Below are 60,948 nucleotides of genomic sequence, written 5' to 3' on the forward strand. Positions count from 1 at the left end.
ACTCTCTACATGAGACAATGCTTGTCTCTGAGACACAAATGACGTAAAAAGGAATAAGAGACCCTGTGCATATTTGGCAAAGGTAAAACACCCAGCCGGGCCGGACAGCTACCTAGCCCTAGGATGCAACAAATGTGTAACCCAATACCCATAAGGGCAGGGGTATGAAGCCAAGCCGAGTAGGGTGTTCTCCCAAAACCAAACGGCACACAAAGAGGACTAACGAGAGAATGAGACCGGGCGGGTCTCCCAAACACACACAAAAATGGGCTCCAAGTAACCTTATCATTGCCCTTGCAAAGGGGGAAGCAAGGCTAAGACTCACCCTTATTTTAAATAAAATACCACTCTTCACTCAAATTTTTGAAAACCTTTGATCCAATGTCCGATCCGATCTAACAGTTATTTTACTCTATTCAAGTAGAACATCGTATTAAATTTTGGGACGAAACGGATTTGAAACACTCATGCAGATCATGATTTTAAGCATACACATTTAATAATGAATTAAAATCATTTAAATGCTTAAAAATCATGCAAAAATCTAAAAAATTACCAAATAATTTCCGAAAAATTCGAAAAACAGTATACTTACAGTGGTGGAATTTCTCACCGAATCCGAGAGCCGAAGGAATCCGAAAATCCGGCCGTTATTCGATCCGCGCAACTTTTATTCTTCTCTTTTGTTTTTTTCTTTTTTTTTCTTTTTTTATTTTTTTAAAAAAAACTACTGTGAGTGGGGTGGATGGGAAAAACAGTGGAGAGGGTAAGGGAATGAGAGAGAGATCGGAGGGAGACTCATCATGAGTCATCATGAGGGGGAGAGAAAACAAAAAAAAACATACTCATTATGCCCGTTTTAAAAATCAAAAGAAAATGATGATGTCCTTTTTATCTCTTTGAATACAAGCGGGCCCCACATTAGCGGGCCCCACACAAGCGGGTTCCACACACAGCGGACCCCACACAAATGGGTCCCACATCAGCGGGCCCCACGCAAGCGGGTCCCACACAAACGGGTCCCACATACAGCGGGTCCCACATACAGCGGGCCCCACACAAGCGGTTCCCACATAAACGGTTCCCACATAAGCGGGCCCCACACCAGCGGGCCCCACACAAGCGGGTCCCACATAAACGGGTCCCACATCAGCGGGCCCCACATCAGCGGGCCCCACACCAGCGGGCCCCACATCAGCGGGCCCCACACAAGCGGGCCCCACATAAACGGGTCCCACACACAGCGGGTCCCACATCAGCGGGCCCCACACAAGCGGGCCCCACACCAGCGGGCCCCACATAAACGGGCCCCCATAACTAGAAATATCAAAATCTCAGAAAATCCAGCGAAGACTTCCTTTCACAGTAGTTTTTTCTCTTATTATTATTATTATTTTTTTTTTTTATTTTAACCAAATTGTTAGGAACATCCATTAAAACAACGAAACCAGATTCCTAATCAAATCTACTCAAATACAATCAACTGAAACATAAACTTTGTATATATAAAAAAAATCACACAGGAAAAGCTAACATCCAGAGAAAACATGATTTAAATTTCCAGTTCTAAGCATAAGCATTGAAAGTATATAAAAAATAAAATGAGAAGAATTATGAAGGGAAATACCTTCTTTTAGTCAATTCTAGCTATGCTTTGGTCCAATCTACTCTGGTTCTTCCTCGATCAACAGTAAGAGAATAGGTTTGCAGTAAATTGAGGAGATCGCGACGGATTACAAAGATCGGAGAAGACGATCGGAGCTAAGGTTTGGATCGGAAATGAATCGGAGATGGATCGGAGAAGTATCAGAGAAGGATCTCAGATCGGAGCTTAGATCGGAAAAAATGAATCTCAGATTTGCAGAAAAGGCCGGAGGAAAATGGGGGAAGACGATCAGAACACGGCCGGAGAAAATGGAATTCGTAGGATTAGAGGTGTAGAGGTTGCCGGAGAAGGCGGTGGTGGCGGCCGGTGAGGGAAGAGGAGATGAAGGTTGGATCTCCGGCGGATTTGCCGGAGATGATGAGCTCTCTCCCTCTGCAATTCTCTCTTTCTCTCCCTCTTTCTTTTTTTCTTTTTTTCTTTTCCTTTTTTCCTTCGTCTTTTCTCTGGTTTTTTCCCACTGGTTTTTCTCTCTCCTTCTCCCTTCTTTTCTCCTCTGGTGTTTTTTTTTACTGCCAGAGAGACGAAGACTGGGGAGGTTCTCATGACTCATCATGAGAGAGCATGATGAGTTTTTTTTTTTTGTCCCCCTCTTGTCCCCCCCATTTCCCATTTTTTTTGCAAAATCATAAATAAAAAAATAAAAAATAATTTTCAAATGGCATCGGATGCCATACGAAAACCAAAATTACTCATTACGCCCATTTTTAAAACCAAGAAAATGATGACTGTCCTTATTCTCTCTTTGACCACATAAGCGGGTCCCAAAACAGCGGGCCCCACACAAGCGGGCCCCACGCAAGCGGGCCCCACACAAGCGGGTCCCACACGAGCGGGCCCCACACGAGCGGATCCCACATCAGCGGGCCCCACACAAGCGGGTTCCACACAAGCGGGCCCCACACAATCGGGTCCCATATCAGCGGGCCCCACATTCATTCATTTTCCGCCTGACCTCGGGATTTCATTCGAATACGCGGGTTTAGGGTCCTGTCAAAATGGGGTGTCTACACTTAGCTCGTTCGCTAGGCAAACGTGGTCGGATCTTGACGAAATTTCACAGGGACCTTGGTGGGACCCTAAGCTAGCTCAGGGTGCAATTTGGGACCCTAACGCACTGATTTGGGAAAGTTAAGCACAAAACATGGAGGTGCAGGGCACGGTCAAAATGGGGTGTCTACAGATGCCCCTCTTTGGCAGAGTGTGCTTGTCACACGATTGGCAAAGCTGACAAGACAACACATTTTGGCCGACCCGATTGTCAAAACAAAATAATTTTTTTGGGTTTTGATTCTAAAATGGTATTCACAAAGGTAAAATATCAAAGTAACACTATGAAACTCAAAGACTAAAAGCAAAGGGGAGATAACTTCTCACTGACTCTTAACTCGGTGCTTGCATTGAAGAATGAAGATTTTGATTGACAATTTAAACCAAGAATCACTTGGCTAATTATCGGGTGCTAAAACGGGTAAAAAATATTTGAGAAGACTCAAATTATCAATACCGGAATACAAGACGGGTAGAGAATGTTTGAGAAGACTCAAACTTTCAATACCGGATTACAAGACGGGTAGAGAATATTTGAGAAGACTCACATTTTCAATACCGGATACATCGAGTTTTTATCCTGGAATCGAGAGCCAGATCATTCAAAACGGGTAAAGAAATATTTGAGAAGATTCAAACTTTCGATACCGGAATACAAAACGGGTAGAGAACGTTTGAGAAGACTCAAACTTTCAATACCGGAATACAAGACGGGTAAAGAATATTTGAGAAGACTCAAATTTTCAATACCGGATTTCAAAACGGGTAAAAAATGTTTGAGAAGACTCAAACTTTCAATACCGGAATACAAGACGGGTAGAGAATATTTGAGAAGACCCAAATTTTCAATACCGGATTTCAAAACGGGTAAAGAATGTTTGAGAAGACTCAAACCTTCAATACCGAAATACAAGACGGGTAGAGAATATTTGAGAAGACTCAAATTTTCAATACCGGATTTCAAAACGGGTAAAGAATGTTTGAGAAGACTCAAACTTTCAATACCGGAATACAAGACGGGTAGAGAATATTTGAGAAGACCCAAATTTTCAATACCGGATTTCAAAACGGGTAACGAATGTTTGAGAAGACTCAAACTTTCAATACCGGAATACAAGACGGGTAGAGAATATTTGAGAAGACCCAAATTTTCAATACCGGATTTCAAAACGGGTAACGAATGTTTGAGAAGACTCAAACTTTCAATACCGGAATACAAGACGGGTAGAGAATATTTGAGAAGACCCAAATTTTCAATACCGGATTTCAAAACGGGTAAAGAATGTTTGAGAAGACTCAAACCTTCAATACCGAAATACAAGACGGGTAGAGAATATTTGAGAAGACTCAAATTTTCAATACCGGATTTCAAAACGGGTAAAGAATGTTTGAGAAGACTCAAACCTTCAATACCGAAATACAAGACGGGTAGAGAATATTTGAGAAGACTCAAATTTTCAATACCGGATTTCAAAACGGGTAAAGAATGTTTGAGAAGACTCAAACTTTCAATACCGGAATACAAGACGGGTAGAGAATATTTGAGAAGACCCAAATTTTCAATACCGGATTTCAAAATGGGTAAAGAATGTTTGAGAAGACTCAAACTTTCTTTACCGGATTACAAAACGGGTAAAGAATGTTTGAGGAGACTCAAACTTTCGATACCGGATGGGGTGATGATATCTCGAATTTTTTTATTCTGAAAATGACGGTCAGATCACTCCTAACATAACCTCCTAGAGGTCAGAGAGGATGAAAAATAGTTAAAACATAGCATAGCTAGAAGCGATTAGGAAAACATGACTTTTACCCAAAGTACAACTCAAAGAAATTTGATGAAATCTTGCGGGCACTGGCCCCTTTAAACAAGTAAACCAAAAACTCTGCCTATATTTTGAAAATTGCAAATCTGAATTCCAAATTCCAATGAGGATTTTATATTTTTTTTATTTTTTTATAATTGAAAAGAAACTGGAAATCGAGGGCCCAGAGTAATAACCATGAAAAGCCGCACAGGGAATATCAAAAGTCCGTGGCATTATGCCACGAAGAGCCAAGATGACAAAAATCGAGGGTCCACGGTAATAAACCATGAAGAGCCTAGCAATAAATCTGAGGTCCATGGTAATCAACCACAAAGAGCCCAGCTGGAAAGGAATCGGGGGTTCCCAACAATAAACCGTGGAGAGCCAAGCATTAAACCCGGGGTCCGCAGCGATGAGCGACAAAGAGCCCAATAGGAACAAAGATAAGCAATGGGAATGAATGGAATGATCATGGATAGTGGGTCCATGATATACCTTAAAGGATATATAACAAAGAGCCACTCATAGAGCAAGGGTCCATGGTGTACCTGACCGGTAGACCATGAAGAGCCAAGAATGAACAAGGATAATGACAAGCACTGGAGATGGATAGAATGAGTATGGATAGTGGGTCCATGATACAACTTGAAGGGCAGATCACGAAGAGCCACTCGGGAAGCAAGGGTCCATGGTATACTTGAATGGTAGACCACGAAGAGCCAAGAATGCATAAGACCTACACAGAAGACTTACTGATTGGAGAATTGATTTTTCTGGGATTAAACGTCTCTTGCTAAGAAAAATGGGAGTACGAGTTCCTTGCTGAGGATCGGACTTAAGTACTTGACGGGGCTTTCAGGTGTTTACCCTTCTTTAACAAGTGAAAAGCATTCTGTTAAGGTTTGACGATTGTGGGAGCAAATTCTAGATTCCGCTGGGGAAATTGATTTTCTTTAGAACTTGACTCTTTTAAGAAAGAGGGCTCATCTGAAGAGTTCAAAGATTTGGCTCAAGACGTGCTCGCATCTCTCTTACTTCAACTTGTTGTAAACACTGGCACTGATTGCCTTTGTATGCTTGATATCTTTTATGACGCAAGTCATAAAAGATGCCCCTAGTGTATTGTACTTCCATGACAAGAGTCTCAAGGAAAGTAGAACAAGGATAGATAAAGAAATTTTGGATTTGCATGGGTTCTTTCTTTGGAATAAAGATGGGATAATGGCTAAGCTCAAAGACTTCTCCTCTCATTGACCACTATGTGAGGTTCGCTCTTTCCCCTACCAACTGCATGAAACTTGACATATTCAGTCTGTCAGAGTAGGATACCTAAACCAGGATCTTTCATTTTGGAAGGTATACACCCCTTCCTTCCAGTGCCATACAACTTTTTAACCTTGAAAGAAAACAAATATGAATGAGGAATAGACTCCCAAGGACTCTATCAAAGAAGGTATAGATTATTCAAGGGACTCGACTACATTTTGATTCACTTTTAGATAAAATATGTTATTTTTTTATGGTAAGGCTAGCCACTCCTACAGTAATCTCGAAAACTATGTCAAGAGGCACTTCCTTCCGTCATCGGGATTTTCGTCATGGTTATTAACCCCTTCGGATTGCTCAGTCTTAATGCCCCTAGTTTAGAAAAGTATCAAAGCAAGTCTTGCCGACACTACTCGGATTCTGGGATCCTGCCTTGTTTGAGAATGCTTCTCCGTCTCCTTGATTTCTCTCTTCAAAAGAAGTCACTACCCAAACTTTGAAAATTCTGCACAACTGAAGAACTCCTTCGGTATCTCATCAATTTTCTCTTCATGGGAATTCTTCGCCTCTGACTAGATTGCCTCTTCAAAATTTCAATCCAGCAGACCGCTACCCTTACTTTGCATAAGCCAATCCCTTTGGTTAATGACTTAGCAAGCACATGATTTCATTTAGGCCGCCCTTTCGGGTTTTCAACCTAGTGGGTCTTCAGACTCTCGTTCTTTTTTCTGTTTTTGCTTTCATTTGCCTTGAACCTTTGCTTGTTTCACCAGAAGGACTTTCTAGGTGGGCTTGGGTTCAAAAGGGGTGGGATATTTAAAGTTCAAACGATTTGGACCGAATCTGGTCTTGCCAGACTACCTACGTACCCCAAAAATGGAGGATCAGATCCGCGTAGTTCGCTGTGGGATTTTTCAAAGAATGGTTTAGCATTTAGCTTCAAAATTTTGAAAGGGATTTTATCCCAAGGTTTGACCGAACCTGAATTAATCAAGTTGCCTACGTACCCCTGAAGAGATGGGGATCAGGTCCGACGTAGTTCGGGCGCATAAATGCCCCGGGTTTATAATGTGTTTGAAAAGAAGTATTGGCTTTAAATTGTTGGCCCAAAGGGTTCTCAAAAGGCTTTTAAAACGTTAGGATTTTGGCTATTAAGGCTCAAACGTCCAATGATGGCCTCCTGATATATTTGATGTACAAGCTCTTTTGCTTAAGGTTCAAAGACTTTGATTTTTTTTTTTTTTTTTTTATTTTTTTCGAGGAGTCTGGCAGTTTTCTGGCAAAACTTCAACCACTGTGCTCCACTCCCTCTGAAAATCTTCTCTCAATATTTCATCAGCTCCACAGGATGTCTGACGCTTCACTTTCTAAAATTTTCACTTTCAACTTGATGTCTAAAGATGGTGGAGCCCTGTCTTGGATCACACCAGAGCATTCACCTGGTTTATCCTTGTAGGATCAAACAAGACTTCCTTGAACCCCTCTAAATAGGTTTATCAATTCCTCACGCTCCTCGGGAGATAACGTTTTGCCAATCCATCTTTCCCGAGTTTCGGATTTCGATACCACTATCGATAACTTCGATTTCTTCTTCAAGTGGCTATGCTAGACGCTCTTCCTCTCGTTTGACCTTTTCAGATCTCGAGGGGAATTTCGTCTGCAATCTCATCCAAGAGGGCGTCTTTAGTTGTTTAAACATTAGATCTAAAGAGTGAATCACAGAACATCGAAGACTTGAAACCAAACCAAAAACTTTATTGAATCGAAGACTCTTAAGTACATCAGTAACTCTCCTTTTTTTTCGACGCGCCTCAATGGGCTCTACATTGAACTTGACAAAGGATGAAAACAACAGACTATGAATGAACACGACTGACAAACATGACACACTTTTTTTTTTTCTTTTGACATTAACATAGTAAGACTTACCAACTCTAAGAGAAGAAAGTTGGTACAAACTTAATGAAAGACAAACCTTAACAACACATGACATTTTTTTTTTCGATACAGATGAACTGGCACTGAAAATATGAGTAGTACACCTTCTTCCATGATGTCAATGACTTGGGGTTCAACCCAGATATATGTCCTGTTGACTTGATTAGGTGAAATGAAAGGAGACTGGTTCAACAAATGGGTGAGGTCAATTAGGTCAGACTCCTGTCATAGAATTGACAAAAACTGATTTTAGTATGAGGCAATCTCATGAAAATGATATACACAAGTTGAAACAAGAGATAATACAAACACATCTCTCCCTTGAATAAAACTAACAGCAGAACTGTAAGAAGGATCATGGTAGGGTAAGCACATGACTTATCAATAATCCTAAAGGATAGCGATCATACTGAAAATGAGTTGAGTAAAATCCGGCAGCATGACGGCCCTAAAAGGATCGTGGTAGAGTAAACTCACGGCTTATCGATAACTCTGAAAAGATAGCGATCACGCTCAAGGTGTTTATACAAAATTCGGCAGCATGACGGCTATATAGGGTGATCCCCACAACTCAACATAAGGGTAAATGAATAGAAACTCAGTAATGTAGGACTCTCAGCAAGGATACTTGCACTCAAATAATGATGACAAGATAAGCACACAATCAACAAGCAGAATATGGTCACCACGGAGATATAATCACATGAAGGATTGACAATGAATGACGACGCTTGGTCATGGGTTGGATTTGCGACCAAAGATATATCATGGCTATAGAGACATCGGACAAGCCATCGACCAGATCTAAGACACAACAAAGAATGGATATACAATCAAAATGGCAGCAAGTAGACTGTGGCCATGATAGTGACAAGTACGGGCCACCCGTCAGGTGAATCCGAAAGAATGCACATATAATTGATTAAACCAGGAATCCCCACTAGAAATGGGTCCTAATCTAATCAACCGACATAATCATATACACACAAGAGATATGTACAATCTGAGGACGAAATGACAGATTATGGTTTCAACAATGGCAAGGGAAATGATACCAACCAAATCAAGAGAATATAGATATGATGAATTAGACCAGGAATACCCACCGAAAATGGGTCCTAATCTAGACAATCAACTCAACAAATGGTGTAGGTACAAGAAGGTAACTAGAAATCGACTCAGCAAATAAGTTATGTACAAAGGAACGACACAACTAAACACTTGAGAGACAAAAGGCAGACCATAGTCAGAATAATGATAGAGGAAAATTACTGACCAGGTCCGAAGGCTGGGGAATGAAACAATGTGGCTAATGGATAAACCAGAAAACTTCATTAATAGACAGGCCCTGGTCTAACAGCTAGCAAGAAGAATGGATAACAAAGAATCAAGAAATGAACACAGGCTATAAAAGGTGGTGAACAAGAATCATCAGCCTGATCCAAGAAAGAAATAGTGAACAAACTCTAATCGGGGATAATAGACCAGAAAACCTCAGTGGAAAGTAGGCCCTGATCAGACAGCTGACAAAACAGATATAAATCCAAGATACAGGAATAATCATATGATAAAGATGACAGGGTAGACCGCGATCTGGATGATGACCAAGCAAGAGCAAGAATCATCGACCGAGTCTGAAAGGATGGTATGACTGAAATAGATAAGGAAACCTTATTCGAAAGGATAAGCCATAATCTAAGAATAATACACTATACACACATATATGTACACACATATATATATATATACACACCCTAACCAGGGGCACCAGCCCTAATCTAATCTAACGGAGTCGAGAAAATCTCGACTTGCGACAGACTAGTGAGTGTACCAGGACCGCGCTGTAGCCATGTAAAATGAGCTACCCTAGTCTACAAATGGGACAAGGCTCCTAACTCTAAGCTTCACATGTGTGAGCAACACATGTTCAACCCCATATGAATGCAATATACTTATATAAACACGGGTACCTCCTAGTTGGGTTTCACTAAGTCAGTACGTATATACATAATATATAAAACAAAATAGGGCTCCGGACTCAATCTAATAGGTACTATGCGTATGAAACATACTTAATATGTATAACAAAAGTACGCCCAATGTTATACATAGTATGCTTCATTGCTCATCGGCTGCTGTAAACACAAGTACGCCCAGTGTTTACGGCTGCAGCACCGGCGCATAGCTTGGAAATAGATTCAACAGTACCATCAGGGTGTAATAACATCCCAGTCGGGCACGCATTAAATCTATCCCGTGGAGCCAATAATGAAAAACAATAAAAAACAATGAAAGAAATAAAAAATATGATAATGCATGATGTGTAGTGTGTGAATCCCTTGTTTTAATTACGCACCTGTCTGGTGCCCCTGAATTCTAAGCGATAGAGTTCCCATTTAAAATAATTTTAGCTCAAATTTCTCCAAAGTTAGTAAAAATGGCATTTTATAGAGTTAGGCAATGTTCCAAGAAGTCCCCAGCAGAGTCGCCAGCCTGTGGACCCCGATCCGAGGACGGTGCCGAGGGACGCGAGATCCCCACAGCAATCCTCTAAGATCTCCACAACGTGAATGAGAGCTCTACCAGGGAACTCTCGGAACGGATGCCACCCTCACAGCATAGCTCGAGTGGCGATATAAAAAAGAAAGAGATATGTCTCGATCCGGAACCGAGGCTCGAAACCGAGACATACCTGAAATAAACTCAGAGTCGCCATCCATGGACAAGCCATGGAACCAAAACAAATGCTCTGTTTGCAATGGATAACCAGAGATACAAAAGGTCCGTGCCTGATGACGAATGGGGAAGGGGTTAGGCGCCCCCAATTCGCCCAAGTGCAAGCACCTGGTCTCTTATGCCATTTATTATTAACTCCAAAGAAGTTTGGGTAAAAATCATGTGAAATGGGAACAATCCTCAGGATTCGTCTACCTAAGCATGCATTTCCTGAGGATAAAATAATAAGCACACATAAAATAAAATGAAAGATGTGGCACCTAAGCATAGCTAGGTTATGAGTGACATGCCTAATGGGTGTCTAAGTTCTGATGTGCAAACACATGCAAGCTATAGCTAAAAGGTATAGGATCAGTACTAGAAAATAAGAAAAACACATCAAAACACACAATAACAATACAACAAATCCTAAGACTCTAAATTATTAGCCCGAGTCCTCGGATGGTCTGGTATTCATCCAAAGAAGCCTACGTATCCCCGCCTCCACGAGAATCAAGGCAACGTAGTTCTTCGTACCTATTCTAAGCTAGGATGCCTAAGACACCTAGACCTCTATCCTAGACTCGATCTAAAAGACCGGACTAATTATTAAAGCTTCTTGAACGATTATTTAAATTCCAGTGAATTGTAGATTTTAGGACACCCTATATGTCCTAGCTAAATGCAGGTTAGCCCTAAGCTAATGCAGGTGGTTCCTACAACCTATGTGTAACTAGGCTGTGTGTCCTAAGGAAAACCAAGGGATCGCTAACGTATCCAAGACCTAGTCATCAGTCGGCGATGTGAATCGCCAACTGACCGGACGGAGGCGTTCCTATAACTCTAGGACAGACCCCTAACTCTAAAACAAGCACACAGCAAACAAACAATCAAACAACCTATCAAAATAAAAACCCTAACTCTAAAACTCTCTATCTAGGAGAAAATCCTAACTCTAGAGGAAGATCTTTTGAAAACAAGATTTTAAAGGTTTTTGAAGAAGGTTGAAAATATTTATTTACAAAAAAGTTTGGCTGGACTTGGGATGTAAATCCCAAGCTGCACTACGTACCTCGTGAGAGAGGATCAAGCCAACGTAGTTCGAAAATCGAACTCTCAAACTACGCTTCTAAAAGAAACACTCAACACTTTATATTTTTTTTTGCGGTTTTTCAAATGTTTTTGATGTTTTTTTTAAATTTCTAATATTTTTGAGTTTTCAAATTTCTAATGTTTTTGAATTTTAAAGTTTTTCCAATGCTTAGGACCTTTAAATGTTTTCAATCTTAAAGGGAACACGCAAGAACAACCATAAACTAGGGCAAAGCCCTAAATCCAAAAGGGGAAACCCCGAATAAGCAACTAACGCCTCAAAGAGACGAACCACAACAAGAAAGATAGCGTCCCAAGAAGAGAGAAAACGATCCAAGATCCCAAGCAAGCAAAGCTCTAATAAGACTGAGTTAGTCTCTAATAAGAGCGAAGTAATCAACAACTCTAAAGGAGAAACTCCGAACTAACAACACTAAAGGAGGGGAACAAATGAGTCAGAGACTCTCTAATAACACTACCGAGTTAAAGACTCAACTCTAAAAGGGGAGGCCACTCTAACATGAGGCTAGGTAAGCCTCCTAAAGGGGAAACTCTCTACATGAGACAATGCTTGTCTCTGAGACACAAATGACGTAAAAAGGAATAAGAGACCCTGTGCATATTTGGCAAAGGTAAAACACCCAGCCGGGCCGGACAGCTACCTAGCCCTAGGATGCAACAAATGTGTAACCCAATACCCATAAGGGCAGGGGTATGAAGCCAAGCCGAGTAGGGTGTTCTCCCAAAACCAAACGGCACACAAAGAGGACTAACGAGAGAATGAGACCGGGCGGGTCTCCCAAACACACACAAAAATGGGCTCCAAGTAACCTTATCATTGCCCTTGCAAAGGGGGAAGCAAGGCTAAGACTCACCCTTATTTTAAATAAAATACCACTCTTCACTCAAATTTTTGAAAACCTTTGATCCAATGTCCGATCCGATCTAACAGTTATTTTACTCTATTCAAGTAGAACATCGTATTAAATTTTGGGACGAAACGGATTTGAAACACTCATGCAGATCATGATTTTAAGCATACACATTTAATAATGAATTAAAATCATTTAAATGCTTAAAAATCATGCAAAAATCTAAAAAATTACCAAATAATTTCCGAAAAATTCGAAAAACAGTATACTTACAGTGGTGGAATTTCTCACCGAATCCGAGAGCCGAAGGAATCCGAAAATCCGGCCGTTATTCGATCCGCGCAACTTTTATTCTTCTCTTTTGTTTTTTTCTTTTTTTTTCTTTTTTTATTTTTTTAAAAAAAACTACTGTGAGTGGGGTGGATGGGAAAAACAGTGGAGAGGGTAAGGGAATGAGAGAGAGATCGGAGGGAGACTCATCATGAGTCATCATGAGGGGGAGAGAAAACAAAAAAAAACATACTCATTATGCCCGTTTTAAAAATCAAAAGAAAATGATGATGTCCTTTTTATCTCTTTGAATACAAGCGGGCCCCACATTAGCGGGCCCCACACAAGCGGGTTCCACACACAGCGGACCCCACACAAATGGGTCCCACATCAGCGGGCCCCACGCAAGCGGGTCCCACACAAACGGGTCCCACATACAGCGGGTCCCACATACAGCGGGCCCCACACAAGCGGTTCCCACATAAACGGTTCCCACATAAGCGGGCCCCACACCAGCGGGCCCCACACAAGCGGGTCCCACATAAACGGGTCCCACATCAGCGGGCCCCACATCAGCGGGCCCCACACCAGCGGGCCCCACATAAGCGGGCCCCACATCAGCGGGCCCCACACAAGCGGGCCCCACATAAACGGGTCCCACACACAGCGGGTCCCACATCAGCGGGCCCCACACAAGCGGGCCCCACACCAGCGGGCCCCACATAAACGGGCCCCCATAACTAGAAATATCAAAATCTCAGAAAATCCAGCGAAGACTTCCTTTCACAGTAGTTTTTTCTCTTATTATTATTATTATTTTTTTTTTTTATTTTAACCAAATTGTTAGGAACATCCATTAAAACAACGAAACCAGATTCCTAATCAAATCTACTCAAATACAATCAACTGAAACATAAACTTTGTATATATAAAAAAAATCACACAGGAAAAGCTAACATCCAGAGAAAACATGATTTAAATTTCCAGTTCTAAGCATAAGCATTGAAAGTATATAAAAAATAAAATGAGAAGAATTATGAAGGGAAATACCTTCTTTTAGTCAATTCTAGCTATGCTTTGGTCCAATCTACTCTGGTTCTTCCTCGATCAACAGTAAGAGAATAGGTTTGCAGTAAATTGAGGAGATCGCGACGGATTACAAAGATCGGAGAAGACGATCGGAGCTAAGGTTTGGATCGGAAATGAATCGGAGATGGATCGGAGAAGTATCAGAGAAGGATCTCAGATCGGAGCTTAGATCGGAAAAAATGAATCTCAGATTTGCAGAAAAGGCCGGAGGAAAATGGGGGAAGACGATCAGAACACGGCCGGAGAAAATGGAATTCGTAGGATTAGAGGTGTAGAGGTTGCCGGAGAAGGCGGTGGTGGCGGCCGGTGAGGGAAGAGGAGATGAAGGTTGGATCTCCGGCGGATTTGCCGGAGATGATGAGCTCTCTCCCTCTGCAATTCTCTCTTTCTCTCCCTCTTTCTTTTTTTCTTTTTTTCTTTTCCTTTTTTCCTTCGTCTTTTCTCTGGTTTTTTCCCACTGGTTTTTCTCTCTCCTTCTCCCTTCTTTTCTCCTCTGGTGTTTTTTTTTACTGCCAGAGAGACGAAGACTGGGGAGGTTCTCATGACTCATCATGAGAGAGCATGATGAGTTTTTTTTTTTTGTCCCCCTCTTGTCCCCCCCATTTCCCATTTTTTTTGCAAAATCATAAATAAAAAAATAAAAAATAATTTTCAAATGGCATCGGATGCCATACGAAAACCAAAATTACTCATTACGCCCATTTTTAAAACCAAGAAAATGATGACTGTCCTTATTCTCTCTTTGACCACATAAGCGGGTCCCAAAACAGCGGGCCCCACACAAGCGGGCCCCACGCAAGCGGGCCCCACACAAGCGGGTCCCACACGAGCGGGCCCCACACGAGCGGATCCCACATCAGCGGGCCCCACACAAGCGGGTTCCACACAAGCGGGCCCCACACAATCGGGTCCCATATCAGCGGGCCCCACATTCATTCATTTTCCGCCTGACCTCGGGATTTCATTCGAATACGCGGGTTTAGGGTCCTGTCAAAATGGGGTGTCTACACTTAGCTCGTTCGCTAGGCAAACGTGGTCGGATCTTGACGAAATTTCACAGGGACCTTGGTGGGACCCTAAGCTAGCTCAGGGTGCAATTTGGGACCCTAACGCACTGATTTGGGAAAGTTAAGCACAAAACATGGAGGTGCAGGGCACGGTCAAAATGGGGTGTCTACACGTCCAAACTCCGATTTGCACGAGGTCAGGTCTATTGGAATCATGTCGACAAGAAGAATCCAATAGTTCGGTTTTGCACTCCAAGTCACAACGATTAATTATTAAGAGATGAATCTAATTCTAAGTCAAATCCTCCAATATTGGGATTTCTATAGACAAAATTAATTGATCTTGAGTTCTTTGGGGATTCCACACGAAAGAATCCCAAGTAATCCAAGATCTATCATGGAGTTCATCAGAGGTTGAAATCAAAGCTCTAATCACCTCTCTTTTCACACCAAATCCTTGGTTTAAGTTTTTTTTTTATTCGTTTAACCAATAAAGATCAAAAGTCTTACCTCGATTCGCGTTCTCTCTTTCCAAATTACGTTCGTCCTCTCTTTCTCCACGTAGATCTTCTCTTAGGACTACAAAAATGGTTTAGGGTTTCTTAATCTCTCTTAAAAATGTATTTATAGACTTTTCTAAAGAAACCCTAATTATAATCTAATTCTTGTTGACCAAAATACCCTCGGTATACAAGGAGGCAAATTTAAAAGGGAGGGCAAATTTCGGGTATTTACAATTAGGATTGATCAGACGATTCTTGGAGATCCAAGGGGAGAGCCAGCAGGTGGACATTTTACATCGATTAGACCTGAGCCGGCCTAAAAATAAAATATTAGCAGATAGTCACCATGATATTATTGATATGAAGAGAGACCATTGAATTAAAATTTAAAGAGTGATGCTAGCTAGGGAGACCGAATGCCTAACTGAGAGTGGAACCGAACAAGTCTCTACATGCCACATCACAGAAGGGTAGTTTTTCCATTTTTAGAAAAAAATGAAGGGGCCATTTGGATACGCGGATTTTAGATTCTTGGATTTCTTCAAAATCGTAGTTGGGAGACAAGAGAGGAAGGAGATCAACCGTTTCGCTTCTCTTTAGAATCTTGGATTTTAAAGTTTCTCGCCCTTCTTTCCGTCAGCAAGAGAGTAGGAGATCATCCCATGTTTCCAGGTTTTAGAAATCTCAAGATCGGGGAGAGATTTCTAAAACCTGGATTTCTTACTTCAAATCCAAGATTCTAAAGAGAAGCGAATCAGTCGATCTCCTTCTCCTCTCGTCTCCCAACTACAATTTTGAGGAAATCCAAGATTCTAAAATCCGTGTCTCCAAACGGCCCCGAAGAGTGTATTTGTTATATTCCACTCTCGGTTACCATATCATTATTCAACTTTAAAAGGTGTAAAATTGTTCATGTTTTAGGTTCTAATTTCCAAACTTCTTTCTTAAAAGAAGAAAGTATTAAGGGCATAACAAATTTAACAAGCCCGCTCACGATGCATACTAGAGGGAGCCATACTCAATGGCATGCTTCATTCCTGTAATGCAATACATGACAAAACCAAAGAGTCGAACTTCTTCTATATAAACTAGACATGAAAAGATAAATGCAACTCTAAAAGGGAAAAAACAATATGTTCTACTTTTCTTTGAACTATCAGGGATTTGAACAAAATCAAGCTTTCTCTCTCTCCAGCCATCCAAATATACCTGATGATAGCCAAAACCAAATAAAATGAATTAAAATATCCATATTTTAAGCATAAAAGCCATATACGTACGTCTAAATAAAATGAAAATGATCAGAATTGCCGTTGAAATTTTCATCTTGCACCATCTCACTATACCGGAATTTAGGGTTTAATTCTTCATGTTTTTGTACAAAAATGTTTTAAAGGAGCAGAATAGTAAGCATTATATTTTTGTTTATTTTACTCATTTGGCAAAAGTTAATTTACATATTAGTTCAATGTAATTAACTAATATGACTACAGCAAAAGTCATATCCTTGTAGAATACAATGAGCAATTTAGAATGACTACAGCAAAAGTCATGAAGAAATAGTGAAGAGGAGAGACAACTGTATGAGAAATATATTGGAGATTTCCAACTAGAGGGAATTTTTTGTGAGATCTCAACAGGAAAAAATATTCACTATAGGGATTTTTGAAATTATGAAAAGGCATATGTTTGGGCCAAAATAAAGTACGCTATTTTGGTTATATTTTTGAAATTTTCTTCCTACACCTTCTTATTATAACGCATTTAGGGTCTAGTTCTTCATATATTTTTTTATTTGAACTGGTGAGATTTTATTACTGAGAAACAGACCATGACCAAGGCAGCCATAGTGCCAAGGAAACAAACAACACAAACAGAAAACAAATAGCAGATACACATACAAGATCACATAAGCAAGATGATCCTCACGGGGAAAGGTAATCAAAAATTTCTAACTCGACTCTTGCCACTCCTGCTCGAGCAAGATGATCAGCCGCTACATTCGCCGACCTTCTAACATGATGATAGGCGATCCTATGACCTATGCCCGCCCTTTTGGATAGTTGGTCTGTTGCCCCATTGGCCAAAAAAGGGTAGGATATATGGAACCCGGTCTGGATCATTTGAGAAAAGAGAAATGCTCACAATTTCAAGAATGTGGTCAAAGTGCTTACTCTTCCTTCTACAGGATCATATCCTTAGTGGTTTCATGGGCAAAAATCCTCCCTGATTTCTCTTGCTACTCATGATCGGATATAAGTTGGAAAGAGATTTGCAATAGTAAGGAGAGTGAAGTGGTTATTGTCCCTAGGTGGAACCCCCTGATCCTTGATGGCTGAAGCTTATGGGATCTAGTTTAGGAAATCTAGGGCCATCTGGTATAGAGAGTCTTCTTAGATGCGAGAATAGGATAACTAAATGGGCATTTTCAGGTTCGATTGGTATTAAAGACTCCAATGGATTGGAAGTGAGGGCAATCCTTCAAGGCCTTAGACGGGTGGTGGATAGAGACTCTCAGTGTACCATCGGAGAGACTTTAGCCACATCTTAACCCATGCCATGGTTGAAGAATGAGGCGATCAAGAAAGTCCTCCCCCCTGAACAGGAAAAAATGTCCTAAGACCCTATATTTACTAATCATTTAAGTCTCCGGGTTTCACCCTATAAAGAATGAAGGTCCGTGCAGAGGAGCTTAAGTCACCCTTATGGAGTCAAGTTCCGAAGGCTCTGAAGGAGTAGCGGACGAGTGATGAAAGAGAAAGAGAGGTTACATGCGAATAAAGCAGCGTCATTGTTGAATAGTTTATAGCCAGAGGATCATCATAGCTAAGAGAATAGGCCATAGACAAGAAGGAGGACCATTGCTTAGTTGAGTGTCTTTTGGGAAGGTTATCAACTTTCAGGGACAATCTTATTATAGAAGGGGACTCCTTGAACGTCATCAGATAGTTGAAAGGCCAATTTCCTTATCTTTGGAGCTTTGCAGAGCTTTTTTATGGGATTTTGGTCTAGTTCATATTATTGTACATAAATAATGTATAAGTGAAGAATAGTAAGCATCATATTGGAGTTTATTTTACTATTTGTGATAAAGTTTCCTCTTAGTTCAACATTTTTTTTTGAATGACTGTAGATTATATTGGAAGAACGGACCCAGATGGTCAAATATGGAGATAGAAAAAATAAAATACAAGGTACGAAAAACAAAAAAAAACAAAGGAGAGAGCATTGAGGAGGCAAAAAATCAAAGAGCTCCAAAGCTTCCTTTCTCAAACTTTCTCTTGGTTAGCCTGTCAGCCACTTCAATATTAGACCAACGCACATGCCGAAAAATAAGAGACGAAGATCCCACCCGGTCTTAAATCTCGTCAAAGAAACTACCAAATCTCCAAGGATGAGGGTGGAGGTCCTTTAGCCAACAATTCACATTTAGGGAATCCCCTTCTACTATCACTTTATCAGGGATATATTTATCTAGCAACTTGATTCCTTGATGGACCGCTCTAACCTCCGCTTCATTCGAATCGGCCACACCAATGGGACCCGCAAAGGCCCAAATCACTTCCCCCAAATAATTTCTTAAAATCCTGCCACTCTCGCAGGACCGGATTGCCCAAGCTAGATCCGTCAAAATTGAAGTTTTAATATTCCTTGGCTGGCGGTTCTCACACCTGCACCACCTTCGGCCAAAATTCCATGCTATGACACACTTCCCTCCACCCATTCCAAAGGTCATAAGCAGACATGAATCTGAAGCTAGGAAGAGATTTTACCTCTAAGATAACCACAACTACCACTTTCTAATAAAGGAAAAGAGGTCCCTTGGATAAACCTTTAGATACTGTTGCATTACTTTCTTTCCATAAAAACCCATATAGTTGCTAAGAAAGATACATTCCACTATATCTTTCCATTTTTCTTCCAAGGGACAAAGGGCCAACTGTGAAAGAGATCATCTAGGTAGGGTGAAACCCAGGCAATGCCGAATCTGGATAGGATTTTGCTCCACACCTCCCTTGCAACTTTACAATGAATGAATATTGATCGACTGATTCTCTAGCCTCAATGCATAAAGAACAACGATCGATGATCAAAGTCCTCGCTTCCTCAGGAAGTCTACCGTTTGAATTCTATCCAAAAAGGCTGCCCACCCAAAGGTACAAACTCTAGACAGGGCCTGGATTGTCCAAACTCTAGCTACATTGGAGGAAATAGGACTAGATACTAGGCGATGATAATATGATTTTACCGAGAAATCCCCAGACGAGTTCCATATTGAAATCCTTTTGTCCTCCCAAACTTTTAATTTAGCCCTTATTAAGTAGCTCTAAGAGTCTCACAATGGAAAGCATCTTTCTTTCGAATAAGTTTCTTATGAATCTTGGCCGCCATTCCAAACTATTACCATTCCTCTTAGTTCAACATAATTGGCCATCAAATCTAAAAGAGATATCCTATCATAAAAGAATCAATAATGGTGCATGAAGAATGATTATAGCAAAAGTCATAAAGAAATCATGAAGACGAGAAACAAATGCATGAGAAATATATATTGGAGACTTCCAATTAGAGGATTCTCTTGTGAAATATCAACAGTAAAAAACATTCACTATATAGGATTATTATATTTTGAGCTAAACAAAATATTCTAGTTCATTTTGTTTATTCTGAAAATATTTCGTGCATCATCTTATTATATGACATTGTTAGAATTTGTGGGATCCAACGGTTAGATTGGGTTAGGATCTCACCGTTAGATCATCTTGGAGGTGGATTGGGTAAGTTGGCTAAATGAAGCAACTAAATAAATTAGGCAAGTAAATTAGAAGGGGAAAGCAAGAGAGATTAGAAAGTAGATTTGATTAGGATTATTTCCTTCCACAATTATCTTGATTTACTTTCTATGTTCATCATGTAAGTGCTCTATATAAGCACCATTTATTCTCTTTTTAAAGCATCCAAGAATTAGTGAAAATCTCCTAAACTTTTCAGACATTCTAGTTCTTCACATTTTCATTTCAAAATGCTTTAAAAGAGCAGAATAGTAACAATCATACTTTAGTTTATTTATATTTATTTGGCATAAGTTTTCCTATTTTATTTCAGTATAATTTTATGACAACTACTATGAACTTTTCCAATTAGAAAGTAGTTTTTCACTTTACAACCTTCTTTTTTATTTTCAGTCTCTTATATATTTGAGTAGTTTATTTTTGCTTGATTTGTGACATTGGGTTGTATTACTACAAAAGTTTGAAATGAAACCTAAAGGACTTATATTTTGAAAGTCTAACAGGACCCATGTGACATGTGTTGTTATCTAATATTTCATGTTTATCAGTCTCTATATCAGGACATTTCATACTAGCTACCTGGATCTAATTTTCCAGAAGAGAAAAGTGTTCCTGCGCACGTGCGCAGGGAGCTCTTGCGCATAAGTGGCTTAAAAAGCCACCGATTGGTTGCTTTTTGTGGACCCCGCACCGGTGGAGTCGCCATACGAACCAATCGGTGGCTTTTTAAGCCACTTGTGCACAGTGAGCTCCCTGCGCACGTGCGCAGAAACACTTCTCTCTTTCCAGAATTATCTAAGATATATAAATTTCCTTAAGCACAAGAAAGAAGAGCTGAACTAAATACACATGTGATGAAGCTAAACTTAGCATACCATATATTTGTGGATAGTCTTAAGAGGGCCCAATGCCCCGATGGCTGTCACCCTCATGTTCTAGGAACTGACCCATTAACCCAATGTTTGTTGAGGTGTTCATCGCCATCATTCCTTCATCATTGGTGTTATCCCACCCAAGTTTGGCGCCCATTGGAGTGATGTTGGTGTTTTGGTATTTAGAGAGTTGAAATTTCATGCTGTTGAGCTTCATCTGGAGCTGGCTCAATTGGTACTGCAAATGTGATATTACACCAACACTACCAAAGACAGGGTCCCGAAGGCGTATTTCAGCCTCGTAAACTAAGGAATTCACTGCGTCTTCGCGCTGGTGGGGGAGGAGCTTGCTGATGAGCTTGGCAACATTATTCACTCCATAGACCTGGTGGATCTTGGCGAATTTCTGTGGCTGGTCGGATGGGAAATAGGGTGCGAAAATGCAATCCTGCAAGCATTTGCGTCGGAGGAACTTGCATGCAGCACAAGGGGTGTAGGAAAATGCCATCTGAGGCGAGTCAGACATAATTCTTTCAAATAGATGGGGGTTTATGTGGGGTTTTTCCAGATCAAATAGCTTGAAAGAGAGAAGTATAATGTAATTGAAGCTGTAACAAGGAAGATAAAAGAAAAAAGAAAACATGTTACAGTAGAATAGTAAATTTTGGCAAAAGTTGGCAGTTTGTATTATTTTTATCTAGATTGATTCTAGCAAGTGAGATATGTCGTGCAATTAATTACATATGGGATGGGGTGTTAAAGTATAAATGAACAAATAACATGTCTCTAACAGCTTAGCTTTTGGAGTAATTGGTTGTTTCATGAGACAGTAAAAATCCACGTGCACGGCGAACCCAAAAGAAGAGGGGAGACACATGAGGGGGAGTGTTAAAATATTAAAGATTGGGATTTGCTAGTGTCCATCGCAAAAGGCATTTCGCAGATGGCCTGCTGCATCTGACAGCAGCCACATCATAAATGAAGACAAAACTTGCTGAAAAGTGACCTGTTGCGGCTGCTGTCGGATGCAACAGGCCACTGCAAAATGCCTTCTGCGTGGATGCTGGCAAATCCCTAAAAGATTAAATAACACCTGTCAAACAACTGTTACTCCGACAGTTTAAGCTGCGAGATGGCGTTGTTTAATACTTTAACACTCCCCCTCACGTGTGGCCCCTCTTTTAGGTTGGCCCACATTGGCACATGTGTCCAGTCTTTTGGGTTGGCCATTAAATATGGAATTTTAATATCAAGGACTTTTGAACCCTCTGATACCATGTCATACAACCAATTACTCCAAAAGCTTGAGCTGTTGGGGAAGGCGTTATTTAATATTTTATACTTAACAATACCTTCAACCGATTAAGCTTTTGGAGTAATTGGTTGTTTCACATGGGGAATATTTGAAATTAAGGATTTTTTCTTTTCCCATTCTCCTATAAAAAATAAAGAAAAGAAAATGCTAAAATACAAGGTCCAGAGTGAAGTGTTTTTGGTTTTGTATGAACTAATTTTGTCAAAATATCAGCAAATGGGATGCAATTGCAGGCAAGGAGAGGAATGTGATAAATTCCAGAAGTATTTCACTTGACGTACCTGAAAAAACTTCAAATTAGTGCTACAAGAATAACTTAAAAAAGGAAGTGGCAAAAGAGTAATATTCAATGTTGTGCAATTGCAGCTCTAATGAGGAAGCCACAAAACAAATAGAAGAAACCCTATTGTGCTAGAATTGCAAATTTTGACTAAATTAGGTTGCAGTGATATTATGAGAAATGCCTGGAAAATATCATATTCGTAAAGTAGAAATATAGATGCACTCCTATGAATGTGGAATATACCGAATTAGTCGATTCAAATTGGAATTGTCAATTCATCCATAACTGCTTAGTTGAAACAACAACCACTTTTCTAATGAACCAGAGCCAATCCAAATTGATCCTGTATTTCCTCTCCTCCATATTTCGGGTTAAGAAGATGTGAAAGCACGTTCCTCTCCATAAGAACGATGTGTTCCGAGGTGTGAAGTGGGAGAGAATGGGTGTCATAATTGGGGTTCATAGGATTTTGTGTAGATTGATTAACTAGCAAGAGATATTCGTGATGAAATTATAACTGGGGTGGGGGACATTTGAGATTCAGATTTTGTTTTACTTTTTTCCCCTTTGTCTGTACATAAAAAAGAAAGAAAAAATGCAAAAATATGGGGCTAGCATTAATACAGATTCTACAAAAGTGTTTTTAAATACTTAGATTTGAAAAACCTTTAAATAAATAAAAACCTTTAAATAACTAAGTTTTTCTAAAAAAAGGCCTCCTTCCTAAAATGCCACTCTTAGATCCCTTCTTTCCACCCCATATAACTACAAATTTTCTAAATATTTTATATTCAAAACTTATTTTAGCTAGACACACAAGACTTATTACAAGATACTTCTTATATTGGCTCACTCAATTTCTTTCCCCCAAAAAATTCCCAAAAAATCAAAGAAAGAATACCTTTTTCCTTGTAATATAATCAATTAATTAATCAAATCAACTTTTATAATTGTGTTAAATAATATTTTGATTAAATATTTATACTTTCATAGATATTCAATTTGATTCAATTGCAATCATCGGAAACAAAATATCATAATATTGTAGCATTTTCTTGGATTAAATAATTTTGTTAGAAAAAAAGCAAAATGGCATGCAATTGAAGCTGAGGAGAATATTGGGATAAAATCCAAAACTATTTATCTTATGATTTCTGGCAAAAGCGTAACGTTATAAAAAGTTGATATATTAATTATTTCCCTTTAATTGTTTATAAACATCTATGCTAAATAACTAACTAACATGGACAAATGAGTAACAATTCACAATTGCAATTAAACATGCACTTTACCCATCAGCTAACAACAAATTGAATTAAAAATTGTATTTTTCATTGTCAAGTGAAAAAAGAAAAGAAATTTCAGTTAGTGATTTATTGACATCAAATAAATTGAATTAAAAATTCTCACCTCTAATGGCACCGGCGTTGAAATATTGCTAGGGAGACAATGTCGAAGAATATTATTGAATGAAAAAAAAAATTCATCAAACAAACATTAAAAAATATATAGCAGGTTTCAAAAGATCCGACGGAATTTGATTTGATTGCTAACCCTTTTCCTTTTTCGTATTTTATTTTGTCACTAGAGTTTGAGGTCGCGTGATATTTGCATTGATTCGACCAATCTTTTGTTCTTTTCCTCTTTTTTTCTTCTGCTTCTTGTTTGTAATTTTTGAGTAAATTTAAGAGGCAAGAGACAAACCCGTAAATAGGCAAAAATCAGGATCTGAATAGATTTATCAAAGAATTAATAGGATTCAAATCCATTGGACATACTGAGAAAATTTCGGCTGGTGGAAATAAGAAAGAAATGTCATGCAGTGTCCGACCATTCGACCACTAGGTCTATTAAAAAGCATTTGATAGCGCGAAATATATAGAAGAGTTTGGATGATTTTACCGCTGGTTTGGATGATCTAAATGAAATGTTCTTTTCTCACCTTTAGTTACTTCTTTACGCAAATTTCTCCTCTTCTCACCTTCTTTTTGCTTCAGTAGAGACGGAGTATGCTCCTATTGGAAGGAAAACACAAAGGAGAAAGAGTATAGAAAGAGCATTTATAGTAAGCTTACAGTAACGGACCAGTTTGCCTCATGGCCACATGAGCATGTCGTGACATGACCTCTTCTTAGATTTTGTGAGATATTTAGGGCTGTCCTTTTCCAAAAATAGAACTAATGAAATCTATACAATGACAGCCCTCGTAATACATTTAAGGAAGAATTGTCAACTGGTGACACAAAAATAACAAAATAGTGAATGGGTGACACCCTTTTGAAAACTTGTGAACGGAGGTCGAAACACCTTTTTCTGACATGGCCTTTTACCCAAATACCCCTCATGGCAAAAAGAACACGTTATAGTAGATTTTTCTCTCTCTTACTTTTCACCTACCAAAATTTACCGCCAACCTCTTGCAAATTTCTCCATTAACGCCTGAAACCCAAGAAGTGTAAGTGAAGGTTAGTAGCTTATCTACTCTCTTAGGATTAGTGCTTCCATTAATGCGTTTGAACCCTGTCTTTAGTGTGTGATAATAACCCTGTCTGTATTGTGTGTGATAACCCTATCTTTATTGTGATTGATAACCCTATCTTATAACCCTTTTAAAATGGTGACATAGGGCTTGTGCTTCTATTATCTCTGAAATCGTTCTTATAGAGTTGGTACCCTACTAATAAAGTTGGTATTAGTGTTTGATGACCCGAATATAGATGGTTTATGTAAACCCTTTTGTACATGAATCATAATTTTTTGCACTTGATAATCCCTTATTTGCTGTTGGTAAGTCCCATATATTTACCTAATAAACTTATTTTGACACTTGATACACCTCGGAGAGGCTTGGTAACCCCATTGGAGGGGGTTGAAAAGCCCTTGTACATTCTTGGTAATTCCCCTTTTACTCAAAAAAAACAACTTATAGTAGAAATTTCTCTCTCTTACTTTTCACCTACCAAAAATGACCGCCAACCTCTTCCAGATTTCTCCATTAACGCCTGAAACTGACGAAGTGTGATTAAAGGTGAGTAGCTTATCTACTCTCTTAGGATTTGTGGTTGTATTAATGTGTTTGAACCATGTCATTATTGTGGGTAATAACCCTGTATTTATTTTGCTTGATAACCCTGTCTTATAACCCTTTCAAAATGGTTAGTTAGGGCTTCTGCTTCAAGTATCTCTGTAACCCTGCTTTATAACCCATTTATTTACCAGATAAACACTTAGTACACCCCCGGAGAGGCTTGGTAACCCCCTTGGAGAGTGTTGAAAAGCCCTTATACATTGTTGGTAACTCCCCTTCTATGTACGTGGTAATCCCTTTAGAAACTTGAAAACCCCCTTGTGTAGAGAGTTGAAAACCCCTAATTTGCAACTTGATTACCCTTTACAAAAGCCTCCGTACGGACTTGAATCCCCCATTAGGTAGCTGATAATCTCTTAGAACACCTTGTGGACTGACTTTCAAACCCCCATTGAGGTAGTAAAACCCCCTTTAGAGTCCATAACCCCACTTATGAACTTGGTAACCCATTGTGTACACTTGAATACCCCTCAAGAAGATATGAAGATCCCCTTTTAGCAACAACTCTGTTTAGAACCCCTATTTAGAATTTTATAAAAATGTCCGAAACAATGGTTTCTCTTCTTTTACACTATGATGGAGATTTGAAGGATGATGTTTCTTGGGAATACGTCGGAGGGAAGAAGACATTGTTATCTGTCAGCCGCGGAATCAATTTCGACGAATTTGAAGCTGCAATCCGAAGAAGGATTGGTGTTTTAGAAAGGCAGGTTTTACTATCGATAAAATGTCGATATGTTGTGGATCCATATATAGTCACTTTAATCGACGTCGATGATGATGATGTCCTCCAAAAAATATTAAGGATGTTTGACAGATACATGTTCAATTATGTGATGATATACATAACTAAGAGCATAAATGACAAATGTATTAATTCCTTGAATTCGTCAATGCTTCCCCCAAACAAACTCTGCACTAGAAAACCCTCTCTTAATCGTAGCATTCCTTCTACTTCGATTCCGTCCCAAAAACGTCTTCGTTTTGAAGTGGACTTGCAAAAGACTACGAAAGTGAATTTGATGAGAGATATGCAAGTGAAGAGATCAGAGGTGCTCCAGCAAAACCTGTCATAAGGTATTGTAGTTCTTTGGCAATGTTTGAATACTTCCATATTTCAATTTATAATTCATATGGATCCAACTTGATTATATATTGCCGAACTATACAGGTTTGAAATTGACTTAAATGAAACATTGGCAGGTGATTTGTATGGCAACCATGTTAGTGGAGGTATCGATGACTTCCAAAATGTGGGAAATCTTGAAGTGGACTTCAGTAATGTTTTTGAAGACGGTTTATGTGTGAGGGGTTTAGATTTAGAAGAAGAAATAAATGATGATGATAGTGACGATGGTAGTGGTGATGATGATGAGGAGGAGGAGGATGATGATGACGATTATGGAAATATCGGTGTTAGTCCATGCGCTCAGCCTTTCAGTGCGGATTCTCCTATCAGAAGGGGTTCTCCTATCAGAGAGGGATCTCAACCGGTTCCGACTGACAGTAGTCGGCCAATGAAAGCAGATGGGATATTTGTTGGGGCCCATGATGTAGATACTAATAATCTTCAGTTTGAGCAGTTAACGGTTGGGGCAATATTTTCTAATATGCAACACTTCAAAAAGGTTGTCAAAGAGTACGCTATTCAGCAGAGGTTTATGTTCGTGAGGTCAAAGTCAACACCGAAGAAGGATGCCGTTCGATGCAAGGTAGAGGGTTGCAAATGGCGTATAACAAGTACTAATCATATAACCTGTGTGTTAGTGAAGTCGTTTGTCCCCGACCATATATGTAGAACTAAATTAAGGGGCAATGATCACCCTCTTGTCACAGCAGCTTGGGTTGCTCAGACATGTTTACGCTTATTTGCTTGCCCTAATGATGTGAGGACGAGGATCATACGAGAATATATCAAGATGCATTGGGGTATAATTATAAGCTATTGGAAAGCGTACAACGCGATGAACATCATACTTGATATTAAGTGTGGGAATGTGGAGGACTCTTATCGAATATTGCCTGCACTTACAGTTCAGATGATGAGAAGAAATCCTGGCAGCTATATGTGTGTTTTCAGAGCCAGAGATTTACGACCTAGGGGAGATGATAGATTTGTTGGCTTATTTTGGACATTTGGTCCCAGCATACGGTCTTTTCATCGAACACTCAGGCCTATAATTTTGGTTGATGGGACACATCTGCGAGGAAAGTATCTAGGAATCTTATTGATTGCAATCGGGGTCGATGGTAACAACGGTTTATATCCATTAGCATTTGGGGTTGTTGAGACGGAGAACGAAGATAGTTGGAGGTGGTTTTTTATGTTGCTGAGGCAGTACGTATTGGCAGCGGAGATGAACATATTCACCATATGCTCCGATCGACAGAAGGGGTTGTTGCAGGCAGTGCCTAATATATTTCCCAATTCTCATCATAGTTATTCCATGCGTCACCTCGCCGCCAATTTGCGATCCGAGTTCAACGATGTTCTACTTGAGAGATTGTTTTGAAAAGCCGCACGGATTTTGAGAGAGAGAGTGTTCAGAGAAACAATTGACAAGATTAAGGTGAGGAATGAACGTGCACACAAGTGGATAAGTGACATTGCGAACGAACACTGGGCTAGTTTTTATTTTAAGGGAGATAGGTATGATGTATTGACTACAAATAGATCGGAGTGTTTCAAAGCTGTTCTGAAGGATGCGAGAAGATTGCCGATTGCATCATTGGTAGAGCACACTAGACATCAGACTACAGACTTCATTCAAAAGCGTTAGAAATTGGGTCATAGTTGGCAAACAAAGTTAACTCATTACGCAGAAGAACGTATAATATTAGCGAGGGAAGAGAGCCGCCAGTATACAGCTTATCAAGTTGGGGTTCATGAATATGAAGTACGGTCGCTTGAACATACAGATTGCGTAAACTTGGAACTTCGCACGTGCAGTTGTCGTGCATTTCAAACATTTGGACTCCCGTGTGGACATGCCATGGCAGCCATTGGTATCACAGATTTTGATGCATACGATTACTGCGAGAAATGGTTTCATGTAGAGAGATATCGGGATACGTACGCTGAAGTTTTGCACCCGACACTAGACAGGACCCAATGGGAATTAAATCCCGAATCCTTGATGACAATATTACCGCCGATTGCAAAGCGACCACCGGGAAGGCCGCGTACGAGAAGAACTGATCGCGAATTGAAAGGTGGATTACATTACAAATGCACCCGATGTCGACAACTTGGCCACAATAGAAGAAGTTGCAAAGAACCACCCGTGGTAAGACAACAAGTTGACCAAACTGCTATTGAACCTTCTACACCTATACTCAATAGGTCGGGCGTACCTTGCCAAGCTCCCTTCTTTGTGTAAGGGTGTAATTGAATTTTTTGAATGTTCTCAGATATTGTGATGACTTCTTTTTTGTTATTTTGTAAAGAATGGTTGTAATTGGAACATCAATACATAAATAATTTTTTTGGATATAGATATGCTATTTGTTCTCTATTTAGTTGTCGCTCTCCTACATCTAGACCATGAAAAGGGACTTATCAACAGTCAGAATTGGATTACTAGCACAAACAATAGGATTATCAACCAATTCCCTAGGTTGATAAAGCTACTTGATGTTGGAATTCAGGTTATCAACTCCCTCCAAATAAGTCATCAACCAATCGGAAGTGAGGTTATCAACACACAAAATGGGATCATCGACACATTCCCTTGGTTGATAAAGCCACTGGAATTCAAAATCCAGGTTATCGACTCCCCCAAAATAGGTCATCAACCAATCGGAAGTGAGGTTATCAACACACAAAATTGGATCATCAACCCATTCCCTTGGTTGATAAAGCTACTGGAATTCAAAATCCAGGTTATCGACTCCCCCAAAATAGGTCATCAACCAATCGGAAGTGAGGTTATCAACACACAAAATTGGATCATCAACCCATTCCCTTGGTTGATAAAGCTACTGGAATTCAAAATCCAGGTTATCGACTCCTCCAAAATAGGTCATCAACCAATCGGAAGTGAGGTTATCAACACACAAAATTGGATCATCAACCCATTCCCTTGGTTGATAAAGCCACTGGAATTCAAAATCCAGGTTATCGACTCCCCCAAAATAGGTCATCAACCAATCGGAAGTGAGGTTATCACCACACAAAATTGGATCATCAACCCATTCCCTTAGTTGATAAAGCTACTGGAATTCAAAATCCAAGTTATCGACTCCCTCAAAACGAGGTTACCAACATTCGAAAGTGGGTGATCGACCGAAAAAAAGGTTACCAACCATTTTTCAGGGGAGTAAAGCTGTTGGAATTGAAATTTAGGCTTACTAACCTCCCATTGTTTTGGGTGATTGACCTTGGAAAGTGGGTTACCAACCCAAAAAGGGTCACCAACCATTTTCCAGGGGAGATAAAGGTTCTGGAATCAAAATTTAGGCTTACCAACGTTCCATTTTTTTGGGTTATTGACCTTGGAAAGTGGGTTATCAATCTAAAAATGGGTCACCAACAATTTTCCAGGCTAGATAAAGCTTCTGGAATTGAAATTTCGAGTTAGAACCTCCCATTTTTTGGGTGATTGACCTTGGAAGTTGGGTTACCAACCAAAAAAAGGGTCACCAACCATTTTCCATGGGAGATAAAGATTCTGGAATCAAAATTTAGGCTTACCAACTTCCCTTTTTTTGGGTGATTGACCTTCGAATGTGGGTTACCAACCCAAAAAAGGGTCACCAACCATTTTCCAGGAGAGATAAAGGTTCTGCTCTCAGAAACACAACATAGGACCATAGAAAGCTGTGTACTTAACCTGTAAAAATACACATTTCAACTTCAAACAAACATCATATTCTGTTCACAAACACAAACACACATCATATTCTGTTTTAATTTACAACTTCCCTACTCATTCAGAAACACAAACACACATGTCTAAAACCTGTTTAAATTTACAAGTTCCAATATTCAAATTGAAACATAAACACAAACACACTTCCATAAAACCTACTTACATTTACAACTTCTCCACATTCATAAACAAGTTCACACTTCCATAAAACCTGTTTCACCAACCAAGTTCTCCACCCATTCACAAACACAAACACACTTCCATAAAAGCTATTTCAATTTACAAGTTCTCCACCCATTCACAAGCAATTTCACTTGTTCACAAACAAAAACACAGACTATAACAACTTCCCTTGCCATTTAACAGTTCCCCTGCCATACTTTCCACCAATCTCCATTCAAAAATAAAGTTTTTACCATGATCATCAGAAAAAATAAACATCCATGAACATTAGAAGGTGTTCCTATATAAGTGTGCAGTCCCCAAACTCTCCTCGTAAAAATCTCTCACAGAGTTGTAGCCGAAATTGAGGAATGTCTGTCGGCCCAAAGTTCAGTGGTTGACCATGGTAGAGATGCTCAATCGCTTTTAGGACAAAAGCGCCACAATCAACCCTGTATAAAAGCATGCATTGAATGGAGTTACTTTTAAGGTAACTACGAATGAGATAGAAATACTAACAAAAATTCAAAAGTTTTAAGTTTGAACCCACCCATTGTTCTGCTTTCGGAAGCCATCCATCTGTGAATATGGAAAGTCATCGATGTTGCAACCCCGGCCATTCAAATATTCCTTCATTAATGCTACCTGAATTTAAGACAACGAAGGAATATTGAGTGTTATACATATGGAAGTAACTTTAAATGTTACAGAAGATGTTAATTTACCTGAAATGAGTCCCCTTCCATTGAGTTGAACTCGACCATCTTTTTATTCACCATATCAACAACCACAAGAGCAATGAAAGTCTTGACAGCATGGGACTAAAAGCATCCCAATATCTTCTAACGGGAGATGGTCAAGTGTACGATGCAATAGCTCATTCGCCAACCGATCGAAGTCCAACTTATTTTTGCCATCCATTGAATCACGCCCTGAAGTCTTATATCCCTATACAATGAAATGAATTTTGTGGGAACACTAAATGATGGATAAGTTGTAAAGTAACATGTATAGCTACAAAAAACCCTCTTACATGTACTGACGAAGGAATATATACAATCCGTCCAGTCAAGGCATTGCTGGAGGCGCACAAATACTTCCCATATACATCCAACACCTACAACTCAAAAAAAAATCTTAATTACCTCAACCATGGGTACTGAAGACAACACTTAATTTAAAAAATGACACTTACTTGGCCACTGAGGACTCCTTTCAGGTTCCACAACGTTTCGAGATCCTCGGCCAAGACTTTTACCCCCTCAACGGTCATGGGAATACGACTGCAAAAATATACAAAGGTTAGAGGAAGCAAGTATCTAACTTTGAATAATGGTTAATTGAAAACAAGTGTACTTGCCTTTGGTTTTGTTTTTTCAACTTCTGAATGAGATCAGTTCGCCTCCGTGTTACTTTCTTCATTGCCCTCTCACTTTTTTTCTTTGTCACTGGGGGTACTGTATAGGGGCTATTCTTGGCGTAGCTTGGTTTCCTATCCCTTGTCTGATTTTTCACTCTCCTCTCAATGCTCCCTAATTTTTCCGTCCTCTTTGTTTTACCCTCAGGGCTATCGAGAATGGTAACAATATCTGACGCTCCTGTTACAACTGCTTCATTTACGAAGCCAACATCTTCACCCTGACTCATCACATTTATGACCTCCATTGCCAATCCACCACTGACAATGTTTGATGTCTCCATAGTCAGTCCACCACTGACGATGTCTGTTGTCTCCATATCTTCCTCCTCTCTTCTTTTTTCCCCATCTTTTCTCAATTCTTCCTTCTCCATTTCAGCTTGGTCTCCCTCCTGTCTTCTCATCGCTTCTCGCTTCTTCTGTATAATTTTCCTCTCAGCTGCAATCTGTATTCGTAAATTCTCCTTCTCCGCCTCCATCTCCACCCTGACTCTTCTTAACCTCTCCTTCTCCTCTTCATTATGTACCCTCTCTTTTTTTATATTCTCCCATGCCTCTCCTATCTTCTCCCACTCTCTTTTTATCCTCCTATCCTCACTGGCCTCCTCACCACCCTCCTGACCACCCTCCTCAACTACAGTATCCCTTCCTTCAAACGCATGTGTGCCGGTCAATGCTGGGACAGTAGGTGACTGCCATAATGGTTCTCCCTGCCCAATGATTCCTTCTTCCTCGGGTTCCTAATATACAAATAAGTGATACAACACACAAAATTTGTAAACATTACCAAGTTAAATAAAATATAATATAAAAAGAGCTCCATTGCGATACCTGCTCGGGAATGTACCGCAGTTCGTCCTCTCGTGGCGTCAATGTCACCACTACCTAACGATTCGAGAAAGTTGTTAGATCAGAAAATATTAGAGACTATCTAAAATGGTATCTAGTAGATACGGTCTCACCTCAGATTTGTCTATCTTCCCATGCTCAATCATAGAGTACTTCTTCGATTCATTTCCTTTCGAGTTCCACTTCAGAAGACGGGGACAGGCATCTGGATTTGTTGGTATCCACAACTTCGTGTGCTCGAAAAGCCACACCTGCACATACAAGACAGACTTTGTTAATATTTTATTAATAGGAATATAAATAAAAAAGGAAAACTATTGCAGAGGCCATGATACCTGCAATGTGAGGGAGCAACCTCCAAGATATTTTCCGCCTACAACGGATACGTTTAAATACTCGAGTAACCAATTGTATACTGCTTCCCCCTGTAGACACCCCATTTTTCCCCGCTTTAATCAACAAAGAAGTTAGTGTGTCGTTGTCGGGTTCTAGTGTTTTTCATTCCCGTGTCCGTCCCTTGTGCTTTCTCGATCTTTTCAATCATTTCCGCCATGTTTCGCATTTTTCCGCCAAGTGTTGAGGAGGGTTATTTACAAAAACCTAAACAAGAGAGAGGTTGGACCCGTTTGGTAGGCCCGCATTGAACATTTGGTTAGACTTAGGTCAAACAATGAAACCATACATTTTTCCATGGAAAATGCATTTCGGCTTTGTTTGGAATTAACATTGAAACATTAATTTCTATGAGAAGGTGCCCATGTGTTTTAAGCCATGAGATGGGGCTCACCATGTGCTCAACATGGTGTGGGCCCATCACCATGTTTATAAAGCATTTAGACAAATTGGAATGGGGCCATCATGATAAAAAGTTTAAAGGTAGGGCCATTATCGTTTGTAGGGTCATTATCATTATTTTTATGGATGGTGCCATTATCATTTTGAGCTTCATAATCCGATACGTGGGACCTACAATTACGTATCGAGCTATGGTTGGGTGGGACCTTATTTCTAAGAACAAGGTTCGAATATTCTTTTTGTGGAGAAATGGTTTTTAGTAGGACACTAAATGTAAAAAAAAAAAACAGAGATTTTTTGAGGAGGAAACTTTCAAAAAATAGGAAGAGAGGATCGGTTTTAATTCAAGAAGAGAATAGTCCATAAAAGAAATAAAAAAACAAACTCTCGGCAACTTTCCCAGAACGGATGGGTTATAAAAAAAAAAGAAGGAGAACACAGCAAAGGGGCTAGATTGTTTTCTTCTTTCTCTCCCTCGGTTCTCTCTCTGGGATCTGACCACCCTCTACTTTCTCTCTCATATCTCCCTCTGTTTTCACACTCTCTCTCTCTATCCCTCCATTTTCCATCTCCCTCACACGTTTTCCCTCATCTCCCATCCCCTCAACAACAGCTTTGGCGAGGTGCGAAAAAAAAAAACGATAACAGCAGCTCTCCCATTGCTCAAAAAAACAGAGGATCGTAGTTTTTTTTGTTTTTTTTCTTCACTTTGTTTCCATTTTCATCTCTCGATCTCTCTGTTACTCTTTGTCTCTCCCTTCATCTCGCTCCTTCTATATCTGTTCCTCCCATACTCTCACCACCCTCTGTTCATTCCTCACTCTCACCATCACTCTATCTGTATATCTCTCTCTCTGTCTGTATCTCTCTCTCTCTATCTATTTCTCTCTATCTGTATCTCTCTCTCACTATATCTCTCTCTCACTATATCTCTATATGTATCTCTCTCTCTCTCTCTCTCTCCACAGTGAGAAAAACAAGAAAAAAAGAAAGAGAGAAAGCGGACATCGGATCGAGCGTCGGCGAGATTTTTTGGATTTTTAGGCTCTCGGATTCGGCGAGGATCTCCATCACAGGTAGGTGCACTATTCTCATATTTTTCCAGGATTATTTGGTATTTTTTTAAATTTTTGCATGATTTTTAAGCATTTAAATGATTTTAATTCAATATTAAATGTGTGTGCTTAAAATCATGATCTGCATGAGTGTTTCAATTCCGTTTCGTCTCGAAATTTAATACAATGTTCTACTTAAATGGAGTAAAATAACTATCGGATCGGATCGGACATTGGATCAACGGTTTTTTAGAATTTGAGTGAAGAGTGGTATTTTATTTAAAATATTGGCTCAGTAATTACGAAATTCGAAAAAATAACCATCTCAGGATGACCTATTTTTTGGAATTTTAAATTTTTCTTGTGTTCATCATATCATAACAAGATTAAAGGATATTTTCCGGAGTCGTAATTTTCTCGAAAATCGTGTTTTAAAAATAGAAAACTCTTCAAAAATATCTTTTCGATGAAGAAAAATAAAATATATACTAAATGAATTCCAAAATTAATGAAATTTCGTGGCCAAATAATATGATACTGATACATTCTACCATGAATTTTTGAGAATTTATTGAATCTGTTTGGTGTATTATTTTATGCTTTCTTTGAAAATTATCAGATTTTGGGAGAATTTTTACTAATATCAGATCACAGATAAAATTCACAAAAGTTTTACAGTAGTCTTATATTCTATATTTCTTGTTTTTGTAAAATTTTCAAGTGATTTGGATCTTGTTTCATATGGGATGTAGTGTTAATTTATAATCTAGTCTGAAAATTGAAAAATCTGAAATTGATAATAAATAGTTTCTAAAATTCATGAAAATCTCAAAGCATGCTATTTTTACTTATATCTTGTTACTGTAGAAATTTCAATGAATTTAGATTTCTATTTATAGTAGTTTCTTTGTTATTTTTGCAATCTGGTCCTATTATTGTTAATTCAAAATTAAATATGAGCTTAATGTGAAAATCTGCAAAACTCATCCAGTAAGCTACATACATTCCTATCTTGCTGCTGTAGAAATTTCAACTCATTTCGAATTCGTTTACACCAATTTCACTTGTAAAATCAGTCATATGTTTAAAATTGATAAAATTCATTGAAAATCCGAAATTAATTGAAAATCATCTGAAAGTCTCTAAAGAACCTTAAATCTCTGTCACACATTAACCCCTTAACCATTAAAACAGAAATTTTAGGATCTTTAGATTTTCCTGGAAAAATGGTCAGTGCATCCATAATCGTATCCCAATTGCACTCGATCTTTGACAATTTGAATATTTAAGCTATAGCGTGTTGTTGGCTCCGAGGTTCACTGTCCACGGAAATCCTGAGATATGCCAGGCAATAAGATGCTATAACCTAAGTATTAAATTGCGCAAGGAAAGAGCGCACGATTCCCTTCCTTGGATGCTATTCTGGGCCGAAATTGGTGAACCTTAGAACCATTGGTAATCCTTGAATGTCCAGAAACTGAAAATCCTTGAAATCCGAAATTAATTAACTTCAAGAACTGAAATCGATTCATCTCGTGTCTTTCGGAACCGTTGGATTACGGTTTCTATCATAAGAACCCTTAGAGCCCAATTTAGGAATACTGGTGTCGTGTCTTGTCCTAAGTTTTATGGAGTCTTAGGTTTTAGGGAGTCCTAGAGTTAGGAGTCTAGCCTCATCACGGACGCTTGCTATGAATAGCAACCGTGCCATAGGTCTAGTTACACTAGTCACCCAATCTTCCTTTAGGACAAGCCTAGTAAACTAGGATGTAGGCTAACCTGCATTAGTCTAAGGAACAACTTGCATTTAGATAAGAATCATATAGCATCTTAGATGAAATCCTAAGATAATAAAATCCTCAACTTGAATTAAATAACTTCTCCTAAAACTGTTGAAACAGTCAATCCCGTCTAGGTCGGTGTCTTAGTTGAGTTAGGCATAAGTAGCTTAGCTTAGGTGCACCGAACTACGTCGACTCTGATCCCAGTGAGGCTTGGGTACGTAGGCAGCTTGGATGTCTGATGGCATACCAACCGCGAGTCGGGACCACAACAAATTATGGTGTTTTGTATATTAATTTTCTTGTAAATGCTTAATCAAATCACTTAGGATTTTCCATGAAATTAGAATTTTAGGAGAACTTTCACTTAGATTGAATCCAGACAAATTAATAAATCAAGATACACATTTAGGATTCACATTGAAATTAGATCATAGGATGCATGTCCCGTAGTTAGCACATTAACAGAGAGTTGAATGAGCCATTTAAAATAAATTTAAAAGAGTTAGCTTCTGGAATCGAAGACCGATTATCGGACAGGAATGGTGCATGTGGTGGATAAATCCCCATACCTTCCATTCTCGTAACCAGGTAGTGAGTCTAGATTTCTGGTTAATTACAAGTCCTAGATCTCACATCTAGGTGGCGACTCTGTCAGTCTCTTTTGTGTGGAATTCGATTGCCTTAGTGATCCCAAGTTCACATAAAAGATGAACTAAAGTCAATATTAAAAATGCACACGCCATTCGTGTGGGTACGAGAGACCAAGAGAGAGTGTGGCGGCTCGCGCCCCACCCCTCTCGCGGGATCGGGTCCCACACCCCCCAGTTATAGTGGCACATCTTCTCTAAATCATCGATATAGGGCCAAAATAGCTGGTCGGCCCGATGTGCAGCCTGAGTGAATAACACAGTAGGGAATAGGTGTAGCACGACATATTTCACACAAGTCTCTATGAAGGGTTAGTCCTCTAGACCAACTAAGGCCTTGATTTGCACAAAAAGGTCAGATGCCAGAACAGATCCTCTACGAAATGGCCGCCCAGGCAGTAAAGGAGTGGGTTTACTCTTGTCCGTCCACGGAACCCTCGCCAAATTAATTTTTTCCCCTCTAAGTGGAAGGCCTAAAGCCAATGCAACATCGCTAGCCCTAAATGGAACTGCGATACCCCCTAGCGTGAATGTCTTCGTCGCCAGAACCCACTTACTGTGTAGTGCTCTAATTAGAGGCTTATGCATGACAGCCTCTTCTAGTGGATTCTGTTTTAGGTGGATGAAGTCCTTGAAAGGGGTCTTGCCTATAGCATCATAGTGGGACTACCGGAACTGTGTACTCCGCATCTCCTTAATAAAGAACGATGGAGAACATCGTGCAGGAACATATGGATCCTGTAAAACAACATACATAATCAGAGCTTGAACTTTTATCAAGTAACTTAGATTAAAACTGTAAAGATCAAATACACTTACATGTATCTTCTTCACTTCACTCTTCTCACCTTTCAGGTTGCTTTTCATCTTCTCACTTTTCACATCGGTTTTCATCTTCTGACCTTTCACTTTGGTTTTCATCTTCTCACCTTTCACTTCAACTATCTTCTTCTCACCTCTATTTTTCATTTTTGCCTTCTCACCTTTCAATTTCAATTCTCCCCTTTCACCTCTCAATTTCATTTTCCCTTACCACCTTTGATTTTCATTTCCTCATTCTTTACATCCATTGCGGGCTTCCTATTAGACTTTCGACTCCGGCTCTCATTTGCCTATTAACACAATTAGAGAATAAAAGAGCATTCTATTGACTAACAATCTAAAACGAGAACAAAAAAGACTACACTTACACGCGTCTTCATTGTAGACTTTGCCTTCTCCCAATCCAACTATATATATTATCATTGTCACAAAGAAGAACATAATTAATTGTAATGTAAGTTCATGTTTCTTAAAATGGGGTTCGCAACTCAAATATGTGATTCTCAAGTGTAGAAACCATACCAAAAATTACTATATGAACAATGATCCAAAAGAGGATTGGCAACAATCTGAAAATGGGGATTATCAACCTCCCTTGAGGGGGTTTTCAACACTGGAGAAGGGGGATTATCAACCTCAACAGGGGGTTCTCAACACTACAAATATGAATTATCAACCTCAACCGGGATTCACAACACTGGAAATGGGTATTATAAACTCCCTGAGGGGGTTTTCAACACTGGAGAAGGGGGATTATCAACCTCAATATGGAGTTTTAACACTGGAGTAGGGGATTATCAACCTCAACAGGGGGTTCTCAACACAGGAAATGGGGATTATCAACCTCCCTTGAGGGGGTTTTCAACACTGGAGAAGGGGGATTATCAACCTCAACAGGGGGTTCTCAACACTGGACAATGGGGATTATCAACCTCAACAGGGGGTTCTCAACACAAGAGAAGGGGGATTATCAACCTCAACAGGGGGTTCTCAACAGAAGAGAAGGGGGATTATCAACCACAGGGGGTTCTCAACACACGAGAATGGGGATTATCAACCTCAACAGACGGTTCCCAACACTGGAAATAGGGATTATCAACCCCCCTTCAGGGGGTTTTCAACACTGGAGAAGGGGATTATCAACCTCAATAGGGGGTTTTTAACAGTGGAGAAGGGGGATTATCAATGTACCTAGAAAGGATTCTCAACACTGAAAGTGGGGGATTATCAGCCTCAAAAGGGGTTCCCAACAGGGGTTCCCAACACTGCAAATGGGAGATTATGAACTACCTAGAGGGGGTTCTCAACACTGACAATGGAGGATTATCAACATCCTAGAGAGGGTTACTAACACTGGAAATGAGGGGATTCTCAACACTGGCAATGAGGGATTATCAATCTACCTGGAGGGGGTCCTCAACACTTAAATTGAGGGATTATGAACCTCAAAAGGGGGTCCCAACACTGGATATAAAGCATCCCAACACTGGAAACGGGGGGTCCCAACACTGGAAATGGGTTCTCAACACTGAAAAAGGGATATTATCAATCTCAAAAGGGGATTCTCAACACTGAGAATGAGAGATTATCAAAAGGGGGTTCTCCACAGTCAAAATGAAACAAAATAGGGAAAAAAATTAAACCCTAGATTGTATAGACTTCCAAATAGTGACAATGAAACAATATACCACAAAGGTAACTTAATAGAACGAAAATAAAAAGTAAAAAAATATGAAACACGACACCCTAGCATACCTGCACGATGGGGATGGGGGGAAAATGAAGCCCACGCCGGAAAAAATGAATCCCTCGCCGGAAAAATGAAGCCATCGCCAGAAAAAAAAAATGAAGCCCTCGCCGGAATACAGTTGATAACGGAGGAGAGAAGTTCGGAATAGTGCAAGAAACCGCCCCACTCCAGAGAAAAATGAGAGATCTTCACGCCAGTCACACCTCACCACGCCAGAGAAGATGGGTTTCAAGTGGTTAAAATGAAAATGGAGAGTAAAAGTTTTTAAAAAAAAAGCCTCTGTACAGTTAAAAACAAAGAGAAGTAAAAACAATGGGTTTTTCTTCCTGAAGGGTATTTATGTAAAAGGCCATGTCAGAAAAGGTAAAATGACCTCCGTTCACAAACTTTCAAAAGGGTGTCACCCATTCACTATTTTGGCATTCTTGTGTCACTAGTTGACAATTTTTTCTACATTTAATGCAAAGCACAATGTTCATGTTTGAATGTGATTCCTTCCAGTAAAGAAAAATGGTGTATGCTTATGCTTATACATTGAAGGTAGACCTGGCAAAAGCGACCCGTGCCCGCGGGTCGACCCGACCCACCTGCAAATTTGCGGGCACGGGTCTGAGTTTTAGTGACCCGTCAAAATTAACCCGCGGGTGACCCAACCCGCAAAAACATGGGTCGGGTCGGGTCAACCCATGGGCACCCGCAAGTCACTTGGCTTTTTTAAGGGTGGTGATTTTGTTATGCTAATCTAGTTAGATGGCTTTTTTTTTTAATGCAAAGGATGGTGATTTTGTCATGCTAATCTATTTTTTAAGGGTTTGATGCCTGAATAGGTTATGGCTAGCACCATAGGTTGATCCCAACCCTCCGATTTGAATGTTAGAGGGTTGATCACTTGATCCTAACCCTCTATAGATCGGAGGGTTGGGATCAACCTATTGAAATGATTTTTGGGGCACAACCTATTTAGGCTGTGGGCCATCTAATGGACGGTTTGGATCATCCCATGGTGACGGCCATACCCTACTTTTAAGTTTTAACATTTTCCTAAATTAAAAAAATCGTTTGAATTTAACCACTGTTTGAATTTGCGGGTGACCCGCGGTTTGACCCGGCCCACCCGCGGGCCGCTCGGGTCACGTAAATTCTGACCCGCAAAAATGCGGGTCATTTCTTGACCCGACCCGTGTGACCCGCACCCGCATCACCCGCGGGTTGACCCGGCCCGGCCCACCCGTTTGCCAGGTCTAATTGAAGGTATCCAAAAAAACTTAAATCTTAGGATACTCCTAAGCATCCAACATCATCCCACATACTATTTGAGTCATTCAATCAATGACATTTAATTCATGGTTAAGAAAAGTTAATTAGGAAATGGAAATTCACGTCCATCGATCATTTCGATCTGTCAATCAGAAATTAATGTACATATGCCGTGTGTTCGATGCGAGTGAAATAAAACCTTGTGCCACAAATGCCGAGTGGGTCTCCAGACGAATTCTCACAACAATTGATTTTCGAGGCAGTTGTATGATCGGGAATCCGATACTCTTCTTTACTAGCCAGTTCGAGCATTCTCTTTGACATGACTACATTGAATCTCCTTTCCTGCCCAATCCTAAATGCATTGAATCTAGTGGTGCAAGTTCGGCCCTGTGAGCCCGGACCCGCCCTGGGCCTGACCAGGGTCTGGGCTAGATTTTCAAACCCTGAGGGCGGGCTTGGGTTCACTTTTGCAAGCCCAAGCCAGGGTCGGCCGGGCTCAGGGTTGATACCTCGGGCCAACCCGACCTTGTTTACACTATATGCTATATTTTGATATTTACACGAACCCATCTTGTCTTTTAGTACTTGAAAAACTTATTAGATTTTCCAAAATGCTCTTACAAACCAATTAAAGAAAAAAAGATAGCTTGGTTTGTGCCGTTATAAAAACGTGCCTGCGTTGATAACATTTCCTTTGCGTGAATAGATGTATATTCACTAGGGTCAATCAGGCTAGCTCGGCCTGACCCAACCCAATCAGGGCTTGAAAAGCTCGGCCCAATCCAACCTTGTTGCAGTCCTAATTGAATATAATCGAACGAGCAGTAGAGGTAGAGTTGAGCTACAAATTCTCACAATAATTGATTTTTGAGGCAGTTGGATGAACGGTTATCCTAGTATCCCTTTTTACAAATTAAAAACTGTTAGAAAAATAAGAAAAATAATTCATAAATTGAAAGTCTTGTGATTGGGTTGGAGTTTTCATGGGGTTTCAGCGCTTAGAACATGAGCTCAATTAATTTTTAGCAGTGTTAGGTTTTGATTTCAATTTAGATGGATTCTTGTGGTTATTCGCTTCAATTGAAGCTGCTTGCAAATTTAAGCACAAAATTCCGGTATTTTAGTCTTTTATCAATTATTTTAAAAAATTAAAATAAATACCTTGACACCTTTAACTTTGAGTAAGTCCAATAATCTGTTTAGAACGTACTCACAATCACTTCTCAAAATTCAAAACAAATGAGGCCTAAATCTTTTAGGGAAATGATCCTTTTCTTCCTCGGTACACCCTCTTGTAGTTAGGGGTGCAACTTGGGTCGGGTTCAACCCAATTTTGGTTCGGGTTGGGTTGGCCCTTGGAAAGTTTCGGTCAGGTTAGGGTTAGAAAAAAGGCAACCCCGGAAAATTTCGGTTTGGTTTAGGGTTGAGGCGTAGGCAACAAGGCGTAGGCAACCCAACCTTTTGTTTTAAATTTTCTTTTGCCGTGTTATCTGGTATTAGGGGCAAAAAGTTCCTATAGCATCCTCCTCTCCCCTTTTACAAGAATCCCTATCGGATCTTGTGGCTGCTGAGATCCGACCTAGTGCTCAAATGGGTCCCTCTTAGTCTAGCTGATGCGAAGAAGCGGTTGACCAGGTGGACTGCAACCAAAGAAGTCAGTTAGGAATGCTTGGAGTCGGAACTTTGAGGAAACCCTTCGACTCTCAAGTAGACGAGGAAACAGATGAAACTAAACAGATGAAACTAAGCGCAAGGAAAGATTGCTAGGGAGTCTGAGATTAGGGGTCAGCTTGCGTACCTCTCGGAGTAGGGATTGGGCTGCTACCTACAGGTGGAAACCCAGAGACTTGTGGCTGGCTGTGTTGGGCAATTTACTACAGTTGTAGGGAAAGCTTGACTGAGAACAAAGAGTTCTTGAAGTAGGAAGTAGTGCTTTCCCTCTGCCGAAACTTGTACACACGGATATTAGTATATTACAGTGAAGCAAGGAGAGGATGCTTATACGGGGATAACCAAAATCTTGTAAATCAGTCTTGCACTTGCACTTGCACGAAACAAGGAGATAAAACTGAAGATAGATCTATAGTTTTTATTAAGAAACTCGTAAAACCTTCTTCAAAACAAAAGACAAAACATAGATGGATAACATGAGTTTTTATACGGTGTAAGCCCTTGTAGTCCCGTATTTTTTCTAAAAGTATTGTACGGACTACAAGCCACTGTATAGGATGATCCAAACCGTCCATGTAATGGGCCACAATGTAAATAGGTTGAACCCCAAAAATATCATTTCTATAGGATCATCCCAACCCTCCGATCTATAGAGGAACTGCATACTATGGAAACCTCTATAGATCGTATGGCTAGGATCATCCTTTGGGAATGATTTTTGGGGCAAAACATATTTACATTGTGGCCCATCACATGGACGGTTTGGATCATCATATAGTCTGGTCCGTACAGTACTTTTTGAAAAATACAAGACTATAAAAAAACCGATTGCCACGACGGTAATTCTGGCCAAGATGAAGGGCTTTTTAGTGAAAATACTTTCCTTCGACTGATCTTTTGTCGTCTTTCTAAGTCTCACCTATAAATACCTACTTGACCCCCACTCAAAACTCGAGAAATTCTCTCCACTTTAATCTGCCCGAAACGGGCTCTGTAAAATCTCTCTCCCTCCCTCAAAACCCTAGAAAAAAAAAAAAATGGCCCAAACTTCCCTAGTAGAAACCTCTATAGTATCAATCGATCAGTCTAACAGATCTTCATCAGATTCATCTTCTTCTATAGATCCTTCTCTCACTCGCAATCTCTCCTTCAGTAATCTCAACGCTCGAGCCCCTGAATTCGTCCCTCGAACAACAAATCATCAGATCGTAATCCCTCAAAATTCCTCTCAGATCCATACTTTTCAGTCTCCAAATTCTCCGATCTATGTCTCGCCCTTGAATCATAGATCATTCCAGTCTGTGGATCAGGATAGTGGTCAGGCGAGGGACGGACTTTCTGAAGAAGTTACCATGAAGATTGTGAATCAGGTGAGCTATTTTTGTGCTTGTTTCTAATTTGAGTTTTAATTAGGGTTAGTGTAGTTCAAAATCCCCAAATTATTGACTTGGATTCTGTTTACTGCATTTTGTATTACTTGAATTTGTGTAAAATTTTGTCGGTTAGCGTAAATTTTGAAGAAGTTACGAAGAAGAATGTGAATCTGTTGACCCATTTTTGTGTTTGTTTCCAATTTGAGTTATAATTCGCGTCAGTGTAGTTCAAAATGCACTTGAATTAGTGTAAAATTTTGTCGGTTAAGCATAAATTCCTACACTGGTTTTTGAGAAGTGATTTCTCTATGTATTTTCTATGATTGATAATTTACGTGTGCTTGCTTAGTTAGTTTTGAAAATTTCGTTCAGTCGAGCAACTGTAGTGATTGATGAGAGAACAATTGAATGACTGTAACCTTATATAGTTTCAATTTTTGCATAGGACTAATGGACTTGGGTCCAAAGACTGACAATGGATTTTTATTTTTTTTCTAATGTCTCATACTTCCAATATTGGTTTGGAAACTTGCGAGTTTGAAGATCACTCCTTTGTGTGACCAATTAGGAGGAAATTTTCGTTTAGGTTTATAGTCTTGATTTGACCTCATGAGTCATGAGTACAATCTGTCATGCTTCACTTTATGAGATAAAGAAAAAATAAAAAGGCAAAGATGTGCCCAGCGGGTCTTCTGGTTGACTCATGACCTGTCTTAGTGCATTCAGTTCGCTCTGAAACTTAATAAGGAAAGCTGACAAGGACCATACGCGATTAATGCGGTAAAAATTAATTTCCAATTATATTTATTCAGTTAACAATCAGTTTTTTCCTTTTCTTCCTATATTACTCAACCACTCACATGAAATTCGGCAGTAAATCCACACGAAAATCACAAAATATCCAGCGAATAATATAACGAGTACCAAATTGGCATGTCAAAACTTTTTCAATGACATAATTATCATATTGAAGCTGGAATGATCTTAAATCTTTCAACAATAATTTGTTTACTTCAAATGGCAAATGTACTCCTATTCTAACAGCTTCACCCAAGAGCTGTAAAAGATCTTGCAGGCTTGTGAGAGAGAGAAAGGATTTTTGCGGAGAAGAGAAGGAGAGAACCCTCAATATTGTATCGTATTTCTCATTCTAATGCACATCTCTATTCACGTGTTATACAAAGATCCGAGTTACTGAATTACAAGACTGCCATTAATGAAGAGACATATCATAAGATTCTTGTAAGGTGTGACTATGTTTTGCTTCTTACTACATGAAACTAGACAGTCTTTCAATACTACACAGTACGTAGTAATTGATCTTCTGGTATCAGGATCTCCTGCCCAATTAGCATTTGATAATCCGACCGACTTTACTTCTTTCTTTTGACCCAGTCCATATAATAAACCACAAATCAAGGTAAACACCTCACGATTTTCTAGCAGTTTGTAAGCATTCTTGTCTGGAATTATAAACAGACTGACACACTCGATTCACTACATAAGCGAGTAAGGTCGTATAAAAGTCAAATACTTAAGTGCACCAACCATAATTTTGTTCATTTAAGGATCTGCGACTATTTCTCCATCTTGTTTGTTAGCCTTCTTATCGTAGACTGCAGGTATTGCAATAGGCTTGCAGTTCCAACATATGAAACCTACTAGGTTGATCATAATATGCTTTTTCGTAGTCATAGTCATCCCCTTGTTTTTCTTTTCACTCTAATACCAGGAAAGTATTGAAGATGCTTCATCTTTAGATCAAGGTGATTCGGCATATGGATTTTTTTATATTTTTTGGGCTAACTTTTAGCCACACTAATATATGGATTTTAAAGCCAGTGGTGCTAAATTTTAGCCCACCAACATGTAGATTTTTTATATTCGTGGGGCTAAATTTTAGCAGCCCCCTCCCACACCCCACTAAAAAAAACTTGTGCATGCCCAAAACTGTAATTGGGACACACTTAATGAATTTACGCAAAAGTTATATATATATATATATATATATATATATATATATATATATATATATATATATATAGAGAGAGAGAGAGAGAGAGAGAGAGAGAGAGAGAGAAAGAGAGAGGTATATAGATATATGCGTTAATGCGTGTGCATGTGTGTATGACTATGTATAAAATGATCACTTACAATGTCGAATTTTTCCTTAATTCCACCTTCGAGCTTATCAATTTCTGCAGCATCTTTTCCAAAATAAACTAGGAACTATATCTAACCTAGTGTGTTTATATTGTCAAACAATGAGTTGTCAAACTTCTCCTATATCCTCCGACATGAAAAACTTTATTTACCCTCTAAAACCATGCTTTAGGATTTTGCTTTATTTCATAATTAGATTTCTTAAGTCTGCACACATATCTACTTCTATTTGCTTTGTCAATGTCTTCTGGTTACTCCGGTGGACTTCTTCCTTGAGATGCCCATGCAAGAATCCATTTTTCATGGATTCTCTAACTTCAAGAGCGAATGTTCCCTCATAATCACGGCCAAGTTGTTGTTTATATCTTTTGGCAACAAGTCTAAACTTTGTTTGTCTGCTATTCCATCAGTTTTTTGCTTTATCTTATACGTCCTCCATTTGCATCCCACCACATTCTTCTCATTGGGAGAGCCACCACTTTCCAAGTGGTATTTTTATGTAGAGCAGTTACTTCTTGCTCAGCATCGAGGAAAATGGGTTGCTTATTGAGGAAGTTTCTTTAGAAGGTTGATTAGAATAGTCAGTTGTTTGCCATTGGGAAAGTTTGGTGTTGACAAATCTATTGTTGTAGATAAGTAGTGTTTTCATTAGAATGGATGGCCATTGCTGATCGAATTTTGTTGGAAAGGAAGTTTTTCACGTGTTTCTCTAAAGCTGTTTGAACAGTTCTAGTGAAAGATTCATTCAGATCCTCTATTTTTTCTCACGTTATTGATATTTAGTGCTCTATCCAACCTTTATATATGGCTTTTGTGAATCTGTGAGGGCTGATCTGGGCAACTTGCTTGGAAACAACCAATGTGATGGCTCTATTAAAGGTATGAATCAGTAAGGTTATGCTTGAAGATAGGATCATAGAAATCTATCCTATTGTGTCAACAATTTGAGCAATGAATTGAAATTTTGAGTCAACAAAGTTAGATGATATTCCTGAAAAATATAGTAGAGCAATGGTATGAGATACATGAATTTTGGGATTGATGAAGGAATGCTCTGATGGGGTGATGAATTCGGAGATTTTTGGCAATGATAGGAGTTTAGTGGCTTTTCACTTCTAGATAGTGTCTGCGTGATAAGCAATTGGAAGAAGACATTCCTCAAAGATTTTGAGTTCTTAATCAAGAAGATTAGATTTTGAGAAAAGTTATGGATGAAAAGATTCTTGAATTGAATATGAAGAAGGTAATGAAGTTCCTCCCAAAAGATGATCCCAACTATAATAGATATTATGACGAGGAAAGTATATCTTTGAAAAACTCGAAGATTATATGATGTTGCTGATGACATAACGGAAACATGTCAATGATTAAGGTTGATAACGAAGTGGAATATTTTGAAGAGGAAGACTTTGATAGGACAACCTGTTGTTCTTGCTCCTCTTCGCTTCAGGGACAGAGGTCCTATGGTAGAAAGCATTTAAGCATATAACGAAGAAGCCATTTATAATAATCAAGAAGCAAAAGATGAAGATGTCTCAATGATTGAGAATGCTTGCTATTGATTTTGCAAGATATTTAAAAAGCCATTGATTATCCAAGGTTGCAAGTATCAAAGCCTTTGAATGAGGTTATGCATAATACAAAGTTTAGATTTGATAATTATCCGACACGATATATGTTCAAGAAAAATGGGAACATGCTTGGGAAAATTTGAAAAAAAGCATCTTTTTCTATTTGAAACACATTTTTTTACGATACATATACTTCTAAATAAGACAATTGATTGCATAGAATGCGTGGCCATTCAAAAAAAAAAAAAGAATGCATAGAATAGGTGGTTGAATACTTGAATGCAAGCATTTGTTACTATCAGTTGTGGTTCAATTCATCATTCAAAAAACAAAGTTGTGGGTTCAATCCCCATTGCAACGCCTTTTAAAAAAGTTTTGCTTTTCTCATGAAATTTATGATTATAAGAAACTGATGAATCGTTTTTTAATTTATGAGTCACTTGCATTTAATTACAAAATTTGAATTTCATTGCACAAAATCGTGAACGTTATAGTTTAAAGTTTGCAATTTCCAGCCTATTTTTGAATTATTCGCCATTTTTTAACATAGCATGCATGTGTACATGAGTGAAACTTAAATTTTATGCATATATGCATGCGTAGCATATATTTGTGCCTACATTGATGCATGCATGGATGTATGAGTTACCCCACTGCATGTGTGTGCACAGTGCACATGTGCATGCACATCTTTATATTTTAACCAAATAATTTATATTGCTTTTTATCGTTTTTTCTAATTATCCTGATGTGCTCCTGTATTACTTCCTGCAATTTCCTTAAGAAAAATGAGCGCCCTCCATATCCTGCACTTCATTCCATCTTTGTGGAAGAGGGAGGATTTGCCGATGTGGGGGTTGCTGGGTGGGGGATTCATTGCGGCAGGAACTTCCATTCCATCATTGCAATAATACTAACCCTGATATTTGAAAAATTATAAGAAATTGGTTATTTTGGAGTCAATCGATGCTTTAATTTATTTAATTACTTTAGACACTTTTTATTCATTTTGTTGTTTGTTCAAGGTATTCTTCTCGTATTAGCCAATCTTTGATTTATTTTCGCTGCTTTTAAACTTTAGATGCATTTTAGTGATTGGAGAGAGGTTCCTATTTATATGATTGCTAAGGTTCTTCAATCTCGTGTTTTGCTATGTATATGATTACAGATGTTCAAGATACCAAGTTATATTCGTTGCTGACCATGCATCACATAATGTAGGTCAGCAATCAGTATATTCGTTGCTGACCATGCATCACATAATGTAGGATTTACTTAATCTGACATGGATCTCATTTTTGAACTTTGGAGTGCTCTATTTGTTCCATGCTACCACTTTTTAAGGCACATTTTGATATTTGTACAAGAAATTTTCTTTTAGTCATGCCGATGCCCTCGAACACTGATTATTATTATTTTTTGAATTATAAATATAATATGGATATTTGAAGATTGATTGTTAGACTGATTATTTTTAAATGTTTTTGGTGGAGTACATGTTCAAGTTATGTTCATTGTTGACCATGCAGCAGAATTTAATTAAACTCACACATGGATCTCATTTTTGAACTTTGGAGTGTCAGTGCACTATTTGTTCCATGCTACCACTTTTTAAGGCACATTTTCATATTTGTACAAGAATTACCTTCTTTTTGTCATTTCAATGCCCTCAAAGACTGATTGTTTTTAAATGTTTTAGGTGGAGTATTATTTCAGTGATGCCAACCTTGCTACGACTGATCATTTGATGAGGTTCATCAATAAAGATCCAGAGGGGTTTGGTAAAGATATTTGTTATTCTATGCTTAAAGTCTCACAGCAAAATGCATGGGCGTTGTTTACATTGATATCTTTTTGGTTTCATTTGCTTATACTAGATTAGATCTAGGTGTTTTAGCAACCTGATTTCTGGGCAGATATATCATAATTCTTCAGTGCTGATTTATACATAGCTAACTAGGTCTCTCATACTGTTCTATATGTGGTTAATCCCCTCATACTAAAGGAGACGTATACAGAGAAGATTCCACAAAAGAAAGTTTGTTCATCATCTCTGAAAAATTGAATTAGGAATCTAGGACCGAGCGATTTCTTTCTGAAACGAATATGGTAATTAGCATCAGTTCAGGGAAAGCAACAAATTCAGACCTTAAAATTTGTATGTTTGCCGCAGTCATAAGCATGTTGGTCATTTCTGAAATGCTGGTGCTGTCTTTTTGAAAAAAAAAAAAAACAAGAACTACGTTGGTATCATCTTTCCATATACCTGAGCAATTCTGGATGTGGATTTTTTAATGAAAATTAACAATAACCTGTGAAATAAACTATTAGTGGTCATTTGGTTGCTGTGGATGCTTAAAAGCTTCTTTTTTTTAAAATGGTTTCTGTAAAACAGAATTATCACCAATCTATATGAATACTGATCCCAGAATTGCCATTTATTAGAGATGGTCACATGCACATGCACATGCACATGCACATGCACAAATGAGTTCTCCAGGAAAATCCATCATTCATTATTAGAGATGGTCCCTTATTCTTCTACGAAAGGGAAAAAAAATGAAAACTGACCTTTTATACTGTACAATTCTTTCTCTATAGAAAAGTCATCGTTCATCATAAAGGTGTAATTATTGTTAGGCTACTAATATCCCCACTACCATGTTTTGATAACAAGATGAATTCTCCTTGTCAAAGGCTATTACAATCATGGTTTTAAATTTTGGTTTCGGTACCGGTTTTGGACCCCACCGAAATCGAAATTTCGGCCGATATCCGGCGAACCAATAAAAACACTATTTTATTTGATACAAAATTTCAGTAAAATATCAAATTAATTTTTAAAAAACAGGTTTTTGGGTGAAATTTCGGACGAAATAAAATACCATTTCGGGTTTTAGTGATTTCGGTGTCGGTGATTTCGGTCGAAATTTAAAACCATGATTACAATTCCCCAAAAGCTCTCAACAGCCAAGTAAAAAAGGAAAGACAAAGTGGGTTCATCTTGTTATCAAAACATGGTAGTGCGAATATCAGTAGATTATTTTTATTTTGGAAAATGATATCCAAACTCCCTTATTTTGATAATGACACTTGCTGTATTAACCACTTTCTTTATTGACTGTTGATATTTTCTTCAGAACTGTAACAGCCCTTAACAGATAATTACTTAAGTATAAAATGAAGTGGGGAGTGCCATTATTAGAAATAGGGAGTGTGCATATCAATTCCCTATTATTATTATTATTATTATTATTAGTATTGTTATTATTATAATAAAATGGTTGAAAAGCCACCATTCACAGTTATAGATGGTATTTCTGAAACCATACACACTGGCTAGTAGCTCCAAGTTCTGCAATTTTATCTTTTTGTTTATATGTGTCATAAATATCATTTTAACTGTGGCTAGACCTTGTTTATTGAACAGTGCCAATTTCAGTCGTTGCTTCTTTTAAGAAGATTAAAGCCCTTGTAAGCAGTAATCCTCTGCTTGCTAATGCTCTCCGGACCTCATCAAAGCTTGTAAGTTCTATCATCTACTCTAGATGGCTTTTATGCATCCCCATGTTCTACTTGGCTTGAATTGAAATTTCAGTTTTGGTGTCGGTTTCAGCCGAAATTATGTAAAAAAACATATAATTTCAGTTTTAAAAATGAAAGGCGACGAAATTCCCAAAATTTCACCGAAACCTTGTATGAAACTGATTCTTTGTGATTTCGGTGACTGTCCCAATCGAAATCCAAAACTTCAGCCGAAATTTAAAACTATGCTACCTGGAGCCTTGCTTCCTTTCTTTAAAATAAGTCTTTCCCATGTTGCTGCTACATTCTACAGGTTATCAGTGAAGATGGGAAGAAAGTTAGACGTCAGCATCCATTCACTGATACAGATGTGGAAGAGTTGCAGGTTATTTTCAGTCAATATTTTGCTTCTTTTTGTCTCCACTTGTTTCCATTTGTGGGATAATAGTGGCTTATTCTGTCCTTTCTGCTCAGTCTCGCATTGTTGTTGCTGAAAATCTACCCGAGGATCATTCTTTCCAAAACCTCATGAAGGTTTTCTCCGCTGTTGGGAGGTGGGACACTTCGTGCTAATATATAATCATTTTTTTCTTATTATTATTTTGCTACACATCTCCAGACCTCAATGTTGTGAAATGATGCTTCGTGGCAGCGTCAAGACAATCCGCACCTGTCCTCCTCAGACCTCCAATGCTGCAGCTTCTGCAGCATCTAGATCGGTGAAAATGGATATGTTTTTCAGTAACAAGGTATATGTTCCTTCCACCTATGAATCTAGTTTATGATGAAAACAAAATGCTAAAAAATGGTTAAGCTTGCCCACTCCTCCAAGTGAGTCAGCTTGACGAGTCGAATGGGTATTAGAATAAGGAAACATTGTTATAAAAAAAATATTGAAGAGACCCAAATTTCAAAAAGAAAAAGAAATAGGAAAAAGAGGAGGGAAATCTAGAAGTAAAGAAGATGTTGTAACGTAGGTAAAAAATGGGTGAAGAGGGGGGAAGAGGTTAAGAGAAGAATAGGGATGATGATGGGAACCAAAAGCAGGTGTACCAGAGAAGACTTCAAGGAGGACCCTTGCGGGTGATTCCCTAGATAAAAAGGGCATTTGTCTTTCCTTTTAGTTGTAAGGGCATTTTGGCCTTTTAATTAGTAAGTCACTTAACTTATTATGTGAACCAAAGAGGGCCCACACTTGCTAAATCACTTTAACTTATTTAAGCAACCCAAGACACCTTCCACTTACAACATAAGAGGGGAGAGTAATTTTCATGGGGTTAGACTCCTATTGGAATAAGGAGTTTGTTCTTTATAGTTAGTCAACAAAAAGAGTCCAAAGCGTAGGTAAAAATGTCCAAATCTTAAGGAAGTGATGCAACACCGTGAAGAGAAATTGAGGAAAGGGGAGAGAAATAGATGAAAGGGGATAGAATTAGAAGAATAGAGGAAGAAGAGACGGAAACAATCTGAAGAAGAGACGAATTTAGGGAGAAGTAGAAGAATAAGAGAAGAATAGACGAATTTAGGGAGAGAAGAAGAAATCAGAAGAGGGAAGAAGAAAACCAGAATTAGAGGGAGAAGAATCTTTATTCAATATCAATCAAAGTTTATAATCTCTACTACATAAGGCCTATATATAGGCAATTAGGAGTCCTTAAAATAAGGAAACTGCCTAATTTAAGAATCCCTAAAAAGTAAATATTGAAATAAAATTCCTAGAAACTAAAATAACATGGAAAATAAATTCCTAAACTAAATAACATGGAAATATAAATCCTAATGGGCAAATATGCCACTTATTGGCCTATTATCTTCATCATTCTCCTCCGGTTAAAAAGAACTCGCCCTCGAGTTCTAGTCCTCCTGGGTCAAATATGAAAATAATACAATGAAGCAGAATGAGGCGCAATCCGTCTGAAGCAATCCTGATGGCTAATGCTCGAGACAGCAATGAAAACGATCTGAAAGGCTGGCGGCGGAATATGGAAGAAAGCATCCATACAAAATCATCAAATTATAAGCCTTTCGTGAGAATCAGGGAAGCTGGGAAGATGGCAATGTACTCGTCCTGGATCGGCGTGATCGGCAAAACAGCTATGGGTGGTACCAATCGGGGAACATCTTCCACATAATCAACATCAAGTGGTAGCTCAGTAGGCACAGGAGAATTTATATGGAAGTCATCCACTATTATCTCATCAGGCTCAGTAGAATCAATGATAAAATCAGAGTCTAGGACTGAAGCTTGGGCAGTGATGTCAGACTGATGGACCTCATGATCAATCTGCTGAACAAGTTCATCTGTGTCGGCACAAGTCTCGGCAATCTGATCAATCGGCGCAAATATAGGGCAATCCTCTGTAATATGCTCGCGATCATCTGTCTCAGGTAATGGCTCAACAGTCATGTCACTCGGCTCTGATTCAAGATGATGCTCGATCAACTCTGTCAAGGGAAAAACCTCACATGGATCTGCCACAATATTTGCCTTAGAAGTGTGAAGCTGTCTCTGCTCACGTATACGACGCACTGAGTTTTCAGCTATAATTTTAGCTTCGCATATATAATGACGGTCTTCTTTTAGTTGTTCAATGAGGTCTTCGACTTTACTTTCAACACTACACAACACTTTATATTCTCGCTCACGATTCAATCTCTGTTGATTCAAATAGTCGAGCGCATAAATATTCATAAACGCATCACGAACATCCTCCCAACGACAGATTGGCTGCTCACGTCTTCTACGACGGTTCGTTTCAATGTGGCTCCATGAGCATCGGGCTTGTCGTCGCACAGTTTCTTTAGCCCAATAGATAGTCTGGCGGTGATCATGGCCATTGTACTCATGATATGCGTCTAGAGCATCAATCCAACGTAAACATGCATCCTCATAATAGCGAAAGTGAGTGCGGCCATTCCAATAGCTTTCGTCGTACCCATAAAAAAACGGAATAAATGGTGGAGTCATAGAGATCGATGACGAAAACTGAAATCAACCGTTTGATTTGTTTGTCATGTTGAAAGGAACACAATGCCTGTCTCGGATCTCAAATCGGATGACAGAAAGGTGTTGATCGGAAGATGGAACGCAATTGACGGTGAGATTGCTCCTGAAACTATGCTGAAAACTGCTGTCCACTGCTGAAAATAGATTGGATATGCTCTAAAAGTTGTCACGAACAACTTTTGTGTTGAGGTCGAGGGCCAATTTTGAGCGGAAATAGCTCGGGTGAGGAGAGAGAAAATGCTATGGGGTAGAGAGAGAAAGTAGAGAGATGGAGAGAGAAAAGAAATTTTTTTTTTTCTGTTTTTTTATAGGGGGGTGCCTGAGGTAAAACAGGGGGCTGGTATACCTTAAGATATAAGGTATTGAATACTAGTAAAAAGGGGGGTGGTCCAAGGAAAACAAGAGGTGTATGAATGTTTGTAGATAATGGGAGGGTAGCCAAAGGAAAGAACGGGGTGCTGAAAGGAAAAAGGAGGGGGTATATGAAATTACTTTTGATGGTACGTACTTACCTGCTGAATAATAGCAATGAGAGAGAGTAAAGTGCCCAAAATAACTCTAGGCAGTTTTTCCTTCTAAAAAACAACAACTTTTTCTTATTATTTCTGACTGACGTGACTTGCAAGTCAAGAAAACACTTTGGGTAAGTCACATATCCCTCACGTGAGCTCCTTTATTTTGGTTAAAAAGGTAACTTGCATCAAAAAGTAACTTTGGCTAGTAACTCTGCAGGTTTTTGTGGAAACTAATAACAAAGCTAATGTTGGTTGCCACTTGCCACGGTAACCTGCCCTCTTATTAATGATGCTATGGTAAGTAAGTATCAGATAAGATACTACCTTTTGAATGGTACGTGCAAACCTACCTCAAATAAAATAAAGCGATAAGGTAACCTACCTTATTATGTTACTGTTGAGATGGGAAAGCAGGGGTTACGCACTATCTTACGAAACGACGGGTTCGGAGAAGGAGAAGTAGGTGGCTTCCGCGACGGCAACAATGAGGTATGGCTGAGAAAATTGGAGGTCTCGGCTGAAATTTAGGAGGGAAAGGAGGTCTTTGGTAAAGGAGTTTTAGGGGTTGTTTGTAACAAATTTGAAGGACTGTAGTGGGGTTAAATGGCTGAAATCAAAGGAAATTGTGTGGTGGTTTTGGGTGGCTGAGATTCAAGGGATTTTGTGGCTGTTATGGAGGCTAAAAACTATGGGTTGAAAGTAGTTTTGGGGTTGTTGGGTTGAGAATTGGGGTCTATGATTTGATGGGAATAAGGATATGAGGTACCTGGGTTAGGGTTTGGAAGGGGTTTGGGCTGAAATAGAGGGGATAATTTAGGGCAGCAAGAACCCAGAAATCTGGGCTATAGTTGCAACAGATCCTTGGGAAAGGGGATTGCAAACCTGTGCAAATATGGGTTTTGGTTTTTTTGCAGGACTTACAATACTCTTGATTTTCGGTTGTGATGCTTGGATCTTTCGCTCTGATACCAAATTGATGCAGCACCGTGAAGAGAAATTGAGGAAAGGGGAGAGAAGTAGAAGAAAGGAGATAGAATTAGAAGAATAGAGGAAGAAGAGACGAAAACATTATGAAGAAGAGACGAATTTAGGGAGAAGCAGAAGAAGAAGAATAGACGAATTTAGGGAGAGAAGAAGAAATCAGAAGAGGGAAGAAGAAAACCAGAATTAGAGGGAGAAGAATCTTTATTCAATATCAATCAAAGTTTATAATCTCTACTACATAAGGCCTATATATAGGCAATTAGGAGTCCTTAAAATAAGGAAACTGCCTAATTTAAGAATCCCTAAAAAGTAAATATTGAAATAAAATTCCTAGAAACTAAAATAACATGGAAAATAAATTCTTAAACTAAATAATATGAAAATATAAATCCTAATGGGCAAATATGCCACTTATTGGCCTATTATCTTCATCAGGAAGTTTATGTTTGAAACAGTCCAAGCTTAGCCTTGCCTATTTGGTAGCTTGAGATTTGTTGCTTATGTTTTGAAGTAGTGGGATTAAAGTCCTATACTGCCACAAGAATTTTCTTGGGGTTTGCTTATAAATATGTAAAGCCTATGGCCCTTTGAGACAGAGAATTTGAAGATATTTTCAGCTCCTTCAACCTTGAGCTTTTGGATTGTGATACTCTACCTTAGGTGTGACTCCTAGGAATACTTAGAGTGATTCTAGGTGTATTCTTCTTCCCTCACTCTTTGTTCAAATCCCTGCCGAATTCAGCTCTTGAATCCTGTAGCTTCTACCTGTGTTTCTTGTGCAAGAAAACCAGTCCACTATCCCTGCAAAACCTGTCGACCCCTAGCTTTCTTCCACCCTCTTTCCGCTACCTATTTATCATCCTTTACCCAGTTGACAGCCCGCCTAAAACTCTTATTTGAAACTGTTCTTGATCTAATATCATATCCAATATATAGTCTAAAATTCTCTATGCTCGGTCCATGGCCCAAGCCATATTTCCCATCCCCGCAAGACTCTGCTGCCCTACTTACCAAGACCCCTAAAATCTTGCCCTATTTTCTAGATCTGTTTAAACCAAGAACAGTCCCTTACCCTAAGCTATTAACCATTTAACATGCTCCCCAAAGTTATGATGCAAGTAAAAGTACCCTATACAATTCTTATAAAAAAGCCAAGAACGTATAGCTATTTTTTGTAATTTCATTCTTTGTTTTAGTCTCTTCCTCAAATCTTCTTGCTTCCTCGTTTCACTGCCTTCATAACCGATGGCCTTAACACTTACCCATGAACCCCCGCCCCCCCTTCTCTCTCTCTCCTCCTCCTCCTTCTCTGTATGTGTGTGTGTATGTTTTCCTGACTTTTTTTGTCATTCCTGTTCTTATTTCAATAGAAATTGAAATTTTGATCAGAACTAGTTTTTGATTTTTTTCCCTCCAAAATTGAGATTTGAAAGAAGAATCAAATGGAATAACGCATCCAACATTAAGATTTTATAGATGATGATTTGAGTTCTTGAAATGGAAAAAGAGAAACATTGATCCAGAGATCCATCAAAACTATGTATCACATATTTTCAAAGATTTCAGAGAAACATGATTTCTTAAAGATGAAAAATCTAAAAAAGCATTGATTGAGTCCTCAAAAACTTAATTGAATACTGGGAAGCTCAAAAAATAAGACTACGATAAGCGTGGCTCAAGGACCTAAACAAGTTTCAAGTCGACTCTGACTCGGGCCCTCCTTCAGTTTGAGTCGAGTTCAATCTTTTCCAATCTTGTAAACACTATGAGCCCATATGCAAGTTTTTATGGCAGTTATGATGTTATGATAGAATGTTTGTTTAACCTGTAGCTGCATGCATTTGTGGAGTATGAGAGTGTTGAGCATGCCGAGAAAGCAGTACGTTCTCTTCATTCTTACATTTGGCATTGCAAGTTTATGTGTGATTTGCATGGTCCGTTGGAGTGGTGCCTCATAAATCTGCTGTACCGTTTATTTTCTCGGTGGACAGGTTGCTGAACTAAATGAAGAGAGGAACTGGAGAAGTGGCCTCAGAGTTCGGCTAATGCATAGACGCATGGTACTTTTCTTTCTGGTCACAACTACTATGCTTTTACTTGTACATGCATTTTTGCCAGTGAGTGTGCATGTAGTGTGCAGATGCTTACATTGTTGTGCTCATGGCTATGAAAAGGACACTCCATATTTTAGAAATTCCCATTTTGGACACAAAACGGGTACTTGACAACTCAAAATGGCAATTCGGACAGCACTATAATGCATATATTTTTCATTTTCTTTTCGTATTAATTTTATAGCAGTATTATTCTTTTGTGTTTATAAATGGATACAGTTTTCTATATTATACTTATATGAACTGGTATTTATTTAGTAATATATCTTTCATTGTTGTCATCTTAACCATACAAATGTGCATGCTGTATTTCTGGGGTTCTGATGTCAGACACTCTGTATCTGTGTCGGGTTGAACACCCTAGTTATTTGCTATTTTTCTTGATGCTTGTACGGTTTCTAGATCTCCTTTTATGTAGTAATATATCTTTCATTGTTGTCATCTAACCATACAAATGTGCATGCTGGTATCTCCTTTTCGTATCTGTGTCGGACACCCGACGCAGTCACATTAAACAAACTAGTTATTTCCTATTTTTCTTGCTGCTTGAACAGTTACTAGAACTCCCGAAGAACCCCACTTTTCTACCATATTACATGCCTTGTTCTAGAATACATTCAAGAGTTTTATGTCCTTGTATTGTTTTTCTACTGATATATTTTGCATGTTGTCTTTTCGTTTCAAGTTGCACTATCAGTACAGCTGTTTATTTTGCACAGATGATTGTGGAAGTTATATAACTTGGACATGGGTGTGGATTGTGGAAGCTATATAACTTGGACATTGGTGTGGATGTCTGAACCTGGGACTTCAAGGAGCCTGATGTACTATCATGTCTGTACAACCGCAGCAAAATGCAAAAAATATGCTTCATAAATATAGAATCACACTAAAATGTTAAAAAAAAAATACCAGGGCTAAATTTAAGATTGCACACATTGGGCAAACTATAGCACCTAGGTTTGTATCTAACCGTGTGTCCATTTCAATTTAACTTGATAAGTCTAGGGCACCTGTTGGAAGTGCAAAATTTTGGAATGCAGATGCCTTTTTGAAATAACAGCCCACATATGTGTTTGGCCATTATAGAATGCAAAGGTCTTGGGATGACCAGTGTATTATTTGCCCCAGTGCATTGAAACTCAAAATTTGACTTGGACCCGAATTTATCCTGAGTCTAGAGTTTTGTGGATTCAGTGCAAATGGGAGTCTACTGGTCCCAAATCTTATTTTGTTTCAGAGAAGTTTGAGTAAATCTTCCCCTTTTCGAATTTGTGATCAAGTTTTTTGAGCTCTTAAGCTGGATTGAGGCAAAGCTGGAATAGTCTAGTGAAGTCAAGTTGTTGGGTCTTAGTAGGTATGCGCACTGATCATTCACCTCTTCAATTTCAAGTTAGTCTTAAATGTCAAACAAGATATAGAGACTTCTTAACTCAATTCAGCTCTTCTGATTTGTGATCAAGTTTTTTAGCTCTTAAACGGGATCTAGCGAAGTCAAGTTGTTGGGTCTTTTTAGCTTTGCACACTGATCATTCGTGTCTTCAAAGTCAAAAACAAGATATAGACTTCTTAACTCAGTTTAGCTTCTCTTATTATAGACGAAATCTGCAAGAGGAAAACGAGCAGGACATGAAAGCGAGTGGAATGGTGAGGAAGATGATGCGTCCACATCTGAGCAGCTGAATCAGAAGCAACCAGACGATGCTCAGCCATCCGAAACGTCACACGAGCCCATGGTAAAAAGCCTTTGGCATCCTTCCAATTTATTTTCCTTTACATAGGCTGCTAATCAAGCCACTTGTGCTTGAATAGGGCGAGGAGAGTTTCAATGATAAGGAGGGTGGGGCGAGGAAAGGAGGGAGGGGGCGTGGCCGAGGCAAGGGACGTGGGCGGGGTCAGTACCATAATAACCGTGGTGGACATTCAATTGGCACTCCCCCTTCGGGTAACTCGATCCAAAATGAGTTGTCTATGATAACCAAGCAACCTCCTGGGCCCCGCATGCCAGATGGCACACGGGGATTCGCCCTTGGCCGAGGGACATCTAGGGAAGCCACTTAAGTGCCACTACAACATTAACCATATATCATTGATATATCTCATATATTTCACATGTGTTTGTACTTAGTGTTGATGGCAGGGCTTTAGATAGGCTGCCCCTATCCATTGGCGTTTTGAAAAAGTCAGTTTTTTAGCTTGTAGCAGAATGTTGGCTTGTTTTGCTCTTCTTTTTTTTTGGGAGTGTTTTGGTTTTATTAAGAATCAAACAAGTGGCCTTGTTGTTTGGGCATGGTTTTCTTACTATTTGTTGTTTCTGCTATTGTTCTCTCATTTATGTAAAAATTAATATATATATATATATATATATATATATATATAGAAGATCAGGGGGCGTCTCATATAGCTACGTCCATGTGACTGAGAAAGCTAAGGAAACTAGTATTTTTCTCTTCTTTTTCGTTTCATGAACGTTGCATATATACAGGAAAATGATACACGCACTCTTTTTTCTTTTTTATCATAATAGCACTTCTCTATTTATTTTACACTTTCCTACTAGATGTTAATGGCTATTATAATTTACCCAAAAGCTACCAAGCAACGTTCCATAAATTGAGGAGACCCATTATCTAAACAAGGAGAATTTCATAAAGTGAGGTGTCCCATATTGTAGCCCTCTTATTTGTGCCATCAAAATAAGGCTTCAAGAGGCAGCCCATACCACATTTGAATGGTACGAAGTGTGTTCCAACAGTTCGGATAGACATGGTGATTGGGCACTTTTATAAGTTAGTTTTTTTTTTTTTTTAAATACTGTCACTTTCTATGCCCCAAACCTACGCAGACATGATTTGATGATTGGGTCTGTTGATCTGACCAGTAAGCAGATCGATGGTTTTTATTACACACACATGTTCCATGTTTATCCAGAAAGCTATCGTTAACATTGAACAAAATGTTAAGAATTCATAAAAGCTGATTGATTTAC

At 39.0% G+C, this 60,948-nt stretch overlaps 2 protein-coding genes and 1 long non-coding RNA gene across 3 annotated transcripts; 1 reads left to right on the forward strand and 2 right to left on the reverse strand.

Annotated features, from left to right (window-relative positions):
• Positions 1-16,276: 16,276 nt before the first annotated feature.
• Positions 16,277-24,556, reverse strand: LOC143858709 (uncharacterized). The gene is made up of 3 exons (XR_013239007.1): positions 24,479-24,556; positions 20,942-21,546; positions 16,277-16,482 (listed from the first exon to the last, which is right to left on the reverse strand). It is a non-coding gene; the product is annotated as an uncharacterized LOC143858709 (long non-coding RNA).
• Positions 24,557-30,696: 6,140 nt separating this feature from the next.
• On the reverse strand, positions 30,697-33,363 carry LOC143858838 (uncharacterized). The gene is made up of 9 exons (XM_077369549.1): positions 33,259-33,363; positions 33,037-33,174; positions 32,906-32,959; positions 32,018-32,814; positions 31,853-31,940; positions 31,691-31,774; positions 31,383-31,605; positions 31,208-31,298; positions 30,697-31,109 (listed from the first exon to the last, which is right to left on the reverse strand). Exons 1-7 carry the CDS (start codon positions 33,361-33,363, stop codon positions 31,438-31,440), a joined length of 1,434 nt encoding a protein of 477 aa, XP_077225664.1. The 3' UTR covers positions 30,697-31,109; positions 31,208-31,298; positions 31,383-31,437.
• A 10,288-nt stretch (positions 33,364-43,651) lies between these two features.
• Positions 43,652-60,279, forward strand: LOC143858368 (la-related protein 6B-like). The gene is made up of 10 exons (XM_077369003.1): positions 43,652-44,077; positions 49,514-49,595; positions 51,245-51,339; positions 51,653-51,724; positions 51,814-51,893; positions 51,992-52,088; positions 57,677-57,724; positions 57,837-57,905; positions 59,558-59,695; positions 59,772-60,279. Exons 1-10 carry the CDS (start codon positions 43,745-43,747, stop codon positions 60,018-60,020), a joined length of 1,263 nt encoding a protein of 420 aa, XP_077225118.1. The 5' UTR covers positions 43,652-43,744; the 3' UTR covers positions 60,021-60,279.
• The last annotated feature ends 669 nt before the right edge of the window (positions 60,280-60,948 follow it).

The sequence above is a fragment of the Tasmannia lanceolata genome, unplaced genomic scaffold (assembly GCF_043159265.1).
Source record: "Tasmannia lanceolata isolate RefF3 unplaced genomic scaffold, GAP_Taslan_0.1 ptg000026l, whole genome shotgun sequence".
In the NCBI taxonomy this organism is placed as follows: domain Eukaryota; kingdom Viridiplantae; phylum Streptophyta; class Magnoliopsida; order Canellales; family Winteraceae; genus Tasmannia; species Tasmannia lanceolata.

Bases quoted from the DNA above. Each gene is read 5' to 3' on its own strand.
- LOC143858368 (XM_077369003.1), top strand. From the start codon at position 43,745: ATGGCCCAAACTTCCCTAGTAGAAACCTCTATAGTATCAATCGATCAG. The intron at 44,078-49,513 runs GTGAGCTATTTT...TAAATGTTTTAG, and splicing joins CCATGAAGATTGTGAATCAG to GTGGAGTATTATTTCAGTGA. The intron at 51,340-51,652 runs GTAAGTTCTATC...TACATTCTACAG, and splicing joins TCCGGACCTCATCAAAGCTT to GTTATCAGTGAAGATGGGAA.
- LOC143858838 (XM_077369549.1), bottom strand. From the start codon at position 33,363: ATGGGGTGTCTACAGGGGGAAGCAGTATACAATTGGTTACTCGAGTAT. The intron at 33,175-33,258 runs GTATCATGGCCT...TTGTATGTGCAG, and splicing joins GTTGCTCCCTCACATTGCAG to GTGTGGCTTTTCGAGCACAC. The intron at 31,775-31,852 runs GTAAGTGTCATT...TTTGAGTTGTAG, and splicing joins AAGGAGTCCTCAGTGGCCAA to GTGTTGGATGTATATGGGAA.